The sequence below is a fragment of the Hylobates moloch genome, unplaced genomic scaffold (assembly GCF_009828535.3).
Source record: "Hylobates moloch isolate HMO894 unplaced genomic scaffold, HMol_V3 SCAFFOLD_13, whole genome shotgun sequence".
Classification (NCBI taxonomy): domain Eukaryota; kingdom Metazoa; phylum Chordata; class Mammalia; order Primates; family Hylobatidae; genus Hylobates; species Hylobates moloch.
Window position 1 is genome coordinate 53,515,446 of NW_026652288.1, and position 72,089 is coordinate 53,587,534.

At 39.0% G+C, this 72,089-nt stretch overlaps 1 long non-coding RNA gene across 1 annotated transcript; it reads right to left on the reverse strand.

Annotated features, from left to right (window-relative positions):
• Window positions 1-29,426: 29,426 nt before the first annotated feature.
• LOC131381068 (uncharacterized) lies at window positions 29,427-37,750 on the reverse strand. Its single transcript, XR_009209511.1, has 3 exons — window positions 37,532-37,750; window positions 34,176-34,388; window positions 29,427-29,706 (listed from the first exon to the last, which is right to left on the reverse strand). It is a non-coding gene; the product is annotated as an uncharacterized LOC131381068 (long non-coding RNA).
• Window positions 37,751-72,089: the final 34,339 nt, after the last annotated feature.

The following is a 72,089-nucleotide window of genomic DNA, read 5'->3' on the forward strand; positions in this document are numbered from 1 at the left end:
TTATCATTTTTTATTGCATCCATTTGATTCTTCTCTCTTTTCTTCTTTATTAATCTTGCTAGCGGTCTATCAATTTTGTTGGTCTTTTCAAAAAACCATCTCCTGGATTCATTAATTTTTTGAAGGGTTTTTTGTGTCTCTATTTCCTTCAGTTCTGCTCTGATTTTAGTTATTTCTTGCCTTCTGCTAGCTTTTGAATGTGTTTGCTCTTGCTTCTCTAGTTCTTTTGAATGTGATGTTAGGGTGTCAATTTTAGATCTTTCCTGCTTTCTTTTGTGGGCATTTAGTGCCATAAATTTCCCTCTACACACTGCTTTGAATGTGTCCCAGAGATTCTGGTATGTTGTGTCTTTGTTCTCGTTGGTTTCAAAGAACATCTTTATTTCTGCCTTCATTTCGTTAAGTACTCAGTAGTCATTCAGGAGCAGGTTGTTCAGTTTCCATGTAGCGGTTTTGAGTGAGTTTCTTAATCCTGAGTTCTAGTTTGATTGCACTGTGGTCTGAGAGACAGTTTGTTATAATTTCTGTTCTTTTACATTTGCTGAGGAGTGCTTTACTTCCAACTATGTGGTCAATTTTGGAATAGGTGTGGTGTGGTGCTGAAAAAAATGTATATTCTGTTGATTTGGGGTGGAGAGCTCTGTAGATGTCTATTAGGTCTGCTTGGTGCAGAGCTGAGTTCAATTCATGGGTATCCTTATTAACTTTCTGTCTCGTTGATCTGTCTAATGTTGAGAGTGGGGTGTTAAAATCTCCCATTATTATTGTATGGAAGTCTAAGTCTCTTTGTAGGTCACTAAGGACTTGCTTTATGAATCTGGGTGCTCCTGTATTGGGTGCATATATATTTAGGATAGTTAGCTCTTCTTATTGAATTGATCCCTTTACCATTATGTAATGGCCTTCTTTGTCTCTTTTGATCTTTGTTGGTTTAAAGTCTGCTTTATCACAGACTAGTATTGCAATCCCTGCTTTTTTTTGTTTTCCATTTGCTTGGTAGATCTTCCTCCATCCCTTTATTTTGAGCCTGCACGTGAGATGGGTTTCCTGAATACAGCACACTGATGGGTCTTGACTCTTTATCCAATTTGCCAGTCTGTGTCTTTTAATTGGAGGATTTAGCCCATTTACATTTAAAGTTAATATTGTTATGTGTAAATTTGATCCTGTCATTATGATGTTAACTGTTTATTTTGCTCGTTAGTTGATGCAGTTTCTTCCTAGCCTTGATGGTCTTTACATTATGGCATGTTTTTGCAGTGGCTGGTACCGGTTGTTCCTTTCCATGTTTAGTGTTTCCTTCAGGAGCTCTTTTAGGGCAGGCCTGGGGGTGACAAAATCTCTCAGCATTTGCTTGTCTGTAAAGGATTTTATTTATCCTTCTGTTATGAAGCTTAGTTTGGCTGGATATGAAATTCTGGGTTGAAAATTCTTTTCTTTAAGAATGTTGAATATTGGCCGCCACTCTCTTCTGGCTTATAGAGTTTCTGCCGAGAGATCCACTGTTAGTCTGATGGGCTTCCCTTTGTGGGTAACCTGACCTTTCTCTCTGGCTGCCCTGAACATTTTTTCCTTCATTTCAACTTTGGTGAATCTGACAATTATGTGTCTTGGAGTTGCTCTTCTCGAGGAATATCTTTGTGGTGCTCTCTGTATTTCCTGAATCTGAATATTGGCCTGCCTTGCTAGATTGGGGAAGTTCTCCTGGATAATATCCTGCAGAGTGTTTTCCAACTTGGTTCCATTCTCCCCGTCACTTTCAGGTACACCAATCAGACGTACACTTGGTCTTTTCACATAGTCCCATATTTCTTGGAGGCTTTGTTCATCTCTTTTTATTCTTTTTTCTCTAAACTTCCCTTGTTGCTTTATTTTATTCATTTCATCTTCCATCACTGATACCCTTTCTTCCAGTTGATCGCATCAGCTCCTGAGGCTTCTGCATTCTTCACGTAGTTCTGGAACCTTGGTTTTCAGCTCCATCCGCTCCTTTAAGGACTTCTCTGCATTGGTTATTCTAGTTATCCATTCGTCTAATTTTTTTTCACAGTTTTTAACTTCCTTGCCATTGGTTTGAATTTCCTCCTGTAGCTCGGAGTAGTTTGATCTTCTGAAGCCTTCTTCTCTCAACTCATCAAAGTCATTCTCTGTCCAGCTTTGTTCCATTGGTGGTGAGGAGCTGCGTTCCTTTGGAGGAGGAGAGGCACTCTGCTTTTTAGAGTTTCCAGTTTTTCTGCTCTGTTTTTTCCCCATCTTTGTGGTTTTATCTACTTTTGGTCTTTGATGATGGTGATGCACTCAAGGGTTTTTGGTGTAGATGTCCTTTCTGTTTGTTAGTTTTCCTTCTAACAGGCAGGACCCTCAGCTGCAGGTCTGTTGGAGTTTTCCAGAGGTCCACTCCAGACCCTGTTTTCCTGGGTATTAGCAGTGGTGGCTGCAGAACAGCGGTGGCTGTAGGACAGTGGATCTTGGTGAACCACAAATGGTGCTGCCTGATCGTTCCTCAGGAAGTTTTCTCTCAGAGGCGTACCTGGCTGTGTGAGGTTTCAGTCTGCCCCTACTGGGGGATACCTCCCAGTTAGGCTGCTCATGGGTCAGGGACCCACTTGAGGAGGCAGTCTGCCAGTTCTCAGATCTCCAGCTGCATGCTGGGAGAACCACTACTCTCTTCAAAGCTGTCAGACAGGGACATTTAAGTCTGCAGAGGTTACTGCTGTCTTTTTGTTTGTCTGTGCCCTGCCCCCAGAGGTGGAGCCTACAGAGGCAGGCAGGCCTCCTTGAGCTGTGGTGGGCTCCACCCAGTTCGAGCTTCTGGGCTGCTTTGTTTACCTAAGCAAGCCTGGGAAACGGTGGGCGCCCCTTCCCCAGCCTCGCTGCCACCTTGCAGTTTGGTCTCAGACTGCTGTGCTAGCAATCAGCGAGACTCCGTGGGCATAGGACCCTCCGAGCCAGGTTCGGGATATAATCTCCTGGTGTGCTGTTTTTTAAGCCCGTTGGAAAAGTGCAATACTAGGGTGAGAATGACCCGATTTTCCAGGTGCCGTCTGTCACTCCTTTCTTTGACTAGGAAAGGGAATTCCCTGACCCCTTGCGCTTGCCGAGGGAGGCAATGCCTTGCCCTGCTTCAGCTCGTGCACAGTGCGCTGCACCTGCTGTCCTGCACCCACTGTCTGGCACTGCCTAGTGAGATGAACCCAGTACCTCAGATGGAAATGCAGAAATCACCCGTCTTCTGTATCGTTCATGCTGGGAGCTGTAGACTGGAGCTGTTCCTATTCAGCCATCTTGGCTACACTCCCGGAACACAGAATTTTAAAACAGAATGACAACCATCCTTACAATTCAATTCTTCTGAGTACACAATTTAACAAGAAGCTACATGAAAAAGTTTTCCTACTCACCACACAGTTTTAAAGTCAAGCAACACGTTGCTAAGTTTGCTGATTCCATAACCTCCATAACTTCCCCAGGCATGTGCTGTTTCTAAGGACAAAACTAAGATCATATTAGCACACATTGTACTTAAATACTGTCTTTGTCCTTTTTCTTTTTTTTTTTTTTTGAGACGGAGTCTCATTCTGTCACCAGGCTGGAGTACAGTGGTGCGATCTCAGCTCCCCACAACCTCCACCCACTGGGTTCAAGTGATTCTCCTGCGTCAGCCTCCTGAGTAGCTGAGACCATAGGCGTGCACCACCACACCCAGCTAATTTTTGGATTTTTAGTAGAGACAGGGTTTCACCATGTTGTCCAGGATGTTCTCGATCTCCTGACCTCATGATCTGCCCACCTCGGCCTCCCAAAGTGCTGGGATTACAGGCGTGAGCCACCATGCCTGGCCGTCTTTTTTCTTATGACTCAGAATTGAGATAACCTTTAATTTACCAATTCCACGTTATATTTTGTATCAGCAGCCTCATTTAAGGGAAAATCAATATTGAGTGGAACTTCAAATCATTTGCCACCAGAATCATAAAGCTGAAATATATTAGAAGAGCAAAAATTGTATTAATTTTTTAAAAATGATCTAATTCTAATGTTATGTTCAGTTTTAATGTTATCAATAAGTAAAATGGGAAATTTGTAGTTACTGCCAGATGAGATATCATGAAGTACTTAATCAAATGATGTTATTATCATAATTCAAAGATATCATAAATATCTTTGAAACTTTCCATTGAGAAACACTGTATTCATGAAAAATAGAGACCATCAGTTCTACCTTTCTTAAATTGGAGCCGATCTGAAGTATAAAATTCTATATCCATTGCAACTGGGGAAATATCATTTTGAAACAGAGATATAGTGTCACGTTTGCTTAATATTATCCTATAAAATAAACCAATTTTATTAGCTCAAATAAAACATTTATTTTTTACAAATGAATATAGTTCCTTAGGTTAAAAGAATATTGATAAACAGAGAAATAAACAATTTATTCTAATGAGGAAAGGAAAATTAAAATAAAAATGTTTAAGTAAAAGCAAATGTAGATCTTAGATATTGAAATGGTAATAAGAAAAATCTACTAATTCCCTTCACAGTGTATCTCCAAGAATAGGAAAAACTGCAACAATTAAAAAATTGGTCATCTAACTCCGATTTAATTGATTACAATACAGTCTTTTCTGTAGTAGAATGAAATAATGAGCGGAAGTCTTTCTTCTAGTCATATTCAGTCAGTCATCAATGACTTCCAAAAACTTGCCCTGGAAGTCATCAGCGGGCAGCCACGGGTAATCGCTGAAGCTCCAGGCACAGCCTCTCTCCTCCTAGTGTTATCCTCTTTCCTCACCCTGCACAACTGTGTGTGAAACATTCACTCACATCTCAGCTGCTGGAACCTCCAATCAACACCACCGTCACCACTGTCAACGCCACCGTCACCACTGTCACCACCATCACCACCACCCACTCACCCATTCCAACTACGCTTCCCAGTTTCAGGTTCAGGGACAGAGGCCCATTTCCTCAGGTAAATTCTTAGTGAGGGCCGCAAGTTTTAGGGTGGCAAAGCTCCTCATATTGTTTTGCTCTGGAAGATTGTTTCCAAAGACCTGATTCACAAGGAATCCATTACGATTTGGGAGCTGTGTAAAATCAGTAAGCAGAATGATCCAATGGTAAAATCGGCACATAATGAGCTCCCCCAGCCCCAGAATTAAGTGCCAGTCTAGGTATGCATTACAAATAAGCCAGAGGCAGCCCAGACTAAGAAGACGCTAACAATCCTTCTTAGTGAATTGCTGGAAGTCCTTCTACCTCTTAGGCAATTCTCTTCCATTTAACCTCTGTTTCCAGCCAGAATTTAATTTGTTAATGATTTAATTTATCTGATATTTATTTATTTTATTCAATTTTATGGTTCACTGCTCTTACTTTTCCTGAAATCTTTCTTCTAACTTCAAATTTTAATCAGTATTCAAAATGTTTCCCATAATGGTCTCTGCTAAAATCTGTAAAAACTCAAACCAATGGCAAATTTACAATAACAGAAAATAGAATATAATGTAAGTTAGCTCAATCAAGTTCTATTTTCAAGTCTGTAAAATAGGCTGGTTTCCTCAAAGCAGAGGACTTTCAAGGTCCAGAAGCAATAAAAATGAAATGCAATATTTTTCTTCTCTTCTTTCAATTTGGAATTCATTGTATTTCTGAGACTACCCTGTTCTTTCCTATTATAAATCAGCTCCTCTCAGCCCAGATTTTACTCTTCTGCTTCTTGCTTGTGTCTCTGTAGTCGTTTTTTGCCTTTGTCCTTAAAGAGGACGATCCTCCAAATCCCTTCTTCTAAGCATCATCATTCAATTTTACATTACTGCCCAGTAAGAAATGTAACTTATAAACAGATTTTGACACATTTCTCAAGCCCTGGTCATGCAATGTAAAGAGAAAATAGCTCATAGATACCAAACAGAAATTGAAGTTAGCTTTCAGAACACAATGCTCAGCTCCAACTAAGTAAACGCCACAATTTTACACATTCTATACATTTCCCAGAAAAATATCCAACACATCAAAATCAAGAATCTAGTCTCCAAATATCAGTGCATGGACAAATGTTTTAAGTGGCATTCGACATTAAATCTGGCTTTTCTCTTGAGAATCTTAACAAAAAATGAGTATCTTTTTTCTTACAGAAGTTAAGCATAATATTTGTAATTGAGTTATTTTTGTACTTATTGATTAGAATAAGTACTCTGGTTACTTTAGAGTATGATTTCAGATGTTATAAAATAGTTGCTGTTAAGGGTACTTTTTCATTCTTAAGTTTTTATGTCATTTCACTGAAAATTAAATGCTGTCTTATGCTTCACAAAAATATGCAAAAAAAAGAAAGCTTTTTTTCAAAAGGTTTACATGAGACCATAAACGACAAGAATTTTACCTTAGCCCAAGTTGTATGCAATGAATCATCTCTCTACACAAAAGAACAAGTCTTTCCGGCTATTTGGCAGGGCCCACGCAACTGACTGAGAAAGAAGAAAAGGTGTAACCTCCTTTTCAACAATTGAGTTGACAATGATTAGGAAGCAAAAAGCCATGCATTTTTGGCTTTTTCATTCACCATGAAGGCTCTGCGTTCCCAGGCTATGGCAAATAAAACTAGAATGTAATGTCTGAGGACAACAGGTCATCCTGAACCAAATAAACCCACGAGCATAGATCAGAAATTTTAGGTGAGAGAAATGCTTATTAAAAGTTCTTGAAAATATATATACCTCCATCCTGGATCTGTCTTTTCAGGTTGATCATTTATGGTGTAGCCATATGAACCATCTGCTGGGTAAAGCCACCAAGGAATGTCGGCAGTGGTTGTGGAACACCGGAAGCAGCCTTTAGCTTCACAGCTTTCTCGAGAGGTTCCTGGTTGAGGGTGGCAATCGATGCGTTTCTGAATGGAAAACCGCATGGCACAAGCAGCCTCTTGCTTCCTAATGCTAAATGACGAGTCAATGGGTGCAGCACACCAACATGGCACATGTATACATATGTAACAAACCTGCACGTTGTGCACATGTACCCTAAAACTTAAAGTATAATAATAATAAAACTAAAAATAAGTAAATAAATAAATAAATAAATAAAAATAAAAATAAAGAAGCAATATGGATGGAACCTTACTGTCAGCAACACACCAGTGACATCCACAGCTGGTACAGGAAACTTCATTTGCTCCTGACTCTGGATAACAGTCAGTTCGTTCAGAGGACGCTACTACAGAGCATGAGTCAATTTTCTCAAAACACCATGGGATGCCTGGCATTTTAGATGGAGACCAGTGGCAATTCCTGGCCAAACATCTGTCTTGGGAAACTCCAGGATCAGGGTGACAGTCCTTACGTAATTGGGCAGCTACAGATGCTGAGCATGAACTTGAACTAACTGGCTGGACTAAAATTGAACCAAGAAGGAAAGCCGGGCAGGGTAAATGAAAAGATATCCTGAAAACTTATTACAATCAAGACACTTGTAGAACTTAAAAAAAAGAAAAAGTATCTCTCAAAACGCTTAGATTGCAAGTGGAATAGCTGGTGGATAGGAAGCAAGTACTATAAATTTGTCAGCCTGAGTAAAACAAAAACCTGTCCCTTAAAAATGCAGTACTAACATTTATTATTTAGTCACTTGCAATATTCTCAGCATGCACATATTTTATGGTTCCTCAGTCTTAGTTGTCTACTCATTATCATCTTCTAAGTGTTACCAAATGGATTTCACAAAAGTCAACATAATTATTTCTTTCCTATTTGCTATGCCTTCCTTCATTTACAGACTGGATACCAGTTGTCAAGCTTCCAATAATAATACTGCCGAAATGTCTATACATGCTTTCTCAAAGCTAACAGATACCAGACCTTCAAAAAAGCCATAATACTGATATATTTGTTCATCCCCTTTCTTCTGTGGCTTTCATTTTTTTAAAATCCTAGGTTTATGCTGCCAATGCTGATTATTTTCAGCAAATATCAATGCTGATATTTGGGGGACTTTTATTCTACTAGTGTAATCAACTTCATGGATTACTAATCTTTGCCCTCCATAAATTGAATACATTGGAATACAGATGCAATTCACTTATGCTCCAAAATCACAAATTGAACATAGTCATGATTTAATTAATATTTTAATAGCAGTCACAAGCAACATTTGATCTCTTTTTGGTTCTGTTATAAATGATTTCTAAACTGTGTTTTCTGCAAGTAAGGTCCATGAAACACTTACCTCAGAATTGGCTATCAAATTGATCAACATACCTTTTTGGGAAATAGGCACTGTCATAAGTACATTGCTGATGGAGATAAAATATTGCACAATCCCTATTAAGGGGAATTTAACAGTATCTATCAAACTACATATAACACACATGCCCATAAATGTGTATGTGCTCTACAAAGCTGTCTGTAGCCATCTACCCCTAGGAAAAACATCACACATCCCTAGGGGTATGAAAATTGGAGTAAAAAGACCACTGCTCCATATTACATGATTGAATTGGAAATGCTTATTCTTACAATACTCCAAAAACAAAATGCCAACTTCAACTAATAGAAAACTTCATTCCCTCACTTCTGTTTCTCAAAATTCAAACCAACCGAATACTATCATTAAATGAATAGCTTCATGCGTAAACATCTAGCCTTCATCCTAACTTACCTTTATTGTTGCAATCAGTTCAGTCTGTACTCAGGTTGTTATGTTTTCTATCCTTTGTCCACATGAGCTTCTCATTCAATTTCTCCTGCGTGTTACCAAAAGTCTCCTCACTGCCTCACTGTCCTTTTCCAGTTCTTCTTCCTTACTCTGCACCAACTGCAGGGATGTGTTCCTGGGGTCAACATGGCTCTGGGACTTTCAAGCTGTATGACTTTAGATAAGCCACTCAAACTTTCTAAGTTTTAGTTTGATCATATTTAAAACAGGAATGGTAAAGCTTAGCTTATAAGTGTGATTACTGTCTAAGCTAATGTAGAGTATATAGTAGTATATTAAACACTAAGTGTTAGATAGGTGATTTACCACTTCTTTTTTTTTTTTTTTTTTTTTGAGATGGAGTCTTGCTCTGTCTCCCAGGCCTGCAGTGCAGTGGCGTGGTCTTGGCTGACTGCAACCTTCGCCTTCCAGGTTCAAGCAATTCCCCTGCTTCAGCCTCCTGAGTACCTGGGATTACAGGTGCATAACATGCCCAGCTAATTTTTGTATTTTTAGGAGAGACGGGGTTTCACCATGTTGGTCAAGCTGGTCACGAACTCCTGACCTCATGATCCTCCCGCCTCAGACTCCCAAAGTGGTGGGATTACAGGCGTGAGCCACAGCGCCCAGCCTACTAGTTCTGTTAAATTTTGTACTAATTTTGATTTTAAAAGTGTTAAAAATTATCAAAAGGTAAATTACTCACCTGCCAGAACCATGGAACAAAAATGGAGGAGTCTTATGGCCTTCACTGTCCCAGGAAAGTGACATTTGTTCATGGAATGTGATGTATTTATACAGAACTATTTGAATAAATTGTTTTGGCCTTGAATTTTTTCTACAGAGCAATGAAGTGTAACCTAGGCCAAGAGGGACTCCTTGAAGATTTTCTCACAAGATTGCCAGTGGCTGGCACTACCATTTAATGGAAAGACATGAGATTAGCATACAGGTGGCCTAGGGCTTAATCTAGCTCTCCCTTGGCTGTGGCAGTCTGGGTGTGTCATTTAATCTCTGTAAGTCAAGGACTGTTCATCTGTAAAATGGATATAATACCTGCCCTGTCTATTTCAGGAGAGTGAGATGAGGATCATTGTTATAACAATAGCCTAAGAATGCAAACATCAATGAATAATCAGACAGTTTTTCATTTGACATGATCTAGGTCCCTTGAGCTACTAAGGGAACTAGGCAAAAGAAGTTTCAAATGGATTATAATTTTTTTCTTTCAAAACTTTGAAAATTCCAATTCTTAGGGTATTTTAAGCTATTTCTTGTTGACAATTCAGTCACTGTACTTTGGCTTGGAATGTGGGAGCAATATAGTTAGGGTTGGGAGAGTTTACTTAGAGGACCACTCAAGCTAACCAAAGTCACAAGATGATAAGCTTTTTTTTGTTGTTATTTTTGTTTGTTTGTTTTTGTTTTCCAGTGTCCTTCCCTCACACTAACAAGCCATAGCAAAAAATGTTTTCTCCCAACCAGGAGGACTCAGCTTTAGGATTACAAGGACTAGGAGTTGTATTTTACTGGAGGTAACTTTTCAATTAAGAAAGGGAAAAGGAAAAGTTTAAAGTTTTTCCTAAGTGGAAAGGAAGGATCCTGGGAGACGTAAAAGGACCCTCCACTAGTTCATTCACACCAGCTGATTGGCTTTGTTAATAATCTGTACAGGAAACCTGGAGTCCGGTCACGAGGGAAGGAAAGGGGGCAGTTAACATCAAACATTAGTGAAAAGTACAAGAGAAGTTTTTCCAAGACAAACTTGTTGTTTCTCAGAATTTTACATAAAAATCTCTTAATCACCTTAAGTGGGAAACTGAATCTGTTGGCAAATATATTGATGCTTCCACTGGTAGCTTCCTGACAGTTCCTTGTAGCAAATTCTGCCTGGACACAGCAGAATTCAGAATGGAATAGAGAAGCTCAGAATCCCAGCACAAACAGCAGGGCTGGGGTCTGAACCATAGCTGAACCACACATCTAGATTTCAATGGGGTTGTTGAAATGTGGGTAGAAAGATAAACGCATATTTGCTGTGTCGTAGTACTGTCTCCGTTTCTACTTCAAGTCACAATGATTTTGGCAGGAAAATGCCTTGAGAACACTGAGTCCTTGGTTACAGAGACATTAGTATATCACCTAATCCCTCTCCCTCTATAACATGAAGACATATAAGAGAGCTTCTGTAAAGGAAATATACATCCAAGAGGGTAGAGATATTTTAAAATTCAGTAAGTAGAGCACCACATTTATCATCCTGTTGAATATTATTGTTGGCAAACCAATCATCCTTGATTTATCATCTGAATGACCCAACCAGGGCTCTTGAAAAGCACGGCCCACATGTCTATCATACGCTGCCACTTTACAGCACTACTTTTCAAGTGGATAATGTGAAATGTTCATGTCAACAGTATAAATGAAATAAAGAAACTTGATTTTTAGCCACTTTTCAATTAGATATTTTGGAAATGCAATAAAATATTTACATTAAAAAATGTTCTACATATTTAAAAACTTGTCAAGCTCATATATCTGTGGTACCCATATTTTCAAATTAAAAATTGAGACAAACATATAACAAATTAATTTTCTTTTATGGGGAAAATGAGATAGAATATTTAAGATTCAGACAGAATGGGAAAACCTTAGATACAAGAAAATCTTGGATGATTTATATGTAGTGTGACAAAGCAGGAAATGGTCAGGAACATTAACTACACAATTATTCACAGCACATATTTTATTAAAATTTTAAATATGTGTTAGAGTCAAATTCAGTGTGTTTTCAAAAAAGAATTTTTGAAAATCTTCATTATTTGCTGAAAGTTAGGAATATTCCTAGGAATGTGCTTTTATATGTGACATTACACATGTAATAATAATTGTTTTTTAAGTTAAAATAAGAGATGACTTGCAATAAGAGTTTGTTCAAATTTCCTGTCGTAAACTTAACATTTTCATAAATTTCTAGCTCCCGTGCTATTTCCCACTGGATAAGAAAAATTTACATATGTACACTTATACTAATTTATCTATATCCTAGATGTATGCTTAACATTCCCAGCTGTATTTGTATATTTTAATTATTTATTTTTTATTTACTCAATACATTCAAAGAAAGGAACAGATGAATAAAAAGAAATTTATGCTGTGATCCAAGTTAATTAGTTGCAATACCCTCTCTAATTCCTTAGGATAAAGAATTATATGGTTTTGCAATCTTTGTAGACTGTGTTATATCACTGTTGATCATATGAAACCCTAAGGACAAATCAGATTCCTCCTCAAAAGTTTATTAAAATAATTTATCTTAAAACTCCAATTACAATAAAAATGCAATCTCTTAAATATTTACTATGGTACATATTTACTAACTTGATTATAATCACCCCTTTTTAACAATCTCATTAACAGATTATGCTAATTATAGAAGGCACCATATTTTTCAAACATGTTAACAGTGAACTGCTATTTTAAGCTTATATAAACAGAAACCCTAATATGCTCTGTTTCTCATTTTTCACATTGACATATAGATCACAAACATCCGTCAATTTCTAGGGTTCAGCGTATTTAAGTAGAAAAACTGCTTGTGAGAGCATTCTGGGTATTAAATCTAAATAAGAAAGATACTGAAATGGAATATTCAGGAGGCAGTTTAATAAGGAAAATGGCTGGATCTCATAATAAAACAGATATAGGGAAAGAAGGTCAGAGCTAACTCAGTAATTGCTTCAACGTCATCCTTAATATACTAGAGGATGGTTGATGGAGAAACGGGGAGGGAGACAGGTGACAGGTATTTTTTATTTATCACGTGCATTTGAACAATATAATAAATCTGGGAGGGATATATATGCAAACACACACACACACACACACACACGTGTACACACACAAATTTCTCTTTTTCCAGGTCCTTATATAATTCAAAAAACTTTTTCATCACATTTATATATACTTCCATTATAGATATTTCTTAGTTATAATTTCTGCTCAGGAAATATATTTTTAAAAGTTAAAAAATCTATTCATTGAATAAATATGTACTGAGCGCTACTATGGACTAGATGCTGCCTAGATATTGGGGACATAACGTGAACAGGACAGACACAAATCCTGTCCTCCCAGACAAAGCAGGGTGATAAGTGTCATGAACAGAGATCACGGGAGCAGTGGGAGGATCCACGCCAACAAGGTACAGCTGTGCCAAGCCACAGGCGGTTTAATTGGGTTATAGTAACATGAAATCAACGCATTTCTAGCCAGACTCAAATTCCATTTCATGCCTGGGATTTTCCTATTACTTCTACATCTAATAGTAGGCTAAAACTGTTGGTATTTTTAAAATATTGGTTGAATTTTTTTCAAAAAAGGTCAATATTTTAGCAAATAAGAAATGACAGTGACTGAAAGTAAGCTGAGTCATCATTTGCCAACCCCTAATGAAATAATGGACTATATTTTAACATAAATTACAATTTCCATTACAAATTTCCAAAGTGGGGGGGAAAGATAGAGGAATAGATATAGCGGAACATGCTTAGAAGCATGTGTAAATGCATGTCCTACTGAACAGAAGGGACAATCCACAAAATCTAACTTACAACGAAGTATCCACCGCAATATTTCCTGTTTTTTTTCTTACTTTTTCTGAAACATAATCTAAGTCAGTCACTCTCACACTTTCCCAGGGGGAAGCATAAACAGAAGTCCATAGATCCGAGAGTCTTCAGTAGGTGTAGCAAATTCAGCAGCAGCCCAGCCTCAGTACTTACATCCTCCCACCCCTGCCCCCCAATCCCCATTGCTACTTTGTGATGATTGATGAGCAGCTCTTTATGCTGAGATTGAGAAAGCCTGTGTCTCTCATAAATTCCACCCTCTGAGGGGGCAGAAAGATAAAGGTATCATAAAGGTATCAACTTAACACTTTATTGAACTTAAATATTTTACCTAAAGAAATAATCAAACTGGAAAAATGACTTAACTATCCACTGACCCATACCCACACCTCAATATATGGGAGTATTGACAAAGGAAGGAAGGGAGAAAGGAAGGAGGGAGAAAAGGAGGGACCTCAAACTGCTTCAATCACCACCCAGGCTTAAGGCTTCTTTTGAAAATTGTCCTGCAGGATCTCAAGTAAATGTGTTTTACTTCACTTCTCCAAATTTAGCAATGTTCTTTCCAGACTTATCTTTCAATATACTGTCTACTCCTCTCTGGCCACTATATTTGTTTTAGTTGATTTTTAACTGACAAATAGCTGTATATATTTATGGGGAACAATGTGATCAACAATGAGACATCACCTCACACCTGTTTGAATGGCCATTACCAAAAAGATAAAAGATAACAAATGTTGGTGAGGATGTGGAGAAAAAGGAACCCTTATGCACTGCTGGTGCATTTCCTCTGGTAAAGTGTGAAACGTAAATTAATACAGCCTTTATAGAAAACAATATGGAGGTTCCTCAGAAAACTAAAACTAGAATTACTATGTGATCCAGTAATTCCCCTTCTGGGTATATATTAAAATGCATTGAAATCAGAATACCAAAGAGAGATCTGCACTCCTATGTTCACTGCAGCATTAGTCACAATAGCTAAGACAGGAAAGCAACCTATGTTTCTGTCATTTGATGAATAGGTAAAGAAATTCAGTGATATAACCACAATGGAATACTGTTCAGCCTTAAAAACAGGGGAAATCTTGTCATTTGTGATATCATAGTTGAACGTGGAGGACATTATGCTAAGTGAAATAAGCCAGGCTGGCCTAGAAAGGCAAAGTTTTCTTAATGGATCTTTTATTCTACTCCCCAGTCACAGATATAAATAATAAACTTTACTAAACTTCAAGCCAAACTTTAACCAACAACTCTAGTATTCCTGTTTTCCAAGTCAAGTTATTCACAGAGCACATTGGGAGTCATTTCCCAAATAATACTCTATATAACGAGAAGTCAAATCTTTTTTGAGTCAAAATTTTTTCAATGATGCCAGGACCAACAAGCTAAGAACACCTATTTGACGATATTCCTCCTATCAAAGCCACCTTGCACCTTACTCATAATCTATATGGTTGCAAACTGAGTATATATATGTAATTTCTTAAATATATATAATTTATATATTTGTAAATTATATAAATGTAAAATAATATACGACATATATTATTTTATATATATTATATTTATATATGTTTATTTGTTTGAGTGGGAAGGGGTCTTGGTCCATTTAGGCTGTTATAACAAAATAACTTAGACTAGGTAATTTATTAAAAACAGATTTACTGCTCAGTTCTGGAGGTTAGAAAACCAAGATCAAGGTTCCCACAGATCTGATGTCTGGTAAGGGCTTCACAGATGGTGCCCTGGTGCATATCCTCACTTGGCGGAAGGATCTGGACAGCTCTGTGGGGCCTCTTTTATTAAGGGCACAATCCCACTCTCTTGACTAGAGGGTGGAGCCCTTATGACTTAATGACTTCCCCAAAGCCCCACCATCACACTGGGTTTAGGTTCCAAAGTATGAATTTTGAGAAGACAACAACATTCAGACCATAGCTAACACCTGACAAACCAAACAAATATTTATTACCACTGGCAAGGTGACTTAATCTTAAAATTAATCAGGGCCATAATATTACCAACTTACAATATTGAAAGTTACTAATGTTTAAGTTGAAAGCCTGCTTGATTTTCCAATAATTCACATCATAGTTTTTATTATGATGTGATTTATTCATACATGTGATTTATGATGTACATTTATTTTCCAAAAGTGCTCCTCTAATCCTCCATTTCAGTCATTTACTTCTCCTGTGTCTACCTAAAGTCCCAATTTGAGGACTTAATTGACCTATCTACCTTGGGGCAACCAATGTTCCAGAAGTTTCTTCCAGTCATAATTACCAGTTCCATGTCCTGCTGCCTCATTCTTGCTAGGAAGTAATAAGAGATAGATTGATTAATGATTTCTTGCAAAATCACAGATGAGTCTGAATGAGTATATGTATTGTGTCTCTCAATAATGTTTCACCTTAAACCAATGAAGTACTAGCTTCCTTGTAACTATTACATATTGTAGTTACATATTGTAACTACAATTACAATTAGAAACTCTCTCTCCCATTCCCACAAATAGTGCACATTGTCGGTTGTTTTTTGTTTTTTTTGTTGTTGTTGTTTTGGTTTTTTTGCTTTTTTTTGAGACAGAGTCTCGCACTGTTGCCCAGGCTGGAGTGCAGTGGCGCAATCTCTACTCACAGCAATCTCTGCCTCCCAGGTTCAAGTGATTCTCCTGCCTCAGCCTCCCAAGTAGCTGGGACTACAGGCTCCCACCACCACGCCCAGCTAATTTTTGAAATTTTAATAGAGACAGGGTTTCACCATATTGGCCAGGCTGGCCTGAACTCCTGACCTTATGATCTGCCCACCTCAGCCTCCCAAAGTTCTGGGATTACAGGTGTAAGCCACCACGCCCAGCCTGCAGGTTGTTCTTTTGTTCACCTCAGTAAAGAGGCCATAAAGAAACATTTTCATTGTTTGTTGCAACATTAATTACGAGAGTAAAAAAAATAGCTAAATTGTTTCCAGTCTCAGGTGATCCTCCTATCTCAGCCTGGTGAGTAGCTCCCACCTCCAAGTAGCTCCCACCTCCAAACACCACCAAGCCTAGCTTTTTTTTTTTTTTTTTAAATTTTTAGTAGTGACTAGGTCTCACTATGTTGCCTAGGCTGGCCTGGAACTCCTGAGCTCACATGATTCTCTTGCCTTGGCCTCCCAAAGGGATTACAGGTGTGAACCATGGCACCTGGCCTGAACACTTTTAATAACATGGAAAAGTATTTATAATACATTGTGAAATACTTTACAACATCTCAAATTCATAAATTTGTGTGTGATTTTCACCGAATGCACTTTTTTTTTTCCTTTTTTTCCTCTTTGTCACCCAGGCTGGATTGCAGTGGCACAATTACAGCTCGTTATAACCCAATTCCTGAGCTCAAGTGATTTTCCCACCTCAGCCTCCCTAGCAGCTAAGACTACAGGTGCACACTGCCATGTCCACTTTATTTTATTATTTTTTTTTAGAGATGTTGTCTCACTGTGCTGCCCCAGCTTCTCAAAGTTCTGGCCTCAAGCAATCCTCCTGCCTCAACCTTCCAAAGTATTGGGATTACAAGTGTGAGTCACTGTGCCCAACCTGAACACCCATTCTAAAAACATGTTAGTGAGTATATATTTCTGATTTCTAATCAGAAAAATAGAAAGGAAGCCTTTCTATTGAGAAATTTACTTTGTTTTATATTTCTTCCACAATCTTGAGTTAGAAATCCTAGAAGCAGTATTAACTGTCACTGTATATAAAGTACAATTTGAATCACAAAATAATCCCTGGTTAAAAGAAAAAGGAATCCACAAAGGCTATTATTTCCATGACCTTCAGCCAGGAACTATGAAGGCAGACCTTTAAATGGTGGACTTATTTGTTAAGAAGAATGGGTTCCAGTGCAAAAAAAGTAAGGTTATTTTCTAGCCTGGTTAACGGTCTAACAGCATACAATGTTTTTTGTTTTTTTTGTTCGTTTTTTTTAGAATACTGATTTTTTAATTCATTGTCATCAGACAAAAATAGGATTCTTTTTTTTGCCCTGTCCAAATCTTTTATTATTATTATTATTATACTTTAAAGCATACAATGTTTTACAAAAAGAAATTGCCATTGGCAGCTTCATTAATTAAGCACTTCATTAGTTTAAGTGAGAACTTGATACTTCAGGGGACATCACTCAGTGAAATTTCTCACTTAGGGTAGGCCGTTGTTAGCAAATCAAAACTGTGGCAATTCACACCTAAATGTGAAAGTCAAGCTTGTCACTGTTTAATGAGGTGAAAACAGAGTTACAGTAAACTAAGCAGACCTCAGTCCAAACCAAAGATACCTTATTAGTTTATCTAAGCAAATACAGGCACCATACCAGCTGATTCTTGTGACCAAAATAGTATTTGCCTAATTAGAACAGCTGAAAGTTCCTCAGAACTCATGCTGTGACTGTAAGTTGAGGTGCATGTTATCTCTTTTCCATGATGTTTAATATATCATATCCAAAAGCTTCTAGTGAATTGGTTTTCTTAAAATACTCTTAAAATCTTTAGGTACTTCTTTCAGACAAAACCATATTATTATATTTTTATTATTTATATATGTATGTGGATATGTGTATACATATAGTGCAGAAAAAAGGACAGGGCAACTTGGAAGGGCAAGCTTGTACATTCCTTCTTAAAGAGGACTTAGTTCATGGATCTGTATCCTTCCAAATAAACTTGAGAGGGTCTTCATTAAGTTCTTCAAAAATCCAACAGAAAAGTTTATAATTGCACTTAACTTACAGATTAATTTGGGGAGAAGTGACGTTTTTATAATATTGTCATTCCATCTAAGTACATGGGATGTCACTCCATTTTTCCAGATTCTTTTCCATGTCTTTTATTAGAGTTTCAAATTTGCATGCCTAAAATATTTGTGTATTTTTAGTTAACTTAGTGCCTGTATACATTATGGTCTTATTAAGATTATACTTACATAAAATTAAATTTTATGACATTTTAAAAACACATTTTGAAAAATATTTCTAAAGAGAGGATTGTAGGCTTTTTAAAAATAACATTTATATTCAAGTAATGCATTGCAGTTACAGAAAATATTTATTCCCATATAACCCCCCCCCAAAAAAATCATCTATTAACTTTCTCTTTTTAGCACTGTTTTTTGAAGTGTAAGAGATTTCTTGAAGTTTGAATAATTTGATCTAATGGATGCAAGACAGATCTGGGAAATATCCTCTTTAGGTGAATTTAAAGAATTATCACTTTTTCAGTCTTCATCGATTTTTTTTTCCATTTTAGCATCTGTATTCCCTTTGCTTCTGACTTGAACTAGTAACCATTAGTGACTACAAACAATATATGAGAATTTAAATATTAAAAACTTTAAAATACTAATGCTACTCTTTAGCTGAGTGGTAACTTGGAACATCCAAGTCCTCAGCATACCACCCCCTCTCTTCTGATCTTGACTTCCTTCCAACTCATGGTGTACATTCAGTCAATACAGAGACTTCTGCATTGTTCCAATTTAAAATGGTACAAAATTATTAGCAACTTGTTTATTTGTTAATTTTTATTTCCAGAAATTAAGTAGATGCTATTGTCACCTTTAATTCATGAACCAATGGGACCCCTTTTTACATCCTTGCAGATATATGAATCACCAAATGAAAACTCTAAGGCTTCCTGACGTTCACAGACATCACTCTGCATGTTAGGGCCTTTGAGTCTGCTAAAGACAGTGCTTAGGTTTGGGCCTCAGGTGGGAAATAGGTGCCTTGACTATGGTGGATTTTCCAAACTCAGTATTTGTAATTCAATTAGCAAAATCCCTCCAATTAGTACAATTTGGAATTTGGGCACGATAAAAGTGATGCACTCACATTGCAAGAAGATTGCAAAATGAAACCTTTATATTATTTGGTTTGTGAGATTATAAAAGATGTGTTTATTATTATTAATTATGTTAACAACAGTAACTTTTCAAGAAGTCATGAATGCACAGGGAGGTAATGGAGTCTATATATGTGTATATATATATATATAAAAATAAAATACCAAGATCAATCTTGAATGTTGGTGGTATTAGATATGGTGAAAGGTTCTTACCTAATCTGAGTGCTACAAAAATAGAAGGTAAAAAATAGCCAATAGAAGAAGTAAATGTACCATGAAGTGTATAGTTCTAATTGAATATTGCTAAATAAATGCTATTAAACCTTGCTTACACAGAGCTAAAAATCTAGGGATTTACTTATTGCTCATCCTTTTCAAGCTATTCTTCATGGTTATTAATCTTGTGAGTACATTTTCTCTTCCAGGAATGGCCTGCAAGTGTATTGGTACATTTTCACACTGCTAAAAAGCAATACTGGAGACTGGGTAATTTACAAAGGACAGAGGTTTAATGGACTCAGAGTTCTGCATGGCTGGGGAGGCCTCAGGAAACTTACATAAGATGGAAGATGAAGGGGAAGCAGGCACCTTCTTCACAAGGTGGCAGGGGAGAGAAGCGTGAGTTAAGGAGAAACTACCAAACATTAAAAAGCCAACAGATCCCATGAGATCCACTCACTTTTACAAAAACAGCATGGGGGAAACCGCCCCCATAATTCAATCACCTCCCACCAGGTCCCTCCCTCAATATGCAGGAATTACAATTCAAGATGGCATTTGGGTGGGGACCCAGAGCTAAATCATATCAACAAGATACCAAGGAAACCTCAGAACTAAGAAATTCTATAGAGAAAAGAAGAACTCTCTCATCTGTCTCCTCTCCTCTCCTTCTTTCTCATTTCTCCACTCCTTATCCCACCCCACCCCCTCCCTTCTCATCTCTCCCTTCCTGTCTCTCTCTGTCTCCCCTAAAAAGAAATTAAAAATTAACTAATTGATCTCTAGCTTTTGATGCCTCATCATTTTCTGCAAATCCTAACACCACAAAATGTGGAGGATGTGGAGCAACAGCAACAGGTTATTGATATTAAGAATTTTTTTCTATGCCTCTTAGCAATTTGCATGTCTTTTTATAAGAAATATCTATTCAGACCTTTTTCTCATTTTCAAAATCAATTTTTTTTTAAGACAGTCTTGCTCTGTCACTCAGGCTAGAGTGCAGGGGTGCGATCTCGGCTCACTGCAACCTCCACCTCCCGGGTTCAAGTGATTCTCCTGCCTCAGCCTCCTGAGTAGCTGGCATTACAGGCACCCGCCACCACACCCGGCTAATTTTTGTATTTTTAGTAGAGATGGGGTTTCACCACATTGGCCAGGCTGGTTTCAAACTCCTGACCTCATGATCCACCCACCTCGGCCTCCCAGAATGCTGGCATTATAGGCATGAGCCACTGTGCCCCACCTAGAATCAAATTATTTGCTATTTGCTATTGCGTTGTTTGAATTCCTTTTATATTCTGGATATTAACTCCTAGGCAAATGCATAGTTTGCAAATATTTTCTCCCATTTTTAAGTTGTCTCTTCACTCTCTTGATTGTTTCCTTTGTTGTACAGAAACTTTTTCATTCAGTGTAATTCAATTTGTCTATGTTTTCTTTTGTTGCCTGTGCTTTTAAATTCTTATGCAAAAAATCCTTACCCAGATCAATGTCATGAAGCATTACTCTACGTTTTATGTTTTCTTCTAGTAGTTTTATAGTTCTGGGTCATACATTTATGTCTTTTTTTTTTTTTATTATACTTTAGGGTTTTAGGGTACATGTGCACAATGTGCAGGTTTGTTACATATGTATCCATGTGCCATGTTGATTTCCTGCACCCATTAACTCGTCATTTAGCATTAGGTGTATCTCCTAATGCTGTCCCTCCGCCCTCCCCCCACCCCACAACAGTCCCCAGAGTGTGATGTTCCCCTTCCTGTGTCCATGAGTTCTCATTGTTCAATTCCCACCTATGAGTGAGAACATGCGGTGTTTGGTTTTTTGTCCTTGCGATAGTTTACTGAGAATGATGTTTTCCAGTTTCATCCATGTCCCTACAAAGGACACGAACTCATCATTTTTTATGGCTGCATAGTATTCCATGGTGTATATGTGCCACATTTTCTTAATCCAGTCTATCGTTGTTGGACATTTGGGTTGGTTCCAACTCTTTGCTATTGTGAATAGTGCTGCAATAAACATACGTGTGCATGTGTCTTTATAGCAGCATGATTTATAGTCCTTTGGGTATATACCCAGTAATGGGATGGCTGGGTCAAATGGTATTTCTAGTTCGAGATCCCTGAGGAATCGCCACACTGACTTCCACAATGGTTGAACTAGTTTACAGTCCCACCAACAGTGTAAAAGTGTTCCTATTTCTCCATATCCTCTCCAGCACCTGTTGTTTCCTGATTTTTTAATGATGGCCATTCTAACTGGTGTGAGATGGTATCTCACTGTGGTTTTGATTTGCATTTCTCTGATGGCCAGTGATGATGAGCATTTCTTCATGTGTTTTTTGGCTGCATAAATGTCTTCTTTTGAGAAGTGTCTGTTCATGTCCTCTGCCCACTTTTTGATGGGGTTGTTTGTTTTTTTCTTGTAAATTTGTTTGAGTTCACTGTAGATTCTGGATATTAGCCCTTTGTCAGATGAGTAGGTTGCAAAAATTTTCTCCCATTCTGTAGGTTGCCTGTTCACTCTGATGATAGTTTCTTTTGCTGTGCAGAAGCTCTTTAGTTTAATTAGATCCCATTTGTCGATTTTTGCTTTTGTTGCCATTGCTTTTGGTGTTTTAGACATGAAGTCCTTGCCCACGCCTATGTCCTGAATGGTATTGCCTAGGTTTTCTTGTAGGATTTTAATGGTTTTAGGTCTAACATGTAAGTCTTTAATCCATCTTGAATTAATTTTTGTATAAGGTGTAAGGAAGGGATCCAGTTTCAGCTTTCTACATATGGCTAGCCAGTTTTCCCAGCACCTTTTATTAAATAGGGAATCCCTTCCCCATTTCTTGTTTTTGTCAGGTTTGTCAAAGATCAGATAGTTGTAGCTATGCGGCGTCATTTCTAAGGGCTCTGTTCTGTTCCATTGATCTATGTCTCTGTTGTGGTACCAGTACCATGCTGTTTTGGTTACTGTAGCCTTGTAGTATAGTTTAAAGTCAGGTAGCGTGATGCCTCCAGCTTTGTTCTTTTGGCTTAGGATTGACTTGGCGATGCGGGCTCTTTTTTGGTTCCATATGAACTTTAAAGTAGTTGTTTCCAGTTCTGTGAAGAAAGTCAGTGGTAGCTTGATGGGGATGGCATTGAATCTATAAATGACCTTGGGCAGTATGGCCATTTTCACGATATTGATTCTTCCAACCCATGAGCATGGAATGTTCTTCCATTTGTTTGTATCCTCTTTTATTTCATTGAGCAGTGGTTTGTAGTTCTCCTTGAAGAGGTCCTTCACATCCCTTGTAAGTTGGATTCCTAGGTATTTTATTCTCTTTGAAGCAATTGTGAATGGGAGTTTGCTCATGATTTGGCTCTCTGTTTGTCTGTTATTGGTGTACAAGAGTGCTTGTGATTTTTGTACATTAATTTTGTATCCTGAGACTTTGCTGAAGTTGCTAATCAGCTTAAGGAGATTTTGGGCTGAGACAATGGGGTTTTCTAGATATACAATCATGTCATCTGCAAACAGGGACAATTTGACATCCTCTTTTCCTAGTTGAATACCCTTTATTTCCTTCTCCTGCCTGATTGCTCTGGCCAGAACTTCCAGCACTATGTTGAAAAGGAGCGGTGAGAGAGGGCATCCCTGTCTTGTGCCAGTTTTCAGAGGGAATGCTTCCAGTTTTTGCCCATTCAGTGTGATATTGGCTGTGGGTTTGCCATAGATAGCTGTTATTATTTTGAGATACGTCCCATCAATACCTAATTTATTGAGAGTTTTTAGCATGAAGGGTTGTTGAATTTTGTCAAAGGCCTTTTCTGCATCTATTGAGATAATCATGTGGTTTTTGTCTTTGGTTCTGTTTATATGCTGGATTACATTTATTGATTTGTGTGTGTTGAACCAGCCTTGCATCCCAGGGATGAAGCCCACTTGATCATGGTGGATAAGCTTTTTGATGTGCTGCTGGATTCAGTTTGTCAGTATTTTATTGAGAATTTTTGCATCAATGTTCATCAACGATATTGGTCTGAAATTCTCTTTTTTGGTTATGTCTCTGCCAGGTTTTGGTATCAGGACGATGCTGGCTTCATAAAATGTGCTAGGGAGGATTCCCTCTTTTTCTATCGATTGGAATAGTTTCAGAAGGAATGGTACCAGTTCCTCCTTGTACCTCTGGTAGAATTCAGCTGTGAATCTGTCAGGTGCTGGACTCTTTTTGGTTGGTAAGCTATTGATTATTGCCACAATTTCAGAACCTGTTATTGGTCTATTCAGAGATTCAACTTCTTCCTGGTTTAGTCTTGGTAGGGTGTATGTGTCGAGGAATTTATCCATTTCTTCTAGATTTTCTAGTTTATTTGCATAGAGGTGTTTGTAGTATTCTCTGATGGTAGATTGTATTTCTGTGGGATCGGTGGTGATATCCCCTTTTTCGTTTTTTATTGCATCTATTTGATTCTTCTCTCTTTTCTTCTTTATTAGTCTTGCTAGCGGTCCATCAATTTTGTTGATCTTTTCAAAAAACCAGCTCCTGGATTCATTAATTTTTTGAAGGGTTTTTTGTGTCTCTATTTCCTTCAGTTCTGCTCTGATTTTAGTTATTTCTAGCCTTCTGCTAGCTTTTGAATGTGTTTGCTCTTGCTTTTCTAGTTCTTTTAACTGTGATGTTAGCGTGTCAATTTTGGATCTTTCCTGCTTTCTCTTGTGGGCATTTAGTGCTATAAATTTCCCTCTACACACTGCTTTGAATGTGTCCCAGAGATTCTGGTATGTTGTGTCTTTGTTCTCGTTGGTTTCAAAGAACATCTTTATTTCTGCCTTCATTTCATTATGTACCCAATAGTCATTCAGGAGCAGGTTGTTCAGTTTCCATGTAGTTGAGCGGTTTTGAGTGAGTTTCTTAATCCTGAGTTCTAGTTTGATTGCACTGTGGTCTGAGAGACAGTTTGTTATAATTTCTGTTCTTTTACATTTGCTGAGGAGAGCTTTACTTCCAACTATGTGGTCAATTTTGGAATACGTGTGGTGTGGTGCTGAAAAAAATGTATATTCTGTTGACTTGGGGTGGAGAGTTCTATAGATGTCTATTAGGTCCACTTTATGTAGAGCTGAGTTCAATTCCTGGATATCCTTGTTAACTTTCTGTCTCGTTGATCTGTCTAATGCTGACAGTGGGGTGTTAAAATCTCCCATTATTATTGTGTGGGAGTTTAAGTCCCTTTGTAGGTCACTCAGGACTTGCTTTATGAATCTGGGTGCTCCTGTGTTGGGTGCATATATATTTAGGATAGTTAGCTCTTCTTGTTGAATTGATCCCTTTACCATTATGTAATGGCCTTCTTTGTCTCTTTTGATCTTTGTTGGTTTAAAGTCTATTTTATCAGAGACTAGGATTGCAACCCCTGCCTTTTTTTGTTTTCCAGTTGCTTGATAGATCTTCCTCCATCCCTTTATTTTGAGTCTATGTGTGTCTCTGCACATGAGATGGGTTTCCTGAATACAGCACACTGATGGGTCCTGACTCCTTATCCAGTTTGCCAGTCTGTGTCTTTTGATTGGAGCATTTAGCCCATTTACGTTTAATGTTAGTATTGTTATGTGTGAATCTGATCCTGTCATTATGATGTTAGTTGGTTATTTTGCTCGTTAGTTGCTATTGTTTCTTCCTAGCCTCGATGGTCTTTACAATTTGGCATGTTTTTGCAGTGGCTGGTACCAGTTGTTCCTTTCCATGTTTAGTGCTTCCTTCAGGAGCTCTTTTAGGGCAGGCCTGGTGGTGACAAAATCACTCAGCGTTTGCTTGTCTGTAAAGTATTTTATTTCTCTTTCACTTATGAAGCTTAGTTTGGCGGGATAGCAAATTCTGGGTTGAAAATTCTTTTCTTTAAGAATGTTGAATATCGGCCCCCACTCTCTTCTGGCTTGTAGAGTTTCTGCTGAGAGATCAGCTGTTAGTCTGATGGGCTTCCCTTTGTGGGTAACCCGACCTTTCTCTCTGGCTGCCCTTAACATTTTTTCCTTCATTTCAACTTTGGTGAATCTGACAATTATGTGTCTTGGAGTTGCCCTTCTCGAGGAGTATCTTTGTGGCGTTCTCTGTATTTCCTGAATCTGAATGCTGGCCTGCCTTGCTAGATTGGGGAAGTTCTCCTGGATAATATCTTGCAGAGTGTTTTCCAACTTGGTTCCATTCTCCCCATCATTTTCAGGTACACCAATCAGACGTAGGTTTGGTCTTTTCACATAGTCCCAAATTTCTTGGAGGCTTTGTTCATTTCTTTTTATTCTTTTTTCTCTAAACTTCCCTTCTCTCTTCATTTCATTCATTTCATCTTCCGTCAGAGATACCCTTTCTTCCAGTTGATCGCATCTGCTACTGAGGCTTCTGCAATCTTCGCGTAGTTCTCGAAACTTGGCTTTCAGCTCCATCAGCTCCTTTAAGCCCTTCTCTCCATTGGTTATTCTAGTTATCCATTCTTCTAATATTTTTTCAAAGTTTTTAACTTCTTTGCTATTGTTTTGAATTTCCTCTCGTAGCTCAGAGTAGTTTGATCGTCTGAAGCCTTCTTCTCTCAACTCATCAAAGTCATCCTCCATCCAGCTTTGTTCCGTTGCTGGTGAGGAACTGTGTTCCTTTGGAGGAGGAGAGGTGCTCTGTTTTTTAGAGTTTCCAGTTTTTTTGCTCTGTTTTTTCCCCATCTTTGTGGTTTTATCTACTTTTTGTCTTTGATGATGGTGATGTACAGATGGGTTTTTGGTGTGGATGTCCTTTCTGTTTGTTAGTTTTCCTTCTACCAGACAGGACCCTCAGCTGCAGGTCTGTTGGAGTTTACTAGAGGTCCACTCCAGACCCTGTTTGGCTGCGTGTCAGCAGCGGTGGCTGCAGAACAGCAGATTTTCGTGAGACCACAAATTCAGCTGTCTGATAGTTCGTCTGAAAGTTTTGTCTCAGAGGAGTACCCGGTTGAATGAGGTGTCAGTCTGTCCCTACTGGGGGGGTGCCTCCCAGTTAGGCTGCTCAGGGGTGAGGGACCCACTTTAGGAGGCAGTCTGTCCGTTCTCAGATCTCCAGCTGCGTGCTAGGAGAACCACTACTCTCTTCAAAGTTGTCAGTCAGACAGGGACCTTTAAGTCTGTGGAGGTTCTTGCTGAGTTTTTGTTTGTCTGTGCCCTGCCCCCAGAGGTGGAGCCTACAGAGGCAGGCAGGCCTCCTTGAGCTGTGGTGGGCTCCACCCAGTTCGAGCTTCCTGGCTGCTTTGTTTACCTAAGCAAGCCTGGGCAATGGCGGGCGCCCCTCCCCCAGCCTCGCTGCCACCTTGCAACTTGATCTCAGACTGCTGTGCTAGCAATCAGCGAGACTCCGTGGGCACAGGACCCTCCGAGCCAGGTGCGGGACACAATCTCCTAGTGTGCCGTTTTCCAGGCCCGTTGGAAAAGTGCAGTATTGGGGTGGGACTGACCCGATATTCCAGGTGCCGTCTGTTTCCCCTTTCTTTGACTAGGAAAGGGAACTCCCTGACCCCTTGCGCTTCCCGAGTGAGGCAATGCCTCGCCCTGCTTCGGCTCGCGCACAGTGCGCTTCACCGACTGTCCTGCACCCACTGTTAAGCACTCCCTAGTGAGATGAAACCGGTACCTCAAGCAGAAATGCAGAAATCATCCGTCTTCTGTGTCGCTGGGGCTGGGAGCTGGAGACCGGAGCTGTTCCTATTCGGCCATCTTGGCTCCACCAAGAAAATAATCACATTTATGTCTTTAATCCATTTTGAGTTGATTTTTATAGATTGTGAGATATAGGGAATGTCTTTAATCCATTTTGAGTTGATTTTTATAGATTGTGAGATATAGGGATCTAGCTTCCTTCTTTTACAGGTGGATATTTAGTTTTTTTTAGCAACACTTATCGAAGAGACTGTCTTTTCCTCAATGTATGTTCTTGGTGCCTTGTCAAAAATCAGTTGGCTATAAGTGAGTGCATTTATTTCTGACTTTTCTCTCCTGTTCCATTTGTTTATGTGTCTAGTTTTATGTTTATAGCAGGGTGTTTTGTTACTATAGCTTTGTAGTGCATTTTGACATCACGTAGTGTGATGCCTCCAGTGTTTTTCCTTTTGCCCAGCATTACTTTGGCAGTTTGGAGTCTTTTGTGCTTTCATATAAATTTTAGGATTGTTTTTTCTATTTCCATGAAGAATGTCATTGGTATTTTGATAGATATTGTGTTAAATCTGTAGATTATTTGAGTGATATCGACATTTTAGCAATATTAATTCTTTCAATTCTTGTACATAAAGTATCTTTTCATTCAATTTCTTCCATCAATGTTTTATACTTTTCATTGTAGAGATCTTTCACCTCCTTGGTTGAATTTACTCCTATGTATTTTTTATAGGTGTTATAAATGGGATTGCCTTGTTGCTTCCTTTTTTCATATAGTTTACTATTAGTGTATAAAATGCTACTGATTTTTGAAATAACCACATGGGTTTTGTGCTTGATTTTGTTAATGTGATATATCAAGTTTACTGGTTTCCATTTTATTTTATTTTTTTTTTTTTTTGAGAAAGAGTTTCGCTCTTGATGTCCAGGCTGGAGTTCACCACCACACCCAGCTAATTTTGTATTTTTAGTAGAGATGGGGTTTCTCCATGTTGGTCAGGCTGGTCTTGAACTCCTGACCTCAGGTGATCTGCCTGCCTCGGCCTCCCAGAGTGCTGGGATTACAGGCATGAGCCACCGCACCCGGCCGGGTTTCCATATTCTCAAATCATTCTTGCATACCTGGGATGAATCCTACTTGATCATGGCTGATGGTATTTTTAATGTGCTGTTGAATTTGGCTTGCTAATATTTTGTTGAGATTTTTGCATCAGTGTGCATCAGGGATATTGGCCGGTAGTTTTCTTCTTTGGTCGTGTCTTTATTTTGTATTAGGGTAATACTGTCCTCATAGATTGAGTTTGGAAGTATTCCCTCCTCTTCAATTTTTGGAATAGTTTACAATATTGGTATTAGTTCTTTAAATGTTTGAGAGAATGTGGCAGTGAAGGCATCAGGTCCTGGGCTTTTCTTTGATGGGAGGCATTTTATTACTTATTCAATTTTGTTGCTGGATATTGATCTGTTCAGATTGTTCTTCTTTAAATGTTTGATAGAATTCAGCAGTGAAGGCATCAGGTCCTGAGGTTTTCTTTTATGGGAGACATTTCACTACTGATTCAATTTTGTTACTTGATATTGATCTGTTCAGATTTTCTGTTTCCTAATGATTCAATTTTGGTAGATTGTATGTATCTAGGAATTTATCCATTTCTTCTAGGTTTTCCAATTTATTGGCTTATAGTGTTCATGGCAGGGCATCTCGATGGTGAGGCAGACTGTGTATTATAGGGATGGGGTAGAGGAAGGGGGAGAAGTTGCAGCATGTGGAAACTCCACACTTTTTGCTTAATTTCACTGTAAGCCTAAAACCACTCTAACCTAGTAATTTAAAAAGGCAATGGGCTGAACTGCAAAACTCTAAAGCCTCTGAAGTATATACAGAAAACACTGGCTAACACATCCTATTAACTAAACAGGCCTGACAGCAATGTAAAATAGGCTTACACCAGTAACAGAAAGCAAATCAGGAAGTAGGAAACACATACCGGTTATTTTATTTTTAATATAACCAAAATATTGTATATGTACACAAATCAAAACCACGATAAATATTTAACATGCTAATAAACTATAAACAAAATTCAGAAATAACCTAAGAAATTGAGAGAGCAAATCAGGTTAAAGTCAATTCATAATATCAAAGAGGAGCTATTACAGTGCTTTTGCATTTTAGTGTTAATTTCTCTAGGAGTGTTCTTCTGATTTCTATCAATTGGGAAAAATATCAGACAGAAATAGAATTTTTTAATAGCAAAAATAGATACTGGTTACCTCAACTCGGGACATTTTAAAAATAAAGGTGAGTGGGCTTTTTCTTACATCAAAGAGCAAAATTCATTTTCTCTATAAGATTGTTGACAGTGTTTATTTTGTATGTAGTCTACTTAACTCAGCCATACCCGTGCTTCTGAGCTTTACTTCTCCAGCTTTTTTCTTTTCTTTTTCCAGAGAAAGGAAAGTACATGCTGACTCTTAGTCATAGTTCAAATTCATATTTCTATTCTTCCTGTATATCCCTTGGAGTATAGAGGAAAGTTTTCTATTTCTTCGGAGAAAAGAAAAATCTGTTTTCTATTTTCTAAGCCAGTGTCATCAAAGAGCATTGTGAGGCAGCAAGCTGTATGAAAAATACAAGAGAACACAAAAGGGACAGATAAAAAAGATAAAAGTCAATTAAAGAAATTCTAAATAAAAATGTGGAACATGAAAGTAGTCCATGTAATTTTCAAAAAGAATTTCATTCAAGGCTTAGAAAAAAAAAAAAAGAAAGAAAGAAAAGCTCTTGACTGGCCACTCTAGACAGAAATGTGCTTCGGCCCACTGAGAGATAAAGGAAGCAATTGTTATGGCTTTGGGAGTTTAGGAAACTTTTAAGATTTTTGAACCAATTCAAGTCAGTTCTTTGAAATTAAAAAAGGAGATATTGAGGCCACGGGGAGACTTGCTGAAGGAGATTCATAAAAATCAAATTTATTCACGCAAGAAGTAACTTATTGAGCATATTTTATACGCTGGGCTGTTAGGATCATCAGTGAACAAAAGAGACCACCCTCTTCCTCCTAAATCTCTGCCACGGTGGAAGTTATGTTCTATTTCATGGAACACAGAAGATGAACATTAAACATTAAAGTAATTATATGTCAGAATTTGAAAATGTTTTAGGAAAAATGGAGCAGGATAACAGTGATTGAGATACAGGTATTGGGGTGAGAGAAGGAAGGTGCGTCAGGATCTTCTTGCATTTCTATAAAGGCATACTTGAGACTGGGTAATTTAAACGAGTTTGATTGGCTCATGGTTCTGTAGGCCATGCAAGCATGGGGCTGGCATTGCTCAGCTTCTGGGGAGGCCTCAGGGAGCTTTTACTAGTGGCAGAAGGTGAAGTGGAAGCAGGCACATCGCATGATGAGAGTGGGAACAAGAGAGACAGAAGGGGGAGATGCCACTCACTTTCAAACAACCAGATCTCCAGAGAACTCTCTCATCACCGAGGGGATGGCACTAAGCCATTTATGAGGGTTTTGCCCCCATAATCCAAACACCTCCCACTAGGCCCCACCTTCAACACTGGTGATTACATTTTGACATGAGATTTGGAGGGGACATCAAAAGCATATCAGACAGGTTGCAACTTAAATAGGTGTGCCCAGGACAGGCCTCTTTATGAAGGGGACATTTGAACACAGATCTGAAGCAAAGAAGAAGGGCATCTTTATAAGCAGCCCGTGCAAGGTTAGAGCATCCCTGATGCATGCCAGGAGGGTCACGGTTCAGAATGTTCACAGCTACCGGGAAAAGGAGGCTTACACTTTGAAAATAAGAGATCAGTAAAAGACTAAATACAAAAACAAAATGACAAATTCTCAAAAAGAAATGAAAGAAAGTGTAAATCTCAGAGGATTTCTGAAAGCACTGAGGAAGAGATGAGAGTTTAAATGGGCCTTGAAATGTTTTTGAGGTTTTCTTCCCACGGGAATAAATTCAATGATCATAAGTGCATATAAAATTACAAAGCAGTTACAAAGATGAGCAATAACATCACATCAAATGCTTAAGAAAAAAAGGTGATTCTCAAGTGTGAGATACATTTTCAAATAATTCAGCCTGCTTACATGCAACGTTTTCTAGCATTTGCCCCACTCATCTCTTTTACAAGGAACAAGCTGCCTCTGTTTCTTTCTATATGCCTCAACTAACTAAATGTTAGCTTAATAATCCCCATAGACTGACAAAGACTGTTCTTGTCTTTCTTGCAAATCCTATGGATACATTTCAATTGTTTTATTTTGTTTGTTTTTTGCATCTGATGCCATCAAACATGACCGCCTTGCAATTTTCCCCTCCTTTGCTTTGTCTCTTGCTTCTTTCCTATCATTTTGCTCTTTTTTCCTCCATCAGCTCCATAAATACTAGGCTGTGTTCTCAACTCTCAGTTTTCTTCAATACGCATTGCCTTCAACATCTGTTTTCTCATTCATTGTTAAAGCCACTCAAATCAGGTTCTCACCCCACCTTTCCACCTAAGTTACTAGGTAGTCAATAGTTCCAGTTTTCCCCAACAATCTGAGTTACTCCAGATGTCACACTTAATAATGCTAGTGCACCCTTTCATTTTTACCTGTGTTATCCCTATTTGGACGATAAAATATATGGTCTACCTATCTATGAATCCGGCTGCAAAACCCAGTGGTCAATTCTCGGCACTTCAGTTCTCCTTCTAGGTTCCAAGGCTCCCTAAATAGCCAGCAAACTCACTGGACCCCTCGGGATATTTTAAAATTTCAAGGAAAACATATCTCTCAAATTCTGCCCAAGCTACTAGCTCAAGTTAACTCACAATTACAATGTTAGATTGCACTGCATTCCTTTCAATGATATCGTATTTTTGCAGATCTGAGTTTCTGGTGTTTGTAATAAAAAGTTTAGAACTGTACAAAAACCAGTGTGGAATAGGAAATGAATCTGGCAGTTCTCAAAGAGGTTCCAAGGTTTAGCATTATTCCTAACAATATCCAATGGGTACACACATCTCATTAGAAAGTAATTATGGTTATTTTAGAAAAAAATTAAATATTAATTTTTTTCTTTAAATTTGTATGTTTTAGGTTTCCAAATAGCTACTAAGTTGATAGGACAAACATACTTATGAAATGTTTGGGGTAAGGCCACTTAATAAACAAAATTGTTATGTATTTCTTTTGGCCTAGGAGACCCATACAAAACTACTGAGACAGCCAGGGTGACATAAACTAAGAAAGGCTGGGAACCTCTGTTTTACTACTTTTTTTTTTTTTTTTTTTTGAGATGGAGTCTCTGTCACCCAGGCTGGAGTGCAGTGGCGCATCTGTGTTCACTGCAAGCTCCACTTCCTGGGTTCACGCCTTTCTCCTGCCTCAACCTCCCAAGTAGCTGGGACTATAGGCTCCTGCCACCATGCCGGGCTAATTTTTTGTATTTTTTTTAGTAGAGACTGGGTTTCACCGTGTTAGCCAGGATGGTATCGATCTCCTGACCTCGTGATCCGCCCGCCTCAGCCTCCCAAAGTGCTGGGATTACAGGCTTGAGCCACCACGCCCGGCCTAGTCCTTATTGTATAAGTGACATCAGGAGCATTTGACATAGTTGATCCCTCATCCCTTTTCTGCTTCCTCCACTCAGCTTCCAGGACCCACAAGTTCTTGGTTTTCTTTCTATCTCACTGGTCACACTTTCTCAATCTTTTTTTCTGTTTTCCACTTCTCTCTTCAATCGCTTAAAATTAGAGTGCCCCAGGACTCATGCCTGAGCTCTCTTCTTTTCTCAGTCTGTAATATCTTCTTAAGGAGTTTCATTCAGTCTCATGGCTTTAAATAACATCTAAGTATTGATAATTTTCAAATGTGAAAATTGAGAACAGACTTCTTCCCTGAATTCAAACTCAAACAATCCAGCCACCTTCACCACATTTGCACTTCAATATGCACTGGACAAGCAAATTTAACATATCAAAAAGAGCTTCCCTTACCTCCCTCTCTCTGCACCTCACCCCCTGCCCCCCCCCCCCCCCCACCCACCACCCTCCACTGAAACCAAAAAGAAAACAAAAAGAGAAATCTGCTCCATTTCAGTACAAGCTAACTCCATACTTCTCGATGCTAAGGCTGAAAATCTTGGTCTCATGCTTGACTCTTTCTCTTAAACTCTACCAATCCAGAAACAAATTCTTCTAGCTCTACCTTCAAAATATATGCAGAATTCTATCACTTCTCTCCCTCACTGCAGTGAGCAAGTGAATCCAAGCTACCACCATCTATCTTTCTTCTGGAACTCTGGAATAGCCTTCTAGCCAGTCTTTCTGCTTCAGCACTTGCCCTATTGCAGTTTATGTTCTCATAAAGCAGCCAGAGTGATGTGTTTAAACATAAGGCAGAGCTTATCATCACTCTCTACTTAAAATCCCCAATTACATCACATTTGACTCAAAGTCAAAGTCCTTAGCCTATATGGAGCCCTGATCTGAACACCTACCCTACTGTGAATTCTCCGACTTCATCTACCATCACTCTTCTCACTCCGCTCAAACCACACTGACCACCTGGTCAACACATCCCAGCCATAAACCCTTGCAGCGCCTGTTACCTCTGTTTGGAATGCTCTTCACCCAGATAAATCCTTGCGGTCTCCCACCCTCCTTCAAATCATTTTTATCTGACTATCTTGTAAACAGTGCAATCTTCATCTTGCCCCAGCCCAGCACTCCCAATTCCTCTTACCCTAGCTAACTTTATCTTATTCTACATCATTTATTCTATTCTAACATTCTGTATAATATGCTTTCATATCACAGCTATCATATACTATCTTTCTCCAAGTTCTAGAAGCTCAGGGATTACTGTTTTATTCACTCTCTAAGTGCATAGAATTTCTGGAATATGGTAAATATTTGTTAGTTGTTTGCTAAATAGATGAAGGAATCAGCCTGTTCACTGGCAGCCATCATAACCATTTTAAAGGCTTCCACTACTATGTATATTTCTCAGTAACTTCCAAAATTATATCTTCAACCCAGAACTCTCCTGACTCAAAGAGATATATGCATCCGCTTACCTGACATCTTTCCTTAGTTGTTCCAAAAGAACTTCTGATTCAAGTGTTTCAGAACGACATCTTCCCCTTAAACTTGCCACATTCCCTGTGTATTAGTCAGGTCCAGCTATCATAACAAGATACCACAGACTGGGTGCCTTTATTATAAACATCTATTTATCACAATTCAGAAAGCTTGAGGTCCAAGATCAAAGTGTCAGCATCTAGCCTTTCCTGTGAAGAGAAAGAGAGGGGATATTGGAGGGAGAAGGAGGAAGAGAAAGAGGGAAAGAGAAAAATGTGGTGTCTCTTCCTCTTATATGTCCTATCAGATTAGGAGCCCACACTTATGATCTCATTTAACCTTACTTACCTCCTTAAAGGCCCCATCTCCAAACCCAGGGATGTTGAGGGTTAGGGCTCCAGCACACGAATGGGGACAGTCAAAATGCAGTCTACAACATCCTGCATTTCTTATTGTTATGAGTGAAAACCCTGAGAATGCAATTAACCCAGCCAGAAACCTGACTTTTATCCTTGATACCTTTTCCTTCCCCGTTGATTATATCTAATGAGGTACCAAATCCACTCAATTCTATCTCCTAAATATTTCATATCTTCCTCCCTTTCTATGTTTCTCTATGGCCCTCCCCTAGTCAGTCCCTCATTTGGTACACGGACTATGCTAGTAGGCCCCTAAGCTACCCCCTGGCCATCATCCTCGGCGACTTCTTGCATCCTGCACACCACTGACAGATGATCTTCCTAAAACACAACTCTGATCCTATGACTCCCTGATTTAAAATCACACAATAACATATCATTTCCTAAGGATAAACTTATATTCCAGTAGTATTGCCTACAGTCTTTTTCTGTCATCTCCACCTTCATCCTTCCCACCCAGCATCCTATCCACTTCTCACTTTGTTCTCCAAGCACACCAAATCGTTTGCAATTTCCCAAGCACTCACTGCTTTCCCTGTCTTTATCCAGAGCTGTTCATACTACCTTACCAGTATTGGATGCTCATGTCTCTCTACCAAGTCCCATTAGTCCTTGTATTATTGGCCCATCCTGTATGAAGTGTTCTTGTTTTCCCAAGGAGGTCAAATGTTTGTTCTTTGTACAAGGCTTGCTTTATTAGGGAAATTAAGTATTGTATTGTAATTGCCTGTCTGCATATCTACCTCTCACTGACTATCATACCTTGATCAACACATATTACGGATCTTTGTATTGCCAGTGCCTAGCACAGAGTGGCAGTTTACTCAATGACTGCGTGAAATGAACTACGTCAGTGGAGTTTACTCTGGAAACTTTCTCTTCTGACAATTATTCTTCCAGAAAATCTATAATTCCTTTATTTTCCTGCCTTATTAAGAATAAAAGTAAGTGAAATTATAGTTTCCAATGGTTTTCAGTTTTTTGCTGTTTTTTTATTTCTTCTTTATATATTAATTTCACAGGGCTGTTAAAGAACCAATTAAAATCCAAATTCTTATCTTTTTCCAAGATTCAGCTCAGTGAGTTTTCAGACGATCACATCTATCAATGAAAAGACAAGTTCCCAGTGATAATATGAAAAATTGACACTGTCAGGTAAAAAAAATTGAATGCATTTCTGAGGACGTGTTGGCTTAATATTTTAAACTAATTTTGGAACATGCTAAGCATACAATATTAAACATGCATCACTGATTTTGAACTTAATACAACGCATTAAAGAGTTTTTTTAAAATGTGAGTTTCACAGTGTTTGTGTATTCAATAAAAAATTGTGTGCATCATTGAACATTTACATAATGAAAGTCTTAAAGATGTAAGGAAGATAAAACTGTGAAAAAATCATAAAGATTAAAGAAACAAGGCCAGGCGCCAGGCGCGGTGGCTCATGCTTGTAATCCCAGCACTTTGGGAGGCCGAGGCGGGTGGATCACGAGGTCAGGAGATCGAGACCACGGTGAAACCCCGTCTCTACTAAAAATACAAAAAATTAGCCAGGCGTGGTGGCGGGCGCCTGTAGTCCCAGCTACTCGGAGAGGCAGAGGCAGGAGAATGGCGTGAACCCGGGAGGCGGAGCTTGCAGTGAGCTGAGATTGCACCACTGCACTCCAGCCTGGGTGACAGAGCGAGACTCCATCTCAAAAAAAAAAAAGAAACATTTCAGGAAAGACCAAATAGACTACTAGACTAGAAACTACTACTAGACTAAATACTAAAACAATTGAGAGTACAGAGAGATAGAAAGAGAAAACTGATTAGAAATGAGAAGACCAAAGCTCTGTACATAGCACAAATAGAATAAAAGTACCAGGTCAAAATAAATGAAGACACACACCCTAAATAATACACAGGGCATGTGGTTTAATCTCCAAGTAAACATATCACATAGCAAGTGTGTTAGAACTGTGAGTACTGCAATAAGCTGTCATACAGTCCCATCATCATAACCACACCATCTCAAATGTTTTATTCACATTAGAAGGAAACAATTCCATATACTAATTTTTTCAACATTTGAAGTCACAAGGACAGATTTGACCAATACTTTTGCATTAGTCAGGTGTGGGTTGTTAAAAAAAACAAAAACCAAAAACAAAAACAAAAACAAATCTCAGTGGCTTAAGAAATAAAAGGTTATTTCCTTCTCATACAATGCAGTCCAATGTAAGGCACATATACACTGGGGTGTTTGACACAGTATAGGCAATGAATATGTAATAAAAGATTGAATGAATAGAAGGAAAAGAAAGAAAGAAGGAAAGAAAGTCCTACCTAAATTTGCTCAAACTGTATAAACCATCCCAGCTCCAATTTTCATATCTATAACATAGGCTAATAGTGCTATGGGTTTTTTGTTGCTGTTGCTGTTGTGGGGTTTTGTTTGTTTGTTTTCAGATGGGGTCAAGCTCTGTCACTACGCTGGAATGCAGTGGCGTGATCTCAGCTCACTGCAACCTTTGCCTCCCAGGTTCAAGCAATTCTCCTGCCTTGGCCTCCCAAGTAGCTGGGACTACAGGCATGCACCATAATGTCCAGTTAATTTTTGTACTTTTAGTAGAGACTAGGTTTCACCATGTTGGCCAGGATGGTCTCCATCTCTTGACCTCGTGATGCTTCCACCTCAGCCTCCCAAAGTGCTGGGATTTCAGGTGTGAGCCACTGCGCCTGGCCAATAGTGCTATGATTAAGGGTAATCAGCATCATCATCATTAAGTGTATAACATAATAAACCTCAAAATGGGCTTGAAGATTGGTTATCCGAAAAATGGCCGATAGGAGGAAGCACTAACTTGCAGCTGCCACGTGGAGGGACACAGCAGCAAGTGGAGACCCACATCGTGAACTTTTGCTCCAAGAACTACCACAGGAACATACCAGGAAAGCTGAGAGAATTCACAGAATTTTGAAGGAGGTGGATTGCCACTGCAGGCTCTGTGGGACAGCTGAGGAGCTGTGCTTTCTCAGCTGGGAGACTTGTGGTCTGGGGCAAGTCCTCAGCCCTGCTCACCAGTTGCCTGGAAATATACTTGGTGCTGCTGCAGGGTCACAGTAGGAGTGAGACCAGCCTTTCAGGATGCAGGCTGTGCGGGAGCTGGGTGAGGCCTGTAGCTGCTGGCTTTCCTTCACTTCCCTGGTGACCTTTGTGATGCAGCAGAGACAGCCATAATCCCCTTGGGAGCATAACTACATTGGTCTGGGAACCACACCCACATCCCCCACAGCAGCTGCAGCAAGCCCCACCCAAGGAGAGTCTGAGCTCAGACACGCCTAACCCTGCCCCCTTCTGATGGTCTTTCTCTACCCACCCTGGAAGCCAAAGACAAAGGCCATAGTCTCTAGAGAGCTCTATTGCCTTGCCCCCCACCTGAGAAACCGGAATATTTATCCAAAGTTGACTCTAGAGCAAGCTTGTATCCTTCTTACACAACTGCAGCTGATGCAGTCTTGAAGCACCACCTCCTAGCTGGAGGTCAGCCAACACAAAACCAGCACACTTAACAAAAATACAACTAAGGACTCTCACAGAGTCCACTTTACTCCCCTTCTACTTCCATCAGAGTAGTTGTTGGGATCCATGGCTGACAGACCCGATGGCAGGTCACATCACAGGGCTCTTTGCAGACACTCCCCAGTACCAGCCTGGAGTCTGATACCTCCGCTGGGTAGCTAGATCCAGAGGAGAAATAACAGTAACTGCAGTTCAGCTCTCAAGAAGCCCCATCCCTAGGGGAAAGAGGAGAGCACCACATCAAGGGAACACCCCCGTGGGACAAAAGAATCTGAGCAGCAGCCCTTGAGTCCCAGATCTTTCCTCTGAAATAGTCTACACAAATGAGAAAGAACTAGAAAAATAATTCTGGTAATGTGACAAACAAGGTTCTTTAACACTGCCAGAAGATCATACTAGCTCACCAGCAATGGATCCAAACCAAGAAGAAATCTCTGAATTGCCAGAAAAAAACATTCAAAAGGTTGATTATTAAGGCAATCAAGGAGGCATCAGAGAAAGGTAGAGTGCAACTGAAAAAAAAAAAAGATACAGGATATGAATGGAAAAATCTCCAGTAAAATAGATAGCATAGGTGAAAAAAAAAAAATCACAACTTCTGGAAATCAAGAACACACTTGGAGAAATGCAAAATGCACTGGAAAGTCAGCAACAGAATTAAACAAGCAGAAGAAAGAACTTCAGAGTTCAAAGATAAGGCTTTTGAATTAACCCAATCCAACAAAAACAAACAAAAAAGAATTAAAAAAAAATGAACAGAGCCTCCAAGAAGTGTGGGATTATGTTAAACGAGCAAACCTGAGAATAATTGGTGTCCTGAGGAAGATGAGAAATCTGAAAGTTTGGAAAACATATTTGAGGGAATAATTGAGGAAAACTTTCCCAGTCTTGCTAGAGATCTAGACATTCAAACACAAGAAGCTCAAAGAACACCTTGGAAATTTATTGCAAAAAGATCATTGCCTAGGCACGTTGTCATCAGGTTATCTAAAGTCAAAACGAAGGAAAGAATCTTAAGAACTGTGAGGCAAAGGCATCAGTAACCTGTAAAGAAAAACTTGTCAGATTAACAGCAGATTTCTCAGCAGAAACCCTACAAGCTAGAAGGGACTGGGGTCCTATCTTTTAGCCTCCTTAAACAAAACAATTATAAGACAAGAATTTTGTATCTAGTGAAACTAAGCTTCATAAATGAAGGAAAGATATAGTCTTTTGTAGACAAACAAATGCTGAGAAAATTCACCACTACCAAGCCAGCACTATGAGAACTGCTAACAGGAGCTCTAAATCTTGAAAGAAATCCTTGAAATACATCAAAATAGAATTTCCTTAAAGTATACATCTCACGGAACCTATAAAACAATCACACAATAAAAAAAAAAGTATTCAGGCAACAATCACAATGAATAGAATAGTACCTCACATCTCAGTACAGATGTTGAATGTAAATGGCCTAAATACTCCACTTAAAAGATACAAAGGCCGGGTGCGGTGGTTCACACCTGTTATCTCAACACTTTCTGTGAGGCAGAGTCAAGTAGATCATGAGGTCAGGAGATTGAGACCATCCTGGCTAACACAGTGAAACCCCATCTCTTCTAAAAATACAGAATTAGCCAGGCATGGTGGCACGCACCTGTAGTCCCAGCTACTCGGGAGGGTGAGGCAGGAGAATCACTTAAACCCGGGAGGCAGAGGTTGCAGTAAGCTGAGATTGTGCCCCTGCACTCCAGCCTGGGCAACAGAGCAAGACTCCGTTTCAAAAAAAAAAAAAAGATACAGAATGGCAGAATGGATTAGAAGTCACCAACCAAGTATCTGCTGTCTTTGGAAGACTTACCTGACACATAAGGACTCATATAAACTTAAGGTAAAGGGTGAAAAAAGATATTCCATGCCAATGGACACCAAAAGCAAGCAGGAGTAGCTATTCTTATATCAGACAAAACAAACTTTAAAGCAACAGCAGTTAAAAAAGACAAAGAGGGACATTATGTAATGACAAAAGGACTCGTCTAGCAGGAAAATATCACAATCCTAAATATATATGCACTTAATACTGGAGCTCCCAAATTTATAAAAGAATTACTACTAGACCTAAGCAATGAGATAGATGGCAACACAATAATAGTGGGAGATTTCAATACTCCACTGACAGCACTAGGCAGATCATCAAGACAGAAATTCAACAAAGAACAATGGACTTAAACTATATCCTAGAACAAATGGACTTAACAGATATTTACAGAACACTCTACCCAACAACTGCAGAATATACATTCTATTCATCAGCACATGAACATTCTCCAAGATAGACCATAAAATAGGCCACAAAACAAGTCTCAACAAATTTAAGAAAAACCGAAATATTATCAAGAACTCTCTCAGACCACAGTGGAATAAAATTGGAAATCAACTTCAAAAAGAACCCTCCAAACCATGCAAATACACGGAAACTAAATATCTGCTCCTGAATGATTATTAGATTAACAATGAAATCAAGATGAAAACTTAAAAATTCTTTGAACTGAGCAATAACAGTGACACAATCTATCAAAACCTCTGGGATATAGCAAAGCAATACTAAAAGGAAAGTTCATAGCATTAAATGCCTACATCAAAAAGTCTGAAAGATCACAAATAAACAATCTGAGGTCACACTTCAAGGAATTAGAGAAGCAAGAACAAATGAAACCCAAACCCAGCAGATGAAAAGAAATAACCAAGATTAGAAGAGAACTAAATGAAATTGAAACAAAAAATACCAAAGACAAACAAAATAAAAGTTGGTTCTTTGAAAGGATAAATAAAATTGATAACTCATTAGTGAGATTAACCAGGAAAAGAAGAGAGAAGATCCAAATAAGCTCAACTAGAAACAAAATGGGAGATACTACAACTGATACCACAGAAATACAAAAGATCATTAAAGGCTACTATGAACACCTTTACATGCACAAACTAGAAAACCTAGAGGAGATGAATAAATTCCTGGAAATATACAACCCCCCTAGATTAAACCAGGAAGAAATAGAAACTGTGAACAAACCAATAATAAGAAGCTAGATTGAAATGATAGTTAAAAAGTTACCAACAAAAAAAAGGCCAATACCAGATGGATTCACAATTGAATTCTGTAAGACTTGCAAAAAAGAGTTAGTAACAATCCTATTGATGCTATTCCAAAAGATAGAGAAAGAGAGAATCCTCCCCAAATCATTCTATGAAGCCAATATCACTCGAATACCAAAACCAGGAAAGAACATAACAAAAAAAGAAAACTACAGACCAGTATCTCTGATGAACATAGACGAAAAAATATTCAAAAAAATTAGCTAACAGAATAAAACAGCAGATCAAACAGAAAATCCACCATGATCAAGTGGGTTTCATACTAGGGATGCAGGGATGGTTTAACAACCGCAAGTCAATAAATGTGATCCACCACATAAACAGAATTAAAAACAAAAATCACATGATCATCTCAATAGACGCAGAAAAAGCATTTGAAAAAATCCAGCATCCCTTAATGATTAAAACTCTCAGCAGAATCGGCATAGAGGGAACATACCTTAAGGTAATAAAAGCCATCTGTGACAAACCCACAGCCAACATTATACTGAACAGAGAAAAGCTGAAAGCATTCCTTCTGAGAACTGGAACAAAACAAGAATGCCCACTTTCACCACTTCTATTCAATATAGTACTGCAAGTCCTAGCCAGAGCAATCAGACAAGAGAAAGAAAGAAAGGGCATCCAAATCGGTAATGAGGAAGTCAAACCGTCGCTGGTTGCTAGTGTTATGATTGTATACCTAGAAAACCCTAAAGACTCATCCAAAAAGACCCTGAAACTGGTAAATGAATTCAGCAAAGTTTCAGGTTATAAAATTAATATACACAAATCAGTTGCTCTGCTATACACCAACATGTACCAAGCTGAGAATCAAATCAAGAACTCAATCTCTTTTACAATAGCTGTAAGAAATAAAATACTTAGGAATATGCTTAACCAAGGAGGTGAAATACTTCTACTAGGAAAACTACAAAACACTGCTGAAAGAAATCATACACAACACAAACAAATGGAAATCCATCCTATGCTCATGGATGGGCAGAATCAATATTGTGAAAATGACCATAGTGCCAAAAGCAATCTACAAATCCAATACAATTTCCATCAAAATACCACCATCATTCTTCACAGAATTAGAAAAAACAATCCTAAGATTCATGTGGAACAGAAAAAGAGCCTGCATAGTCAAAGTAAGGCTAAGCAAAAAGAACAAATCTGGAGGCATTACAACACCTGACTTCAAACTATACTATAAGGCCATAGTCACCAAAATAGCATGGTACTGGCATAAAAATAGGCATATAGACAAATGGAACAGAATAGAGAACCCAGAAATAAAGCCCAATACTTACAATCATCTGATTTTTGATAAAGCAAACAAAAACAAAGTGTGGAAAGGCCACCCTATTTGACAAATGGTCAGGTAGAAGAATGAAGCTGGATCCTCATCTCTCATCCTATGCAAAAATCAACTCAATATAAATCAAAGACTTAAATCTAAGACCTGAAACCGTAAAAATTACGGACTATAACATTAAAAAAACCCTTCTAGACATGGCTTAGGCAAAGACTTCATGACCAAGAACCCAAAAGCAAATGCAACAAATATAAATAGATGGGATTTCATTAAAGTAAAAAGCTTCTGGCTGGGTGCGGTGGCTCACACCTGTAATCTCAGCACTTTGAGAGGCTGAGGCAGGTGGATCACGAGGTCTTGAGATCAAGATCATCCTGGCCAACAGGGTGAAATCCGTCTCTACTAAAAATGCAAAAATTAGCCAGGCATGGTGGTGTGCACCTGTAGTCCCAGCTACTCAGGAGGCTGAGGCAGGAGAATCACTTGAACCCAGGAGGAGGAAGTTGCAGTGAGCCAAGATCACGCCACTGCACTCCAGCCTGGGAGGCAGAGCAAGACTCTGTCTCCAAAAAAAAAAAAAAAAGCTTTTGCACGGCAAAAGAAACAATCAGCAGAGTAAGCAGAGAACCCACAGAGTAGGAGAAAAATCTTTGCAATCTATAACATCCAAAAAAGGACTAATATCCAGAATCTACCAGGAACTCAAACAAATCAGCAAGAACAAAACAATCCCATCAAAGAAACTGGGCAAAGGACATGAATAGACAATAGTCAAAAGAAGATATACAAATGGCCAACAAACATATTAAAAAATGCTTAACATCACTAATTATCAGGGAAATGCAAATCAAAACTGTAATGCGATACCACTTTACTCCTGCAAGAATAGCCATAATCAAAAAATAAAAAATAATAGATGTTGGTGTGGATGTGGTGAAAAGGGACCACTTTTACACATTGGTGGGAATGTAAACCAGTACAACCACTATGGAAAACAGTGTGGAGATTCCTTAAAGACCTAAAAGTAGAGCTACCATTTGATCCAGCAATCCCACTACGGGGTACCTACCCAGAGGAAATGAAGTCATTATACAAAAAAGATACTTGCACATGCATGTTTATAGCAGCACAATTCACAGTTGCAAAAATATGGAACCAGTCCAAATGCTCATCAATCAACAAGTGGGTAAAGAAAATGTGGTATATGCATACCATGGACTACTAGTTAGCCACAAAAAGGAATAAAATGATGGCATCTGCAGCAACTCGTAAGTGGGAGCTAACCTATGCAGACACAAAGGCATAGGAATGAAATGACGGACATCGGAGACTTGAAGGAACGGGAGAGAAGGGGGTGAGGGATAAAAGGCGATACATTGGGTGCAATGTACACTGCTCCGGTAATGGGTGCATCAAAATCTCAGAAATCACCACTAAAGAACTTATTTATGTGACCAAATACCACCTGTTCCCCAAAAACTATTGAAATTTTAAAAGTAATGATAAAATAAAAAAGAATCTGTGCCCTCTTCATAGTAATAAATTATTGAAATAATAATTTTTTAAAATGGGCTTGAGTCATAACTTGAATTCTCTTTAGCTAAATACTTTATTTTCCTCCCCTGTCTTTCTCCTAGCTTTCTCATTTTTTCCCCACCACTAATGGTCTGCATGAAGAGTTCCATTAAATCTGCTCTCCGTTGGCTTCCAACCAGGAAAAAACTTGAATCAACTGACACCTCCTTCCTTACCAAGCAAAGGAAAATTCAACCAAACAGAATGGAGATAGCATTTGAACTTGGCCTTGAAAGAAAGATGTCAACAGCTAAAAATGGGGGCAGAATAGATTTCCAGATTGAGTCATCCACTGCTGAGGGAAGCTAGTATATTACTGATGTCACTGATTACAAAAAAAAAAAAAAAATCTTGGCAGTAGTGTGTGGCTAGGTTGGTACATGTTGGCAAATTAGAACGAGTACTGGATTGAGTAATCTAATGAGATTTGAATTCTGACTCTGCTACTAACTTACTTGTGTAATTGCCAATAAGTTACTTAACTCTTACAGACTTCACATTCCACATTTGTAAACTGAGTAGGTTGAGCTGAGTAAGCTTTTGTCATTCTTTCAGCTACGTAATTTTATGGAAAAGGAAATCCAACACAATATAGGACAAAACCAGTTCTTAGAAAAATTGCAGTATGACTGCATTGAAGAAGGACTGTTTCGGAATGACAAGGAAGGAGCCCTTTGGCCCACTTTATCTTACATCCAAAGACTGAATTCATCTGTCACAAATGAGAAAAGTTCCATTTCAGGTATTCACATAGCCTTCATCTCACAGCTCCTACAGAGACTTCCTCAGCCCTTCTTGGGGCTGCTCACATCCAGGAGAGAGTGAGGCAGGGTTATAAAGACCTAGTCAGGTTCATGTAATACAGAACACTGGTGGGCAATTCTTGCACCAGGGCTCTTAGGCATATTGGTCAAGGCTTTGCCAGGCCTGGATCACATTTCAGTTTCATACCCTCGACGGTTTTGCTTTCTCCCACCTCCTTTCCCAAGTGTTGGACCATTGTGAGCATTTTGCACCTCAGATTCCATCTTGGTGTCTAATTCCAGTTAAACCAATCTGCAATAGTGGAATGAGAGACAGGTGTAATTAGACACAAGAGACCTACCCCACGGCACAAGGCAAGGTGATTTAGATATTCGAGCGTCTCAGAAGAAATGCCCTATCTTTATTTCTTGTTTGTTCAGAAAGATGATCTTCCTGTGGTTTCATGAGATACCAGGATTTTGCCATCATGCTCACTGAACACTGTTGATGGCATCTTCCAGGATTAACCATACTCCAAATTTTGAATACCATCCCGATTCAATCAACTTTGACGACTGTATTATTGTTTATAGTTTTGATTTAAAAGCCTTTACAGCTCATGTTTGTTGCTGTAATATCACTGCTCTGTCTTCTATTTGGGCTTTGGTACCAAATTCACCCTGCTGTCTAAATGCAGACTGGGTAAATCACTCTCCAACTGTTCCATCCGACTGATGAATAGTCACTGCCACTCAAGATATAGCAGAGGACATTACTGCCCTCTAGTGGAAACATTGAAGACTACGCTAAGAGTGTCTCCCATGGAATGGAATTTTCACAGATGGGTTCATGTTGCAGCTTGAGTTGTAAATAAATACAGCCAGAAAAATTATCCTCATTTCCGGTTCTTGACATTTGATTGACTGTGTATTTGCCTAATTTCCATCTTCTTCCCTGCTCTGTTATCCCTATCACAAACAGGTTTAGCCACCTACGAATCTTTAAAGCATTGATCCACTAAGACATGGATCTCATCACCCAATGTATTTACAATAAAGCTTCCAACCTCCTTTTCAGACGGAGGAAAAAAGAAAAAAAAAAAAAAAAAACCACTTGAAACAGTAGAGCATTAAAAATGTGTGGTAAATAGACAACTATTTCCACTTTAGCCCTCCAAACGGATTCAGTTTTCTGGGGCTATGCCAATAGGCAAATAATTGACTTATTGTTGCTTTTTCTCCTCTCTACTAGATAATTCCATTAATAAGAGAAACAAATCATTTATTAGCCTTCTTTGTCTGAGTAAATGGCTGAGTGCATATATTTTCTTCATGTGTGGGTGAAAGAACGTAGAAGATAATGCTAATAATTCAATTTTAAGAACTTCTGCTGATTTCTTCAGTCTATTCTGCCTTCTTAGTGTGACGAGAAGAAGAATACCAAGCAACTTGTCCCTTGAATTAAAGAGGAGCAGTTTATAAAAATTATACTGCAGGCTAAGGAGCCAAACTTAGGTTTTAGCCTGAGCTCTAGTCCTTAACGTCCCTTAGCCTCAACTTCTTCATCTGCAAAATGGGGACAACGATCCTTTAAGGAGCTGTAGTGAGTATGAAATGAGATAACGTACACAGAGCTTAGGCACAGTGCCTGGTGCATATTAAATGCAGATAAATTATGGTTGACCTCAGTTTCCATGGAGAATTTGTTCCAGGACTTCCTGTGGATACCAAAGTCTCGAGTCCCTGATAGAAAATGGCAATAGTATTTTATACTATAGCATATTCATATTAAATACATAGCATTTAAAATATAGTATATTTCAAATCATTTCTAGATTACTTATAATACCTAGTACAATGTAAATGCTGTGTAAATAGTCATTATACTGTATTGTTGTTAAGGGAATAATGGCAAGGAAAAAGTACATGTACCTGTTCAGTACAGATACGTTTTTTTCCCCAATAGTTTTGATCTGTGCTTGGTTGAATCCACAGATGTGGAACCCATGAATATGGACAGCTGAGACTATACCTAATATTATTGCTATTGTTATTTTTAGTCAAGTGTTAATGAGGAAGAATTTGCTTTAAATGTCTAAAAATTCTAACGCTCTTAGTCTAAGCAATATTTGCCCATATATTTTCCTCTTACGATCTTCTAGATGGGTCATTTTCTATGGAGATCTTTAACTTAATCTGCTCCAATTCTTTTACCTTCGGGAAGTGGCTAGTGTTGCCAAGTCATTGGGGTTCATGTCTATTCTCACTTACAAGCCTCAGCTCAGAAGACTTCCCTGGCCTCCTTTATCTCTCTTGCCTTTCTACACCACACTTGCTTCCACCCACACCATACATACCAGTGGTCCATCTTCCTGTAACTGAAAATTGTTTAAGTGTGAGTATTTTGTCCATCTACTCTCAGCACCTAGGACATGATTGATAAATGTAGTTTCCTATTAAGTGAAAATACTTCCCTAAACCTTGTCAGTTAGATGACAAAAATCCCAGAAAGATTCAAATATGGAGTTGAAGAGAATTGGGTTTCTTCTAAGTCACTGAGCCTCCTCAGTTCACAAAAGGAGGACGTATGAATTGGGTGATCTCATCCACAAAATCAGAATGATGGTTTAGTCAACATAAACAGATGTAATTCATACAGAACCCAAAGAGCACTACCTTGGAACAGCAATTCCATCCACTGAGATTCTGAGACTCTTTGCCTTACCAGGTTATTATACTTTGATTTAGTTGAGAAAAAAATCATAGGTACATCATACCAATTCTATCACAAGGTTACTATTGTTATGGTTAGCTACAATAATCACACATCATAGCATTTTTTTTTACAATGTATCATCAGTTTTAGGATGAGTGCAATACTTTAAAAATAAATAGTTATTAAAATGAAATAAAAATAAAGTATGCTATTAGAGTAACAATAAGAATAAAATTCTCACAGGTTTCTGACTACTTAGGAATATAATATTTCTGCATTGAAATAGGCTTCTAGATCTGACATTATTACTGATGACATAAATTTAGCTTTTCAGTAACAAGGAAAATGAATATTATTGGTGACTGTATTAGTCCCTTCTCTCATTGCTATAAAGAACTACCTGAGACTAGGTGATTTATAAAGAAAAGAGGTTTAGTTGACTCGCAGTTCCAGAGGCTGTACAGAAGGATACACAGCTAGGGAGGCCTCAGGAAACTTACTATCATGGCAGAAGACAAAGAGGAAGCAGGCATGTCTTATATGACCAGAAAAGGAGAAAGAGACAGTGAAGGGGGTAGGTGCTACACACTTTCGAACAACCAGATCTTGTGAGAACTCACTCACTATCAAGAGAACAGCAAGGGGGAAATCTGCCCCCATGATCCAGTCACCTCCCACCAGGCCCCTCTTCCAACACTGGGAGTTACAATTCCACATGAGATTTGGGCAGGGACACAAATCCAAACCGTATCAGTGACACATACTGAAATATTTTAAAAGAGGAGTTTAGGTGAAAATTCATAGAGCTCTAGAGATACAATAAAGGGGAAAATTTTAACAGGGAAAAAATGCATCACAAGCAAAATTGTTCGTGTTCTTTCTTCTTTTATGAAAAATAGATTTCCTTGGCCCTATTTCTTTTTATTTTATTTATTTTATTTTATTTTATTTTATTTATTTATTTATTTCTGATACAGAGTCTTCCTCTGTCACCCAGGCTGGAGTGCAGTGGCGCAATCTTGGCTCACTGCAAGCTCCGCCCCCCGGGTTCACACCATTTTCCTGCCTCAGCTTCCTGAGTAGCTGGGGCTACAGGCTGTCCCTATTTCTTAGCCTAATTTATACATTAAATAAAATATTTTCCCTGAACTGGCATTATTACATTTTTTTCTTGTTTACTTATTTTTAAGAAAATAAACATCCAACTTATTTGCAGAACACACTTGACTTGAAAAGGCATGAGAACAAAGCTGCCATTTTTGTAGTATTTTGTGTGTATCAAGTATTATGCCAAGAATTTTATAATTGTTATTTGACTCAATACACATGACAGGATTACTACTGTTATATTCATTTCATTATACTGGGGAAGACAATAATGTTCAAAGTCACATCATAAGTTTTATAGTTGGACTCAAGTATATTTGATTTTAAATCTCATTTTTTTTAGTAATTAATGTAGAGCCTCCCAGAGCTCAAGTGGTGTGCCAATCTACAAATTGTACCAATGAGCCGTCATTAGAGTCCATCCATTTCCTCCCCAGTTTCCCGGAGTTACTCATTTCCAAACAACGTAAGTGTGCTTGCTTTTCTCATCATTTTGAATTACAGGCTTCAGAAAGAAAAATTCACAAGGTCCTAGGTAGAAAACAAAAAAATCCTCCAAATCTCAGTCCAGAATTATTTCCTAAAGAAGTTTTCATTTAAGATCACCACTTTTTTAAAAAACAATATTCAAGATGCAGACAAAAATAGAAATTAAAATATAAACTTCCAGCACCCCCCACTTCCTACCTAGAGTTGCCACGTTTTACAAACAAAAAGTATAGAATGCCTAGTTAAATTTGAATTTCACATAAATAAGGAATAATATTTTTTGGTGTAAATATGTCCCACACGTACATATATACTCATACTAAAAAATCATGTGTTGTTTATCCGAAATTCAAACTATATATTTTATCTGGCAACCTTACTTCTACTCTACCCATTGACTGTCTCCAGCTTCACACCCAATTGCTCAGTAGAACTTATATGTAATTAGGGTCTCATTCAGTAATGTCTTACCTAATGATTCTTTGTCCTTTCCTCATCAGTAGCAAAGGGAACAATCTGAAGCATATTTACAAATACAATTACAGTCTATCAGTTGCCTTACACAGCAGAACTAATCCATAGAGAGAGGTGGGAAGTCCTGTACTTTATTAATAAACTCAGGTAAGGGGAAAAACCATTTCTGTGGTGTTTAAGTTGAACTTACATATTCTGTCACATTTCACTACAAGTGTAATAAAATAAAGCTATTACTCATCAGAAAATAAAGAAATAAAGATTTTGTAGGTAGCCTAAGCTACTCTTTACTTTAAAAAGTAATCCTTTAAACATAAGTATCAATAAGAGTTTCCAAAACACTTAGTTGCAATGTTGTCCTATACTAAAAGATGTCCTTTTATCCCGCCATAGTGAAATGGGCATCCTGTATTTTACCTGGCCTTGTTGAAAAACAACACGAAAACACTCATCAAGTCTCGATTTTTAAAAATGACCAAAATTGACGTGATCCGTTTATTGAAGGAAAGGCAATTTTGCTTTTGGAAGGCAACATTAATATAAATTTATACTTATGTCTTAGCAGTAGACAATCCCCAAAGGAATCAGATCTCCTAAGTAAATGTCAAATGTGCTCTCTAAAGCACTATTAATCAAATTATGTAATTAAATATATGCTGTGCTTTGACATATTGAATTTTGGACCATTTTTACAAACCAAAGCTGTACTCCTGTAGAATATAAATGAGTTAATCAGTGCGAATGCAAAGTAACAAGGCCATTTTGATACGGTTTAATGTAAAGTGCTCTCTTTGCTTTAAAGGAGCACCAGTAACATATCACTTCTGTACTTTTTTTATGAGTCCTTGCCACCCAGTTGACCAGGAATACGGGAGGATTTTAGGGAAGCTCCTATTAGCAAGTAGGCTAGGATGTTAACCATGGCAAGTGTCATAAGCTCTATAACTTAAAACACTTCAGCACAGACAATGTGATAATCTTCATGTATTAGTTTAAGTGACACTATAGGAGTAGTTTGTTGCCCTAATCTGGAAGTCACACTCCAGGCCTGATCAGCTAGCATTTAATCAGAAACATTCACACTCCAGAGGTTGCTACTGCAAGCCTTTCTGCTGTCATTATTTCCAATCAATACCAAAGACTTAAATTAGCATAAAGAATTCTAGGAAAAATGTTGGTGAAAATTTGTGGACTGTTAATTAGACAACAGATGTTCAAAATAAGGGAATTCTCAATGACGAAAATCAAAATATATGAATTGACTAAAATATATTACATCTACTTCAACCCTCAAATGAATATGAGATTCTAGTAAGCCCTTTGCTTTTCCGAAAGCCTCCCAAAGATTGATTCTGTAACAAAGCTACGTCTGGCCACTTAGTTAAAGAATTTAGGTTGACTGATACTGATTATGAATCTAACTGATTTCTGCCTTTAGAATATTGTCACATTTGCCTTGAGTAAATATTTCATGCTAGGTCTTGTTAAAACACAGAATAGAACAGAGAGCCAGGAATTCACTAAGCATACAGAATGGATTGTATGAATTGTTTTACATCTGCTTCTTAATGTTTGTTTAATGGATCTCTGTATGCATGGTCAGCATTTGGTCTCAGGTTTGCTTTCTTTAACTTGATAGGGAGGTTGGAAGGTGATCACCTTTCTATACTGGTATTTATCAAACAGCTGTACTTGACAAAATTGCTTAGGTCCAGCCATAGCAACAGATGTGCACTGGCATAGACCTGTGCACTAGATTTTCTGGGATACAAAAATATTCTAATCTAATCTACCAGCACTTCCTTTCCAAGAAAGTCTGGTGATCTGTCCTTAGACTATAACCAACATATCCCCTATTCTCTGCTGGGCTTTCCTAACGGCTTTAAAACAAACAAACAAACAAACAAGAAAACAAAACAAAATAATAACAACAAACAGGCCAGGCACAGTGGCTCATGTCTGTAATCCCAGCACTTTGGGAGGCCTAGGCAGGATGATCACTTGGGCTCCGGAATTTGAGACTAGCCTGGGTAACATAGTGAGACTCTGACTCTAAAAAAATCAAAATATTAGCCACTCCTGCTCCCTTCAACCCTGTTCTTAAGTGGATAATGTCTGGTAAAGCGAAAAACCAAAGCAGCTTTGGAAAGGCATGGAGCTCTTCACAGCTATACCACAGTCCAACCTGGGAGCCAGGAGGGAAGGAGCGCTCTCTGCCTTCCTAATACAGGGCAAGAGGTGGCGCTGAACTCCTCAGTCCTATCCTTCTTTCGATTTTTCTCAGTGGGAGTTGGGGTGGGTGAAGAGAAGGCAAGTGTATCATAGTATAACCATTGTATTCCTGTCACTTTTCTCCCAGTACCCAGAGATGATCATTCATGTGCTGATGACTGTGGCATTTAATTCTCCTGCCCCTGACTAGCTGGCGTACAAATCAGCATACCCAGTTATCTACCAGACATGTCATTCCCAACTCAGAGTCTGTCAATAATTTTTCATGGATCAGCATAGCCTTAAGAACAAAATCGTAATTCCTTAGCTGGGCCCTCAAGGCCCTTCACATCTGACCCCTGACTACCACTCTAGCCCTGGCCTTTACTCATTCCCTCCTGCCTCCTCCCCAGCATAATATATCCCCCTTGGTCCAGCCATGGTGAACTACCTACAGGTACCTAAATATCACATCGATGCACAACTCTTTGCCGTCATGAATAGATTTGCCTCTGCTTGAAATGCCTTCTCTTTTTTACAGCCCTTTATTCTATATCATATCCATGTGACTCCATGTAACAGAATTCTGATTCTTAAATCTTGGACATTTGTACTAACTATGAATCCAGATTTGTGGATGATATGTAATAGCTATATGATAACTCTATTTTTTAACCCTTATTTTGTCATGTGATAAAAATGGGGGAAAGACAAAGTAGGGATATGAATGAACTATCAAATACAATTTGGTGTTTTCCTACTATCTTACCAATTAACATGAGAGAGGCAAGTGCCTTTTATCATCCCAGACACCCCTTTAATGTAGCACTATTACCAGCCTAATTCCACAGATTATAAAGTAACATCTCAAACCTACCCACTTAATCACAGAATGTGATTAAGAGACCATCTGGAGTGACCTTAGAGACCATCTAATCTAACTCCTTAAATCCAATTAACTTTCCTTCCTTAATACTCTTTTAAAGGAAGAAAATTATAAACCTAGAAATAAATATTATGTTACTTGAAAGTTGAGCAATTGCTAATAAAACTTTAAAACTCCTAAAAGTCATATTTTCTTGGGCAAAGGAAAACAATTCTCCATTTTCTGAATGATCCTATTTAATAACAAAAATTTTAACCTTAGAACGGGGGTCCCCAATGCCTGGGCCATGGACTGCTACCAGTCTGTGGCCTGTTAGGAACTGGCCTGCACAGCAGGAGGTGAGCACTGGGAGAGTGAGCGTTATTGCCTGAGCTCCACCTCCTATCAGATCAATGGTAGCATTAGATTCTCATAGGAACGTGAATCCTATTGTGCACTGTGCATGTGAGGGATCTAGGTTGCATTGCACACTCCTTATGAGAATCTAATTAATACCTGATGATCTGAGGTGGAACAGTTTCATCCCGAAACCATCCATCCACTCCCACCTCTGGGTCTAGGAAAAAAATTGTCTTCCACAAAACCAGTCCTTGGTGCCAAAAAGGCTGAGGACTACTACCCTAGATGATAAGATATCTGGAGTTCGCTGCTCTCTCATCTTGTAACCATTTAAACTGGCCTTAGACAGAAAAGCCAAGATCAAAATCAAGTTAGAGAAGTTTCCTCTTGCCACCTAGGAGGGTCATGTCATAAAGCAGCCCCCCTTCTAAAAAAAAATTAGATTAGAAATAAAACTGGGCACTTATACACACAGACACACAGAGTACCTCGTAACTCCTCGACTGTTGCTGAGTTCTCGGAAACATTCCAAGTTCCTAGATCTCCTTTCTATCCCAGCATCAAGAATATGTTTTTAGGCCGGGCGCGGTGGCTCACGCTTGTAATCCCAGCACTTTGGGAGGCCGAGGCCAGCGGATCACGAGGTCAGGAGATCGAGACCACGGTGAAACCCCGTCTCTACTAAAAATACAAAAAAATTAGCCGGGCGTGGTGGCGGGCGCCTGTAGTCCCAGCTACTCGGAGAGGCTGAGGCAGGAGAATGGCGGGAACCCGGGAGGCGGAGCTTGCAGTGAGCCGAGATTGAGCCACTGCACTCCAGCCTGGGTGACAGAGCGAGACTCCGTCTCAAAAAAAAAAACCAAACAAACAAACAAAAAAGAATATGTTTTTAGACTGTGCTCCTGCTCTGATAGGTCTGCCTGTCAGGTCCAAGCAGCAGTTTATTTTCAAATTGTTGGGTGAGGATAGGTTGATGGAGGAGGAAGGGAAAGAAAGAAAATAATTGGACCAAGCACTCAGACAAGAAAGGAATTTACCTCAAGGCTTTTCGGGTTACAGTCAAGGGAGCTGAAAATTACATTTCAAACTTTCTTAGCCACCGTCAATTTCTCCTTTTTGAAATGAAGTTTCCCCATGTTTTTTTACTTTGAATTATGCAATGTGTCTGATAAACACATTTCATGGAAGGTGTAAAAGAATAGTGTGGGAGAGGACGTGTGTGTGTGTGCATCCATAGAGGCCAGGACATACATAACACACTACTTCTGAGTGCAAATTATAAATTATCCTGTATTCAGACATTTCCAGAGCCAGGCCTCTGAGAAAGGAGATAGTGACCTAAATACAGTACTTCTTTGTGCCTGATCTCATTTAGCCTTATCCATGAGGGGATTACAGGAACTGTCTGCTCATGGTTGTCAGCAAAGTACAGTGAATGGCTTGGGCGATGGGCTTCCTAACCATTCCACTTACCCCCATCTCTTTGCCTCCCCCAACACAAACACAAACACGATTACAGCCAGAACAGGCATATGGATGGCAGCAGTAGCTTCCATTACGGCTCTGGAACTGGCTGTCAAAAGCATTTTGTGTATTAATATTAGAGATTGAAATGACTTCGTTAATCATTTTCCCCCAGGTATCTACCACAATATCTACTACCCAATGAAGATTTGTTGAATGAATGAATAAAAAGAGAATACATTGCTTGCTATATCAGAATTCTAATTCTTTGTATTTTATTCCTTCTTTTTTGATACTGAGGTATTCATGATTTATTAGCCTGTGAGGAGTTATTGAGACTAAGTTATTGGTATGTTTTAATAAAAATAATATGCATTTATCATTTTAAAAAGTTAAACAAAACAAAAAATAGAAGTTTAAAATAACTTGAAAGCCCATAAACCAGGACTATTCATGAGCATTTTTATATACATTTTCATGTAGAAACACATAAGTATATAAAAGGTTTCATACATATATAAGTAGGTATATCTATACATATGTCTATTAAGATATAGCATATTAGTGAGCATTTTTCTAAATATCTCTTTATAAAAATATACAAACATAAAATATGAATTGTATATATATAATTTTGTCTAGACATCTCTTCTTAGAAATATATAAAGATATACATATAAAAATGATATTTTACATCAAAGGGATTCTTTCACTTTATATATTTGTTACTTATTTTTTTAAATCAATGGTATGCACTTAGTATATTTTCTTTTTTTCTCCTTTTTGAGACGGAGTTTCACTCTTGTTGCCCAGGCTGGAGTGCAATGGTGTGATCTCACCTTACTGCAACCTCCGCCTCCCACGTTCAAGCGATTCCCCTGCCTCAGCCTCCCTAGTATCTGGGATTATAGGCACGTGCCACCATCCCCGGCTAATTTTGTATTTTTAGTAGAGATGGGGTTTCTCCAACTTGGTCAGGCTGGTCTCGAACTCCCAACCTCAGGTGACCCACCTGCCTCGGCCTCCCAAAGTGCTGGGATTACAGGTGTGAGCCACCGTGCCCGGCCTGTACATGGTATATTTTCAAGTCAGTAACATGATTTATGCAACATAACTTTTAAAGCATTTTCTGTACCCCAACAGATTTACTTGCCCAGCATTTCTGAGGGACCTGGAGTTGGTTTGAACCTTTTTCTTTTCTTTTCTTTTTTGAGGCAGGGTCTCGCTCTGTCACCCCAGCTGGAGGGCAGTTGCATGATTTCGGCTCACTGCAATCTCCACCTCCCTGGTTCAAGCAATTCTCTGCCTCAGCCTCCCGAGTAGCGGGATTACAGGTGCCCACCACCATACCCGGCTAATTTTTGTATTTTTAGTAGAGATGGGGTTTCACCATCTTGGCCAGGCTGGTCTTGAACTCCTGACCTCGTTATCCACCCACCTCAACCTCCCAAAGTGCTGGGATTACAGGTGTGAGCCAACATGCCTGGCCAGTTTTAACCTCTTTAAGTATCCTTACTAGGAAACAGATCACTAGTAGCACCTATCTCATAGCTTTTCATTTTTTGGTGAATATTAGATGATTTATAGAAAGCTCCTAATATTTATACCCCAAACTTTTCACTAAAAAAGTATTAGCCTGCAGTTTTTTAAAGGAATTAATGACAACACAGTTGTCTTCCAGATTCATTCTTTTGTTGCCATTTCTATTTTTACAGATTCGAAATTCCAGCTACCAGTATCTATATGGGATATTTTAAATCTCATGCCTAGTAATATAGTTAGAAAATAGAAAGTATTGACGCTGGTACTAACTGTAAAATACAATGTAATTGAAATTAGGAATTTTGGTTAAAATGAGAGACACCTGATATGGTTTGGATGTTTATCTCCTCCAAATCTCATGTTGAAATGTGATCTCTAGTGTTGGAGGTGGGACCTAGTGGGAGGTGTTGAGGTCATGGGGGCAGATCCTTCATGAACGGCCTGGTGTCTTCTCTGCTGTAATGAGTGAGTGCTCACTGCATTAATTCACATGAAAGCTGGTGTTTTAGAAGAGCCTGGCATATCTCTCTTGCTCCCTCTCTCACTCCCTCTCTCATCGTGTGACATGACTGCTCTTCCAGCACACTGTATGTATCCAACCACAATGCTTATGAGGCTGTATCACAATTGTTTAATTACTATTTTCCATCCTGGCCTGGAAGGAAAGCAAACACTGTTCTACAGTGTTCATCATTGTCTTCCCCATGACCTAACATAAAACCTGGTAGATAGGAGTCACTCAGTAACTATTGACTGAATTTTTGAATTAGATTTCTATGAACAGAAATACTACAGATATATCTTCCTACCAAGAGAGGGAGAAGTCAGGGGGATATGCACATATCTTTCCCTAAAATGTATCTTTATGGTTTCTCCTCTTAAAAGAGATATAGAAAATAAGGCTATCAGCCCATTGTCTAATATGTTAAGTACTCAACAAACACTTGGAATAAAGGAAGAATGAATGTGCAAATGTTCCAGGCTCTATTTTCTAACAGCACTCTCCTGTAACATGTATTGCAATGGAGATGCAAATTTTACTCACAACACACTTCAGTGTGCGAAGAAAATGATGAGGTTGTGTGGCATTGGCCTGTGGCCTTGAAGTTCCCACTTCTTGTGGTCTGGGGCCTCCACTGCTCTCCTCATCCTCTCAGCACTTCTGCATCTATTCTACTGGAGTAAAAAGGCATTTCTCAATCCCAGGCATTTCATTTGCAGGCCATGGGGAGCCAAGAGTATAGCCTCAGGCTCATATATTTAGTCTCTCTCCTCCTCAAATCCACACTCTCCCTCCATTAATGTTGGACGTGGCACTGAGCCAAGTGCATCAATTCTCCTGTCGGCCTGCAGCCTCCCTCAGGCTGTGACCAGGAAAGCGTAGCCTGATTTCCAGCATTCTTGATTTCCCAGTATGTATTCGAAGTTTCTGCCACATCAAACTCATTCAAAGCTGGACCTGTGAAAGAGAAAATGCTGACATGAGATCTATCCTCTTGCCCTCTCACTCCTCTAATGGAAAAGAAAAGCTTTTCTGTCTCACGAGAATATACTGAGTTTTCTCTTTGTGTTTCTTTCTGAGCTTACTTTTCTCCTAGACTCATTTTCGGCACTGTTACAGTAGGTAGCTAGTTAGACATAAACAGGGCAGGAGAGGGCTCCCCACAACCCCCAACCCCCAACCCCCAACCAGGAATGTCAGGAAACCATCAGGTGATGCTCTGGTGGATGTTAACTGTTTCTCTAAAAGAATAATAGGTAGCAGCCAGCACCAGGGAAAGGCAGGCTCCCAATACGTAGGAAAAGCCTGAAACTGGTGATCAGCAGCTTCCCGATAAGACCTTAGGAGTTGGGTGAGTGGGCTCACACAGGCACACGAAGAGGCAAAATGGCAGAGGCTGAGTGGTATATGATGCCTTAGGGACTTTTGACTGGTAAGGGAAGAGGGAAGAACGCCTCAGGTGAGCATGCATAGGACTCTAGTAAACACACTTTGCATGCTCCCCTCCCAAGTGCGGGCAGGCCCACTGCACTTATGGACAGCCCTTCCCTTGGGGGAAGAATCAGGGCAGAAGGGATGCAAGACCCTGGAAGTATGCCAGCATATAAAGCCCCAACTCAATAGGTCCAACTGTTCACTTAATCTCTCAAGTCACCTGCTTGGTCCTCTTCCAAGTATACTTTCATTTCTTTTGTTCCTGCTCTAAAAATTTTTAATAAACTTTCACTCCTGCTCTAAAACTTGCCTCAGTCACTCCTTCTGCCTTCTGCCTCCTCTAATGAATTTTCTCTTCTGAGGAGGCAAGAATTGAGGTGTCTGTAGACCCATGTGTATTCACCACCACTAACATACTTTGGTGCCCTGTTTCAGATATGTTCCAACACTAACAGCACCATTGCTCGGGAGAATTTTGAAAAACCAAGGTGGGCCAGGCACGGTGGCTCACGCCTGTAATCCCAACACTTTGGGAGGCTGAGGCAGGTGGATAACGAGGTCAGGAGTTCAAGACCAGCCTGGCCAAGATGGTGAAACCCTGTCTCTACTAAAACTACAAAAATTAGCCAGGCGCGGTGGCAGGCACCTGTGATCCCAGCTACTCGGGAGGCTGAGACAGGAGAATTGCTTGAACCCGGGAGGCAGAGGTTGCGCCACTGCACTCCAGCCTGGGTTACAGAGTGAGACTTTGTCTCAGAAAAAAAAAAAAAGAAAAAAAAGAAAAACCAAGGAGGGCAAAAGATTTCTAGATGCACTTTCAATGGAATGCTGGGTCTGTATGCTTGCTTATACCTTTTGTCTTTGGCTATTTTACAACTCTGTACATTGAAGAGGGTAATTATTCTTGTTTATAGAATTGCAAATGAAGTTTCACCAGTTTGATTTCCACCCTATATGAACAATTATTCCAAACAATACATTTTATTGTTCCTCCAAGATATAAGTTTTACATCTATGAGCAAATTCATTTCAGTATCCCTGATTACCTTTAATATCTTCAGTTTATCCTTTGAACATCTTACTGTTTATCTAACAAGTTAGTAAGTTAAAGGAGCTAATAAGTGAAACTTTTGACATGTGTATATTTAGTATCTGTATAAGAATCATGATTTTATCTTTGTATTTTAACTTCATCACTCACCTTTTGTCACATAAGTCAGCAACCTCTGTATTTCTACTCCTCAACAAGCCAAATTCAGTGAATCACCAAAGTCAAACAACTGCATTTACAGCACCTTGTCTCCTCTCTATTCCACATAATCAATGCCATTTTGTTAATTCTAGCATTTATTTTCTCGATTTAGTTATGTATATCTCCCAAATTCAATATTTCTCCTAAAAATCTAAATTTCTAGACCAAAGCATCATAAGGTACCCCATAAATACACATGATTATGATTTGTCAATTAATTTTTAATTAAATTTCTGACAACCATTGGGGTGATCGATTTAATATGCAAATTAGATTCAGCTACACCTCTGCTTAAAACGTCATGGTTTCCCCATTTTTCCAGGATAAGTAAGGTTCCCAGGCAAGGATCAAAAAGCTTTTCCTCATCGGCTTTCTGCCTCCCTCCAGAGATTTTTCTCTCCCTCCAGAGATTTGTCTCCTGAGATCAGCAAGACTGAATTATTTTCATTTCCCTGGAAACAAACTCCTACACTTCCTTCAGTGTGACTTTATTTATATTTTTAATTATTTATTTTTATTTCAATAGGTTTTTGGGGAACAGGTGGTGTTTGGTCACATGAATAAGTTCTTTAGTGGTGATTTCTGAGGTTTAGGTGCACCCATCACACCCGAGCAGTGTACACTGTACCCAATGTGTAGTCCTTTATCCCTCATTCTGCCTCCCACCCTTTGCCCCAAGTCACCAAATTCCATTGTATTGTTCTTATGCCTTTGCATCCTCATAGCTTAGCTCACACTTACGAGTGAGAATATACAATGTTTGGTTTTCCATTCCTGAGTTAATTCACTTAGAATAATGGTCTCTGATTCAATCCACATTGCTGCAGATGCCATTATTTCATTCCTTTGTATGGCTGAGTAATACTCCATAGTGTGTATATCAACAATTTTTTTATCCACCTGATAAAACACAACAAACATTGACTGATGGGCATTTGGGCTGGTTCCATATTTTTGCAACTGTGAATTGTGCTGCTAGAAACATGCATGTGCAAGTATCTTTTTCATATAATGACTTCTTTTCCTCTGTATAAATACCCAGGAAAGGGATTGCTAGATCAAATAGTAGTTCTACTTTTGGTTCTTTAAGGAATCTCCACATTGTTGTCCATAATGGTTGTACTAGTTTACATTCCCACTAACAGTGTAAAAGTGTTCCCTTTTCACAACATCCCCACCCACAACTATTACTTTTTTTTTTTTTTTTGAGACGGAGTCTCGCTCTGTCACCCAGGCTGGAGTGCAGTGGCGCAATCTCGGCTCACTGCAAGCTCCGCCTCCCGGGTTCACGCCATTCTCCTGCCTCAGCCTCTCCGAGTAGCTGGGACTACAGGCGCCTGCCACCACGCCCGGCTTATTTTTTGTATTTTTAGTAGAGACGGGGTTTCACCGTGGTCTCGATCTCCTGACCTCGTGATCCGCCCGCCTCGGCCTCCCAAAGTGCTGGGATTACCAGCGTGAGCCACCGCGCCCGGCCAACTATTACTTTTTAATTTTTTGATTATGGCCATTCTTGCAGGAGTAAGGTGGTATCCCATTATGGTTTTGATTTGCATTTCCCTAATCATTAATGGTGTTAAGCATTTTTCATATGTTTCTGGTCATTTATATATCTTCTACTGTGAATTGTCTATTCTTGTCATTAGCCCACTTCTTTGATGAGATTTTTTTTTTCTTGTGGATTTGTTTGAGTTCTTTATAGATTCTGGAGATTAGTCCTTTGTCAGATGTATAGATTGTGATTCTCTCCCACTCTGGGTTGTCCATTTACTCTGCTGATTGTTTCTTTTGCTGTGCAGAACCTCTTTAGTTTAATGAAATCCCATCTATATATCTTTGTTTTTGTGGCATTTGCTTTTGGGATCTTGGTCATGAAGTCTTTGCCTAAGCAAATGTCTAGAAGCAAATGTCCAATGTTATCTTCTAGAACTTTTATGGTTTCAGGTCTTAGATTTAAGTCTTTTGGCTGGGCGCAGTGGCTCACGCTTGTAATCCCAGCACTTTGGGAGGCTGAGGCAGGCAGATCACGAGTTCAGGAGATCGAGACCACGGTGAAACCCCGTCTCTACTAAAAATACAAAAAAATTAGCCGGGCATGGTGGCGGGCGCCTGTAGTGCCAGCTACTCGGAGAGGCTGAGGCAGGAGAATGGTGTGAACCTGCGAGGCAGAGCTTGCAGTGAGCCAAGATTGCGCCACTGCACTCCAGCCTGGGCGACAGAGCGAGACTCCGTCTCAAAAAAAAAAAAAAAAAAAAAAAAGATTTATGTCTTTGATCTATCTTGAGTTGATTTTTGTATAGTGAGAGATGAGGATCCAGCTTTATTCTACTACATATGGGTTGCCAATTATCCCTGCACCATTTGCTGAATAAAGTGTCCTTTCACTACTTTATATTTTTGTTTGCTTTGTTGAAGATCAGTTGACTTTAAGTATTTGGCTTTATTTCTGGGTTCTCTATTCTGTTTCATTGGTCTATATACCTATTTTTATACCAGTACCATGCTGTTTTGATGACTGTGGCCTTATAGTATAGCTTGAAGTCTGATAATGTAATACCTCCAGATTTGTTCTTTTTGCTTAGTCTTGCTTTGGCTACATGGGCTCTTTTTTAGTTTCATATGAATTTTAGGATTGTTTTTTCTAGTTCTGTGAAGAATGATAGTGGTATTTTGATGAGAATTGCATTGAATTTGTAAATTGCTTTTGGCAGCATGGCGATTTTCACAATATTGATGCTACCCATCCATAGGCATGGGATATGTTTCCATTCATTTCCATAATCTATGATTCCTTTCAGCAGTGTTTCATAGTTTTCTTTATAAAGGTCTTTCACCTCCTTGGTTAGGTATATTCTTAATTTTTTTTGTTTTTTTTATTTGTTTGTTGGTTTGTGTTGTTTTTTATAAGTCCTGTGAGATTTATGCTTTAAGGAGATTCCATTTTGGTATATTTTGAGGATTTGTTTCAAGATTTGGAGCTCTGTTTAGCAGTTCTTGTAGTGCTGGCTTGGTAGCAGTAAATTATCTCAGCATTTGTTTGCCTGAAAAAGACTATATATTTCATTTATGAAGCTCAGTTTCACTGGATACAAAATTCTTGGCTGATAATTCTTTTGTTTAAGGAGCCTAAAAATAGGACCCCAATTTCTTCTAGCTGTAGGGTTTCCGCTGAGAAATCTGCTGTTAATCTGACAGGTTTTCTTTTATAGGTTACCTGATACTTTTGCTTCACAGCTCTTAAGATTCTTTCCTCTACTTTGACTTCAGATAACCTGATGACTATGTGCCTAGGCACTGACCTTTTTGTGATGAATTTCCTAGGTGTTCTTTGAGCTTCTTGTATTTGAATGTCTAGATCTCTAACAAGGCCAGGGAAGTTTTCCTCAATTATTCCTTCAAATATGTTTTCCAAACTTTTAGATTTCCCTTCTTCCTTGGGAACACCAATTATTCTTAGGTTTGGTTGTTTAATATAATCCCAAACTTCTTGGAGGCTTTGTTCATTTTCTTAAAATTCTTTTTTCTTTGTCTTTGTTGGATTAAGTTAACTCTAAAGCCTTGTTTTCAACTTCTGAAGTTCTTTCTTCTACTTGTTTGATTCGATTACTGAGACTTTCCAGTGGATTTTGCATTTCTCTAAGTGTGTCCTTGATTTCCAGAAGTTGTGATTAATTTTTATTTATGCTATCTATTTCACTGGAGATTTTTCCATTCATATCCTGTATCTTTTTTAAAAAACATTCTTTACATTGGACTTCAACTTTCTCTGGTGCCTCCTTGACTAGCTTAATAATTGACCTTCTGAATTCTTTTCTGGCAATTCAGAGATTTCATCTTGGTTTGGATCCATTGCTTATGAGCTAGTGTGATCTTCTGGGGGTGTTAAAGAACCTTGTTTTTTCATGTTACCAGAATTGTTTTTCTCATTCCTTCTCATTTGAGTAGACTATGTTTGAGGAAAGATCTGGGGTCAAGAGCTGCTGTTCAGATTCTTTTGTCCCACAGGGGGTTCCCTTGATGTGGTGCACTCCTCTTTCCCCTAGCGATGGGGCTTCCTGAGATCTGAACTGCAGTTATTGTTACTTCTCTTCTGAATCTAGTCACCCAGCAGAGCTACCAGTCTCCAGCCTGGTACTGGGGTGTGTCCGCAAAGTGTCCTGTGATGTGATCCATCTTTAGGCCTCTTAGCCATGGACACCAGCGCCTAGTCTGTTAGCGGTAGCAGGGTAGTAAATTGGACTCTGTGAGGGTCCTTGGTTGTATTTTTGTTAAATATACTAATTTTGTTTTGATTGGCCTCCAGTCAGGAGGTGGCGCTTTCAAGTGCACATCAGCTGTGGTTGTATAGGGAGGATATAATCTTGCCCTAGAGGAGGTGGGGGATGGGCCATAGAGCTCCCAGGAGATGAGGTCCTTTGTCTTCAGCTACCAGGGCTCATAGAGAAAGACAATCAGGTGAGGGCCGGGTTAGCGTCTGAGCTCAGACTCTCCTTGGGTGGGGCTTGCTGCAGCCGCTGTTGGGGGAAGGGGGTGTGGTTCCCAGCCCAATACAATATGTTCCCAAGGAGGATTATGGCTGTCTCTGCTGCATCACACAGGTTATCAGGGAAGTGGGGGAATGCCAGCAGCCAGAGGCCTCACCCCACTCCCACACAACTTGCAGCTCAAAAAGCCAGTCTCACTCCCACCGTGCCCCACCGTGCCCTAGCACTGAGTTTATTTCCAGTCAGCTGGTTAGCAGGGCTGAGAACTTGCCCCAAGCTATAAGCCTTCCAGCTGAGAAAGCAAGCCGACTCACAGTTCCTCAGCTGTCCCACGGAGCCCGCGGGGGTAATCCACGTCCTTCAAAGGGTCTATGGATTCTCTCAGCTTTCCTGGTATGTACCTGCAGTACTTCTTGGAGCAAAAGTTCATGATGTGGGTCTCCACACACTGCTCTTTCCCTCTGATTGGAAGCTGCAAGTTAGTCCTGTCTCCTATCCACCATTTTCCCCCATCCTTTTTTAATATACATTTCTCTGCCCATCAATTCTCTTGGGTCCTGAGTTAGGCAGCCAGGCCTTCAAGCCTCCCGCCCAACTGATCAGCTGCCCTCTGCCCTTGCCTCTGCTTCCTGAATATCTATCTTTATTCCCTCTGCCTGTGTCCAGCACAGTCTGGCACTGCCCTGATTCCTCAGTGTTACTTTTACCATATTCTATTGCAGATAACTGTTTTATTTGTCTATGTCTTCCATGAGACTGTAAACTTCAGGAGTCATTAATCGTGTTCATATTTGTATCACTTTTCTATTGTTGTGTAACAAATGATTGCCCACATACCAGTTTAAAAAAATACACATTTATTATCTTAGTTTCTGTGTGTTGGGAGTCCAGGCTTGACTTGATTGGATCCTCTGCTTAGGGTCTCCAGAGGCTGCAATCAAGGTGCCTGCTTGCAGCAGATGGTTTGAATCATTGAAAATCCAGAGGCATTTGAACCAGAGCAACTCCATCTTGAATAGAGACTGGGTAAAATAAGGCTGAGACCTGCTGGGCTGCATTCCCGGGAAGTTAGGCATTCTTACTCACAGGATGAGATAGGAGATCAGCACAAGATACAGGTCACAAAGACTGCTGATAAAACAGGATGCGGTAAAGAAGGCATCTGAAACCACTGAAGGCAAGATGGTGATAAAAAGTGTTTTCTAGTCATCCTCACTGCTCATTATATGCTAATTATAATGCATTAGCATGCTAAAAGTCACTCCCACCAGCACCACGACAGTTTACAAATGCCATGGCAATGTTAGAAAGTCACCCTATACGGTCTAAAAAGAGGAGGAACTCTCACTTTCAGGAAATCTCCACCCCTTTCCTGGAAAACTCATGCATAATCCATGCCTTATTTAGCATATAATCAAGAAATAACTATAAGTGTTCTTAGTCGTGCAGCCCATGCTGCTGCTCTTTCTATGGAATAATCATTTTTTTTTTCAAATTTTGACTCATTTATTTAATTAAAATTATACTATGTATAAAACAGCAGTCTATATGCAGTGATTTAATGCATCATAATATATACATTTATCTTTACAAAGTCAGGACGCAAGTTCCAATAATTATGACTATAAAATTTTTATTAAACATTTCCATAAGTGACTTTGGAATAATCATTCTTTTATTGCTTTACTTTCTTTAAACTTGCTTTCACTTTACTCTGTGGACTTGACCCAAATTCTTTCTTGTGCAAGGTCCAAGAACGCTTTCTTGGGGTGTGGATTGGGTCCCCTTTCTGGTAACATCTTTTTTTTTTTTTTTTTTTTTGAGGCAGAGTCTGGCTGTCGCCCAGGCTGGAGTGCAGTGGCGGGATCTCGGCTCACTGCAGGCTCCGCCCCCCGGGGTTCACGCCATTCTCCTGCCTCAGCCACCCGAGTAGCTGGGACTACAGGCGCCCGCCATCTCGCCCGGCTAATTTTTTGTATTTTTAGTAGAGACGGCGTTTCACTGTGTTAGCCAGGATGGTCTCGATCTCCTGACCTCGTGATCCTCCCACCTCGGCCTCCCAATCTGGTAATATCTTGACTAGAAAAGGCTCTGCCTCTAAACTCCTTCAGGTTGTTGACAGAGTTCATCTCCTTGTGCTATGGAATTCATGGTAAATTGCTTCTACAAAGCCAGCATAGGAGAGAAGGGTAAGGGGGTGGGAACGGGGTGAATGATGAGAAATTACTTAATGGGTACAATGTACATTATTTGGGTGATGAATACCCTAGTTCCCAATCTTTTTGGTAGCAGGGACCAATTTTGTGGAAGACAATTTTTCCACGGACTTGGGGGTAGGGGATGGTTTTGGGATGAAACTGTTCCACATCAGGTCATCAGGCCATTAGTTAGATTCTCATAAGGATTGTGCAGCCTGGATTCCTTGCATGTGCAGTTCACTATAGGGTTCGCTCTCCTATGAGAATTGAATGCCCCAGCTGATCTGACAGGAAGCAGAGCTCAGGCAGTAATGCTGGTGCTCACCTCCTGCTGTGCAGCCTGGTTCCTAACAGGCCACAGACCAGTATCTGTCTGTGGCCCAGGTGTTGGGGACCCTTGCCCTAAAGCCCTGATTTGACCAGTATACATTCTGTTCATGTAAAAAAAATTGCACTTGTACCCCCAAATTTTTACAAATAAAAAACAAAATTTTAAAAAGGGAACCTCTGGATATTTATTAAAAAAGCTAGCATGACTGAGTTTTATACAAAACAATTAACAAAATCACAGTGTGACAACCTATCACTATATTCTACTGGGGAGAAGCAACTCTTCCAATGGTACTTAGTCTTTTAGGCCAGCTCTTGGTTGAAGATTATGCAAAAGAATTTTTGTTTATTGTTCCCAGGCATTTTCCTTCATTATTTTCTCTGGGGACTATTTATTACTCAGCACATAGCTAACAGTCTGTTTGGGTCTAATCAAAGCCCCTTCCTTATGAGGCATGCACACACGCACACGTGAGTCTGTGTATGTCTTTTTTGTGTGTGGTCTGTGTATGGGTGTGTGGTGTTTGTATTATGTGTGCGTGTACATGTTGTGTGTTGCATGCATGCGTGTGTGTGTACATATACATGTGTGCATTTGTGCTCATGTGTATGTGTTGGGTGTGTGTGCAAGTGTGTTGTGTGTGTGTTCTGTGTGTTTCAATTTAGCAGCTGGCCAGCATTACTAGCTGCACCTGCTACTTTTTCAGCTCCAATCTGTCATTCCAATGGTTCAATTTGTGGAGAAGAAAAAGGTCTAGCTACCCATTTTCTTACTCACCTCAGCTGTCAGCCAGTCTGTGACATGCCAAATGGAGTTCACGTGTATTCTCACAGCCTTCCCACATTCCAGGAACTGGCTGTTTCAAAGGAAGTGTTTTTGATATATTACCTGAGGTTATGCAAACATTTTTGGGCATCTTACGAGGTACAATTTCCACTCTCAGCTACCTGCCTCAGTCTGTCTGTGTTGGAAAGCTTTTTTCCATGGGTTATAATTGAGTTCAATTATTAGGGCAACACAGGGCTACCTTTACTCTACTTTAACTGGGAGTAATGTGAAGGCGTTTTCCAAACACATTGCTATCTTCATTTATATGCAGTGGGCCTCGCTAGGTCTCACACAGCCTTTTCAAGATCTGATCATCACCCTTTAGCCACACTTTTACTCCCCCTAACAGATGCTAGCTCCAGACATACAGAATTTATTTTAATTTATATATTTATATTCCACTTTAATTTTAATATATATTTAAATATGGAACCACTTACCGATGCCTGGATGTGTGATGCTCTTCCTATATCATTTCCTATGTACATGCTTCTGCTTAAAACATATTTCTCCTGCCCTTTTAAACTGATTACTTCAAGACTCAAGTGGTATTGTATCTGGAAATTCTTTTATTACACCCCCTCAACTCAGGTTAATCTGCTTTAAAATAATATTCTTTTAAGATAACTATTAGTTTATGGATTCGTCTTCCCTAATAGTGAGCTCCTTGAGGAAGGTAATTTGTCTAGTATGCTTTGCATCAGCAGAGTCTAGAATACTGCCTGACCATAAGATGCTCTTAGTAAAAGTCAATTGAACTATTATGTTCATTAAAGACACAAAAATAATGTTTCACAGTGCAAACCCTGTTTTTTATGGAATGCTACCAGAGACCTCACTCTAGATTGACATTGGATTATTGAAATTAGTGCCGAGACCAGCGCAGTCATGGAGACCCTAACCCAGCAGCACTAAAGGAATTAAAGTCACACACACAGAAATATCGCGTGTGGAGTGGGAAATCAGGGGTCTCACAGCCTTTAGAGCTGAAAGCCTCGAACAGAGATTTACTCACATATTTATTGACAGCAAGTCAGTGATAAGCGTTGTTTATATAGATTATACATTAACTAAAAGTATTCCTTATGGGAAATAAAGGGATGGGCCAAAGTAAAGGGATGGGCTCTGGCTAGTCATCTGCAGCAGAAGCATGTCCTTAAGGCACAGATTGTTCATGCTATTGTTTGTGGTTTGAGAACGACTTTAAGCGGTTTTCCAGGTGTTCCTTGCCTTCATTCCGGTAAACCCACAACTTTCCAGCGTGGGCATCATGGCCATCACAAACACGTCACAGTGCTGCAGAGATTTTGTTTATGGCCAGTTTTGGGGCCACTTTATGGCTAGATTTTGGGGGCCTGTTCCTAACAAATTAGCAATTCATCTAAAAAGGTTGTCATTCAATCCATTACACAGTTTATCGGCAAGGAAATTGTTAGACTTTGCTAAACAATTTGCTGAAAAAAAATTTACCTGAGCCATTCTCTACTTTATGAGTTGGTTAACCATATCAGTAAAGAAATTATGTTAATTTGGAATTATTTTTCACATTGTACCCATATTGAGTCCAGTGTAAAAGTTGCTACATGGTGGCTTTCCCTTCTCAGGACTATTTTTTACCACCTTCTGGTAATTGCTACCATTTTCTTTGGTAATAATGTCCCCTCCCTACACCAACTATGTTATTCTAGTGGAGACGGCCAATAATATTCTGCCCTTTCCCACCTCCTTGTCATAAAATGGGTCCATTTCTTGGCACAGAGCAATCCTGATATGCAATATTATGATTCAGCTGGATTAGTCACCAGCCTTCCTTGGGATTCTCTGGCAGCTACAGGCTGGGATAAGGCTGTCCTTCTGGACCATGATCTCTGACATGTGGAGAGGCCCATGAAGACACAGCCTTCAAACAAAGAAAATAAGAGTGATAACAAGAGTCACATTTCAGCTCTCATTGCGAGTTGCTGAGATCCAGGTCGTTGTCCTCAACCCTGTAAGTTTCCTTTTTTGCTGTGAGCCAGCCTATTGTGCCTCTTTTTAAAAAATACCATTTTCTGCTTAGGTTAGTATATGTTGGATTTCTGACAGTAGCAATTAAATATTTTCCTGAAGGGCTTTACTAAGGAAGCAGCAGAGGAAGCATTTTCTCAGGTTTACGTTCTGCAGTCTGCCAACACACTATGCCTTTTCATTTCAGCTCTATGGAAAGAGTCCCTATAAGACATATGTCCTTTTCCCATTCACAGTAAAGATTCACAGAGTTTTATAGTTTGAGGAATATAGGTTAAGATCAAAATAGGGGCAATGACTTCAAAAGTGAATAGCTATATTCCAATCAATGCATAAAAAAGAAGTGGGGGATGAAGATTTATATTGCAAACAGTGTCTGAAGTTTACAAAATTATTTAACAAATGATTTCTTTAAATAGTGAGTTTCTGTTGGGGTATTTAAAACATACATTGGCTGATTCAAACTTGTGAGGACTATTTTGTACACATTAAACAAACAAGGAAGACCACCTGTGAATTGCTAAAGAAGCGCATCAGCCTTTCCTTAGATCATGCACAGGTAAAACAATGTTTTATAGATTCTAAAATCTATGGCCATGATCCTACAACCAGAAGTAAAACAAAGGTAGAGATGTGACAATGACATATTTATTTAAGGCATTTATTTAAGCCAATCAATCACTGGTGTAGTTATACTATAAATATACCATATAAAAATTACTGTATATACTAACCCTATAAATCAGTAGTAAATCTCATTCATATCCTATCCAGCTATCAGTACTATTCTTCTAAGCACCCCAAGAAATAAGCATAAGGTAGTTTCAGTTCACCTATGAAACCAGAAATGGCCCCTGAGGGCTGCACCTGGAAGCCTTGCACACTTCTCGTTGTTTGGGCCTTGTTTCCCCGCTGAACCATATCCTTTACCTTATTAAAGCATCACATGAATATACTCTGAGTCTTGTGAGTCCTTTGCTCTTTCTTGTTACTTTCGAGTTTAATTAATATCAATCTCTTCATGTGTACCTCTTGTAACAGACGCTTAAACATCTCACAAATTGTGAATTTTCCCTATACATAGTCCTCTGTAAAACAAGATATTAAGGATATAATATAAGCATATAATAAAGTCAGAGGCAGCACCAACAATTAATTAAATTTGAAACATTTTTTCATATTTTCCTGTTTTTCTAAATTAATGTACATGTCCTTTCTTTATCAAAAAAAAAAAGAAGAAGAAAAGAAAGTAAATTAGGGAGATGGTTAAGTAATAGGGATTTTACAGGACACACAGAGGTTAGCTACTCTGAAGACTTCTTCTGCCATAGGCTGTTACTACAGATAAATCAAAATTAGCCATTTACCATTAACACATTTGAATATTTCAGTGTTACCAGACATGCCCCAGAACCAGCTCTTCCAACATTTGTCCTGGAATAAGATGTGCTCAGTGTCACCCATGCGAGGTACAGGCTGGAGCTAATAATTCTGTGTGTTCAGTATCCCCAATTCTACCCACCACATCTGTAGACAGGTGAGATCAAGGTTAACACTAAGAGAACTTTAAGTGAGATCAAGGTTAACACTAACTAAGAGAACTTTAGATGAGACCAAGGTTAACACAAAGAGAATTTTAAAGAGTAATCACAAAAACACACTCTAAAGCTGGGCATGGGAATAAGAGACAAAGGATTCTCTGACTCCAGTGTTTGCAAATCTGGCTAAGCTTTAAAAAAAAAAAAAAGAAAAGAAAATTGGGGAGATTTTAAAAAATGCTGATGGAAAAAGACAATAGTAAAAATAAAAAAAAAAATAGCTTAATGTTGATTGTCAGGTCCCTGCTTCTAGCCGTACAGGTCACAACTCCAAGAGCCACACATTGCATACACTTTCGATGTGAATGGCGTCCCATGGATCTGTGCAACACAGCAGTCCTACTGGGCCCTACTACACAATTTCTGGAGATGGTGATAGGGCTTTTGTGCTTTTAAAAACATGATTCTAACACACAGCCAGAGTTGAGAACTAATGGTCTAAACTATTTTTTCCATATGCTAATTACGTGCCTTTGAGAGTCATGTTGAGATTGTTATTGTTTTCAATATCTGCCTGCTGAGCAGATATTTCTTCTCCATTAATACCCTTAGGAATTTATCTTTTTTATATATTTAACAATAATCTTTCCCCTGTTGTGCAAGAACATTTGTTTTTGTTCCTACTTTTATTTACCTTGCTCCATCATATCCAAAGTTTGAAGAAACTTGTGGAATCACACACTTTTATGTAATTATACAATTTCACTTAAATAATAATGTAATTTTTACATAGATATAGATGTTATTTTTTCCAGATACTCTGCACATTTCAACAGTTCTCTTTAGGAAATAAACAAAACTTGTATCAAGAAAATTATCTTCTAAGCATTATATGGTACATGTATTTTAAACACCACTATAATCTGCTTTAAAAAAAAAGCCATTAATAAAAAGGTCAAATCATGTGTTAGTGGGTAATCTGGGTTGTTCTGTTTTGCTTTCTGGGCCTCACAACCTTCTTGGGAGACCTGCTGTGTCTCCATGCCATGAGTGGCTGGTGGGGCTACTCATTACAGGACTAGGACCATCTCCTGCCACAAACCCCCAGCCTCACTGTCCCCATAGGGTAGGTGAGGATGTGACTCAGTTAAGGCCAATTTGAACCTCAGGACGGAAAGCAACTGGAGTTGGGTTAACCGACGAGAATGCCCTACCGATAGTTCAGTAATTCCCTGACCTACCCTAGGCAACCATATTTTCTTTTTATTTTATGAGTAAACAAATTGCTTTTTGCCTAAGTTAGCCAGAATAGGTTTCTGTGATTTGCAACTAAAGGATGCTACAATTAGAGAAATTGGTACCAGTGTAGAAT